The sequence below is a fragment of the Sorex araneus genome, chromosome X, assembly GCF_027595985.1.
Source record: "Sorex araneus isolate mSorAra2 chromosome X, mSorAra2.pri, whole genome shotgun sequence".
In the NCBI taxonomy this organism is placed as follows: domain Eukaryota; kingdom Metazoa; phylum Chordata; class Mammalia; order Eulipotyphla; family Soricidae; genus Sorex; species Sorex araneus.
This window is the reverse complement of record NC_073313.1, coordinates 224,517,081-224,589,169: the sequence shown is the minus strand read 5'-3', so window position 1 is coordinate 224,589,169 and position 72,089 is coordinate 224,517,081. Positions and strand designations below refer to the sequence as shown.

Below are 72,089 nucleotides of genomic sequence, written 5' to 3'. Positions count from 1 at the left end.
TGAACGAATGAATGAATGAACGAACGAAGGTTGGTGTGTTAATAGCTTTGATAGCTGTTGCAACTACTCAACTCTGCCTTTGTAATGCCAAATAGCATTAGACCGTGTATAAATGAATCACTGTGAGTATATTTCACTGTGAGTTTATCGACATAAAATACATTTTTAATTCAATAGTATTCACACATGCCAAGGAAAAAAGAATTATTCTTTTCTTGAATTTTTTTCCCCAATCATTGAAAAAAAAACATTGTTAGAGTAAACTGGACAAAAATTGAGAGTTGACCAGATTTGGTGCATAGGTCATGCTCTTGTCAAACTTAGCTCTGTATATTCACAGGCCTCAGCCTGAGCATATTCCACACATGCATAAACCATCACGGTCATGAGGTGATGGGGCAAAGAGCATCTGAACCGGTGAGCACACCCAGGTACTAAGTCAGGTCTAATGAAACCTGAGTGGAAGTGACAGCAAGTAATTTCCACTTCACAGCATATAGAAACTGGGTAAGACAAAATGTCATGTTTTAATATTCAGTGATGAAGCTACAGTTAATCTTTTAGGAAGAGTATTTGAAGGGTTTGCAAGTAGGGTTGCTATTGGAAACTGCGGACAATAGGCAGACCATAGCCCTTATCCAGGAAATATACATACAGCATGCTCCTGAGAGGACTGCAAGATCCGTCAAAAAAGTCTGCATCCAAATGTTACATTTGTGAGAGACAGCTTTTGATCTGTTACAAATAAAGGAATTTAAAATTCCCAAACAAAGCAAAACTCCAGAGGATAGAGTCAAGGTAATGGGATTATAGCGCTGAAAACAGGTCAATGGAAAGACACCTGCCTTTTAAATCGACCCAAATAGCTCCGAAGTGCTGGGTTACTGCTTCTTTTAACCTAGAAGTGTTTCTAGAGCTTGGTAGAAGGCCACTCTTTACATAAAACTTGTCTTTCCTGTTGAAAGCAGGCATTAGTTACTTCTTGAGTATCTCTCAGAGAGGTCACTAGGGGGATTTGCCAGACTTTAAAGTAGGAGAAAGAAAAAGCTTTGCAATAACACACTCTGGCATCTGTATAAATATGTCAACAGCCCCTTATCACCAGTATTAATCTTACACTCACTAGGGTCCTGAAAAGTTGAAGAAAGTGAATGCTAACATTTCAGGGAAGTTCAGTAAATGGTATACCAGCAGTAGTGGGCTGCCACCAGCTGTGTTGTAAGAAGACTCTTTGTGCCTTAGAGTTGCATGGGACTCTCTGAGCCCTGCAGACAGCTAATGGAGAAGAGAAACCATATTTCCAGAGTGCTCTGAGTGGTTCTCCTGTTGGGTAAAGGACACAGAACTCAGAAAAATACTAAGACCATTTAAAGGATACAATTGGAATTCACCTTGAAGACTGGGGTAGTTGAACCAAGTGTATCGGGGAAATGGAACAAATCTGATCAGTAGAGGCCAGAGAAGTCATTGCTGAACATTTGAAGCACCACTGGGTCTATACTGAACCCAATTCCTTAGCAAGGGGACCAAAGGAACAGAGATGGCCAGGATGCTGATGGAAAACAGTAAGACCATCAGGATGTAGATGAGTAGATTCCAGCACTGGTTAGATGGTGCCCAGTGGAACCTCTACCACATGAGATTGCCCATCTAAGTCCAATGAACTTCCTTAGAGGATGTTTTCTTGCTGCGAAAAGAGAAACCATCTTTGCTCAAGGGTGGAACTAAAAGCAAAAGGAGGCTGCTCCTGAAGGTCACCAGCAGGTCCTAGATGCATGATTCTAGCTCAGCAAACTGCTGTGGACACAAACCAGCTCACTGCTTCGGACACAGCTTTTCCAGGTCTGGGTTACTGTTTACCTCCCCCACTCAGGCTGAGCCCATCCCCCAGAAACCTCAGGACCTGTTTCCTCAAGCCTTTCCTGATACCTGTACCAAGGTGAGTAAATGAATACTTGACTGGTTTGTTTGCTAAGTGCCAACCTTCACCATTAGTCCAGGAACTGCGTCATTATGTTACAGGCAAGAACTCTATCAGTCAGGAGGTGCTGCCCAAACTCTGCCTCCCCCCCCCATAAGAGTTTAGGAGACAAGAGCTTCCCTGCTCCTCAGTGGAGGAAGGGAACTAAGAACTGGGAGGGGTAGAGGCAAACACTAGCAGAAGGGAAGAGAAATGAGGAGCAAGAAGGAATGACAGACACCCACCGCAAATGAAAAATGTTAGCATATGTGACATTTTAGCTGTTCCTTCTGACAGAATCATGGAAGAAAATCTTCACTGTATCAATGTCATCCCATTGCTCATCAATTTGCACGAGCGGGCACCAGTAATGTCTCCATTGTGAGACTTGCTGTTACTGTTTTTGGCATATTGAATATGCCATGGGTAGCTTGCTAGGCTCTGCCGTGCGGGCGAAATACTCTCAGTAGCTTGTCGGACTGTCCGAGAGGGGCAGAAGAATCGAACTAGGGTCGGCCATATGCAAGGAAAGTGTCTGTCTGTACAGTTTTATTTGTGCCCTACGTGTAATATGAACTATTTTTATTTCGGTTTTCTTTTCTGAATTCCCATGTAATGAAAAGCAAATAAAGAGGATTCACCTATTCTTGAACATGTTCTCTTCCTAAATACTGGTTTCCCTCACTCCTTTTCTCACTCTGCTCTGCTTATTCCTGGTTCTATAAGCATCTCCCCAGTTGTTGACCTGGTGAAGGGGAGAACAAGGACTAGTCATGGACCTGGATCCTTGCATCTCACGGGGAGTAAAGAAGAGCATTTTGTTGGGGAGAAGTAGGCAGGCACTGCAGATATGAATAAAAGCCAGCAGCACAGGCTTAAAGAGTTTTGATCTGTTTGTAAAGCTGGTAAAAATTGTTCCTTGGGTGCCAAAGCCAAATCCAATACTGTAAAGGAGCATTTGCTAGAAAGCAACTTCCCTCCCGGGTACATATTTGCATGTAGTGGAAAATTGCTAAACATCTGAAAAGGAAAAAACCTGGGAATCATGACTTAACTAAGAGTCACATTAATGCCCCAAGCCAAGTGTGAAACAGAACAATGACTTCAGCCTCTACAATCACCACATGTCAAATTGCCACACTGAGAACTTGCTTATTTTTGTCTTTTCTTGAACCTTGATCATGGTGAGTAAAAACAGCAACCCATCAGTCCAGAGTGATATACAACAGGTAGGGCCTTTGCCTTGCACACAGCCGATCTGGGTTCAATCCCAGGCATCCCATATGGTTTCCTGATCATCAACAGGAGTAATTCTTGAGTGCAATGCCAGGAGTAAGCCTTGAGCACATTTGGGTGTGGCCCCAAAAACAAACAAATAAATCAAACAAACAAAAACAGCCATATGTTTATCTATTAACTCTAGGAATAAAAGCTCCATGCCTTCTTTTTCTGATTAAAAACTCAAGTAGAACTGTGTTCCAATCATTTAGAGTATAATAATAAGACTTGTTTCTAAATGTTTACCTTCTAAATTAATGGTTTCCCCTTTGTGCGTTATAGTCTCTGGGTAACTAAAGAAAAGTGCTGGAGAAGTTTAAAGGGGTAAATATCAATCAAGCTGTCAAAGTACTAGGTTGAGGGCACCTGGGGACAGGGTCCTTTAACTTGCATAGCACTCACTCAAAGATAAATGTCACCAAAAGATGCTTTATCTCTCATACTAAGTGTCAGGGATATCATGAGATCTCACAAGAAGCAAGAAGAAACAGCTGGTCATTCAAGTTCAGTGAATTGCAGTCAGTAATCAACCCAAAATGAAGAAAAGCCAGTTTGATATTCTATTTCAGTGCCCTCTGCTATATTTAGCTTCAAGGATAAGACCTATGTGAGGAGTCTGTACAGTTTTATTTGTGGTAATTTCTCTGTAGTCTATCAGTTGATCACGTACCATGAGAGTTAGAAGCAGGTGGTAAACCCCAAATTGCTGCCAAAATGGCAGTACGCCCATGAGGGAAAGGCAGGCAGAAAGAGAGTGTCGTGAAGAAGAGGACCTGAAATCATATTAATATGGAGCACAGCCCATTAGGAAGAGACTGTTGCTTTCTAAATAATTTGTTTGCAGGTGCAAGACAAAAATAGGCAGACTGAGCTACATATGGTGCTTTAAGCCATTGTTAACCCATTGCATTCAAATCATCTCCTGACTCATTCAGTGCAATGTAACTTAGAGATCCCTGCTGGAAACTCCAGAGAAATACCACTGAATTTCTGGGGCTGGTAAAATGGAACATGGGTTAAGGAACTTTTCTTTCATGCAGCGGAACCCTGTTAAATCTCCAGAACCACTAAGCTTCCCGCAAGTACCACCAGGAATGATCCTTGAGCACAGAGCCAGAAGTAAGTACTGAGCACAGTCAAATGTGGCAAAAAAAAAAAAGGAAGGAAGGAATGGGGTAAGAAAAGAAAGAAATCCATAAAATTTCATAAAATTCCAAAGAGGGAACTTCCATTTCCAAGGAAATCCAGACAATTCCTTTCATGTAAGGCGCATAGAAAAGACAAATTGGAGGGATGATGTGTGAATTTGGGAGAAAGAATGGATGATACCCAGCACTGGGCTTCTGGGCTTTCTGGAGTAGCCAGTCCTCTGCTATCTCCCTACTTGCTCATTCCATAGAGGTCCATCTACCAAAAATATTTTTAAAACTTTAAAAACATGTAAATGAGCTGAAAAAGTGTGTGAAGAATTGCTAGGCTATTTACTGGTTAGTATTATCTGGAAAAAAAAATTATGCAGACAGGTTTGATCAAAGTACCTCTCCTTCAAAGGACAAAGTAGTCCTCTCTATGACAGGAAATTCAAACACTTCCTATTCCTTTACAGACATTTTATATAACCATTCTTGCCACAGATGGGGCTGGAGGCGGCCTGCTTCACATCATGCCTTTGCTGAGGGGACATCCGCATCATTTAGGACCACACATTAGCGCAGACCATCCGTCCATGCTTCTGTCTTCCTGAGTCAACTTAAAATATCATTTCTGGGCCAGAGTATGACTCCAAGGGCTGAAGCACAAGCTCTTTATGAAGAAACCTTGAGTTTAATTTCTAGCACTGCATGCCACCCAAAGTACCACCCCCAAAGACACCGGAGCCCCACCAGGTATGGCCACAAAATGAAAGAGACGAAAAGCTATCATTTCATGCGGACACCTTGCTGGCTGCATTGCTGCCATTCAACACAAAGCTGGATCTCATGCACTCCATTGCTCTTTGGGCCCACACAGAGCAGTGCCATGCTGCCCTTTATTGTAGAATCAAGTGTATTTTTAGAGCACAGCGCTGTGAAACCCATTTGATCCAAGCCTCTCACTTCACTACTCTAAGAGACTAGAAATGAAACCATTAACAGTCGCAGGTCTTGTATTCATGAATTTGGTAAGAGTCCTCAGTCACTATAACTCCGCCGTGAGTCTTCCTGCCATATTGTTTATGGGTTTTCCAAGAACTGACATAATTAGTCATAAAGTTTGGGAAGTCCAATGCGCTATCCATTGCGCCACAGAGCCACCTATAGCACAGCGGTTGGGTGTTTGCCTTTCACGCGGCCAACCCAAGTTTGATTCCTCTGCCCCTCTCTGAGAGCCCGGCAAGCTACCAAGAATCTTAACCTGTCTGACTGATGAAAGTATCCCTACTCTGACTTGGTTCAGTCATCTTCCTTGTTCCTTCTTCATCAGGATCTTCTTCTGTATTGCCTATATTACCTTTTGGAAGAACTTGCTTAAGCCTTAGAACTTTAGAAAATCCATCCTGCCCTTTCAGTTCGGAATGTCAGGAGACCAGGATCCCTCTGACCTGGGAGTATCCAGATCCCTGAAATTTTCGACTCAAATAGCCCTGGACTTACTTCCAAGCTGTCCATACAGCTTTTCCGAGCTCAGAGTTAGGGAAGTTGTTGATGGTGAGCACAACCCAATGCCAAGGGAGTCACTAAGGAGCAACTACTTTCAGGGCATGTGATTGAAGCTTAGCCATGCATACTGGCCAAATGGACGCAGGAGAGTTCGTGTTATGTGGGCTGGAGCTTGGATTGATTGGAGATGGAGAGAGGTCTCAGCACCAGGAAAATGAGGGATCTCAACTTGAATTTGACCTTCTGGTCTTTATGAAATTACATATGTCGAGGGAGAAAGCCAGCATCAATTTCATTTATGAGTTTGTAAACCTGATTAGTAATTCCAAACGATTTAGACATCTGCTGTAGGGGCCTCCCATTGTACTCTGGTCCTGAACCCTACAAATATTAGGGGCAAGCCTGCTGTTCAAGCCTTTTGCCAGTGTGAACCTCATGATTGTTTATTTGAATCAGACGCCTCTTTACCAACTGCAGAATATTCTCTGTGTCTGCAGCTGCTCACAGTTCAGGCTTTATATATAGTCTTTATCAACTACATTTGCTTTTCTCTAATCCCACTAATAAACATCTGCTGCTTATCACTTATTATGGCTTTTTACATATCCAGGGTTTCAAGTTTAGAGTTTAGTCTCTTTCTTGGTCCTTTCTATTTTCTACTTGTCTTTTCACTAGAAAATGCAGTTTCCAAACTGATCATGCTCCCCAAAGTCATAAAAACATATTCTGTGTATTGCTATCAAGTGCTTATTGTTTCAGATGGTCTAGGTCTTAAATTTAAATCACCTCACACCTATTCCATAGCCTTCAGCTGCCCATAGTACTGAAGGAATGGCAGAGAGGAGTCTGTCTACATGTATTTGGGGAGCCAGGAAGGGAGAGAAAATAAAGATGAGACTTACAGGACTTCTTCTCTAGAGTGGGGAGTGCTAAGACTCCCCAAAGTTATGACCCACCTAGATAGATTCATTAGAAACACAAAAACAAAATGTCAAGTACAAATTGCACTGGGGAATTTCTACGTATAGCCAAAGACTTTAATCCAGGCACAGAGCTGAAAGCCCTGTTTCAATGCTGGTTCTAACCTAGCAGTCAGAATGGGAATATATGAATCAATAAAGCATGAAAACAAGAAAGGATTTGGTCCCAGCAACATCCCTGTAGCTACTCCGCACTCTTGGTGATAAAGATGATTCACTGGGAGATTAGGTTGGAGAGAAGACAATTGCAGAAGAGGGTTATTGTGGCAATCACTAGTTTTGCATCCCTTGGTCCCTGCATAACCCAGAAAGATGATAGTCGTTTCCAAATTTGTATGCAAATTTTTTCTCCGTGGAAGTATCTGAAAGCAAAATTGGTCCATTGAGTTAATCACTAAACAGGGCACTTCAGTGTGCTCTAGTTCTGACATCTAATCAGCAATCCAGCTGCATTTAAACACTGAAGACTTAAAGGATTTTGGCTTCTGAAGCAAGGGATTTTCTAGATAATCTTGCCTATAAGGTCCTTGACTTGTGTAGTCAAATGCTGCCAACTGTGATCTCAGCAAATTACAGAGCAGGACTTATGTATCTGTTTTTCTCCTGTGTATATGGTGGGGAGTTTTTCATTATAATTAGCATTTGCTAGTGGAAAGCTTGTTTCTCCATTTTGCTATAGACATGATAGAAACCAAATTTGCAAGGATGCGTGGACGCCCTCCTCCGCCCCTCTGCAATTGACTCCAACACCAGGCCAGGCCTCCATGTCACATGCAGAACAGCAGCCCTGAAAACAAGGCAGAAGGTTCTGCTCCAGAATTTCCAGGCCAACATTTGGCTTTTTCTGTGAGCCCTTTATTCTCTGCACAGGAAGACTAACAGAGCAAAAACCCAAACTTAAAATTATACTGAAATAAAAATGCTGCTAGGTTATTGCAGTGTATATTATGCAAAGAAGGAATCATTAGGCTAGGGCAATCAGCTTCCATTAAATAAACCTAAAATAAGGAGCTGGGGGATAAAAAAAGAAGAAGGAGAAAAGAAAAAAAAGAAAAGACCCTCGGAGACTTTGCTTTCGGTGCCCCCTGCCGGGGCATGGGTAATTATACTTCTTGGAATATTTAACATAATTAGTCTTTAGCTGCCCATTTTAGTTTTGCTCTAGATATAAATGTCAAGTCACAACTATTAAAAACCATGTTCTTAAGAAACATACTCAGAAGGAGAATTGCCCAGGTAGCAAATGAACTGCTGGAAATCACAAATGCCACAGAATATTTGTATTTTTCAGGCTGGATGCACTAATTACTATAATTCTTTTCTAGCATATAAACTCCAGGATGGTTGATGGCCACATAAAATTAATTTTTACGCCGGAGGGGGTCATGCAAAGCAAAATAAGCCAGAAGGAGAAAGACAAATATCGGATGATTTCACTCCAATGTAGGGAAGAGACAAAGCACAATGACAACAGATCCTTGGATCCTGACAGCAGAATTGAGTTCAGAGGGCGTGGGAGTGTCAGTGGACAGTGGGAGGAAGATGCTGGCACTTGGAGGGGGGGTGCATGGTATCATAACACAGGTTTTGAAGAGGAATGAAACCTAAAACATGATCCTAAAAATCCATGGTATCTCAATAAAAAAAAATTTAGCTCAAACATTATTTTTTGTGTTAATGAACTTCTCACACAAGTGAGAGAAACCTAAAGTCACGCAGAGTTCCTTGCCTCTCTTTCTTATGAGTTATTTGCCCTCCGAAGAAAGCCTGGTGCCCTAGGTCAGCATTTCCCATTAGCAAGCAGGTTTCTCACACTCCTTAGCCACTATAAACCAGGCATATGATTTACTGTTCATCGTTGCAGCTAAAAATAGCTTTCATTTTCAAAGGCAGCACGGGGAGCTCTAGCTTGAGTCAACAGAGAACTTGCCTGCCTTCACCCGCTGAGCTGAGCCCTTCACCCCCTCACCCCACACCCCCCAGTCACCCACCACCCCCTGTGCTGTTTGGATTTCTCAAGAGCATGGACTTTGGGGAAGAGGAAATTTTTTTCATGGCAGGGAGAGCGAGAAGCCAATTTCTTCCCATCAAGAGAGGAGGTTGTGCCTGCCTCAGCAGCAACTAGAGCAGCTTTTATCTAAACCCAGAGCTGGGGATGGAGACACCGCACAAGGGCCAGCTAGAGAAGAGAACCCGGGGAGGAACCCCAACACCCAGGGCCAGGAAGAGGCTTCCGAGGAACTGGAAGTACACTGTAAGTAGAAGGCTGGGATTTATAGGCTCATGGATATGCACTGGGCCTTTTCTGCACATCATCTTACAGGCAAGGAAACTGACTTAAAGAAGATGAATCCTTTCCAACACCATCCATTGAGGTGATGGCAAAATTGGTGTGATATGTGAGTACTACATTTTATCACGTCCCAGTTTGTAAAAGAAAGGATGCCCTCTGCTGTCACCAGGTTAACATTCAAGTTAACACATCTATTTTTTTTAAATACACTTCTAATATTTTATAAAAAAAAAAAAAACTGTCCTATTGGGAGTTTAAAACTAGAGTGCAAACGTGGACAGGCATAAATGTGACATAAATAAATGAGGCTAGGAGGAAATTATGAGAACAAGCAGGCCAACTGAGAAATTGGTCACAGTTTTAAAATAAAGCTCAGCCTTTCCATTGTATAATGATTTCTTGCAGCTATTTGTAAGATTGGGTTCCACAAACCCGTTATAACACGCAGAGAGTTTGCCCACCTTCACGCTTAGAAGTAATGAGTGACTGAAGATGGTGGCTGACTAAAAAAGGAGCATTCTTTCTAGAAATTGCCATTTGTACTGCCCAAGCTCTGTAAATAGGGCTAGGGGTCCTTGTCTGGTGACAAACCAATTAAGTTAAGTGCTACTGAAATTGCTTTTTATCATCTAGATAAGAAGCAGTTCACAAGTGAGATACAAGACTTGACACATAAAAGCTTATTCATAGCCCGAGCCTAGAGACTTAATAGTCACACTAAGACCCATATAATACATTTGTGAGTTAAAAATGAGTTGTCAAAGGATGGGAGGATTGTGGGGTTACAGACATTAGAATTGTATAACAGCTCCTCATTCTCCTTAAAATTGCTTGAACTCACCATCTTCTGCTCTGATAAATTCCACTTACGACCATGTCTGCTTACATCAAAGGAACTGAGTCCAATCTGAAGAGTTGGACTTGGTGGAAGAGGAGCCATATTCTACAGAGAGGCTCAGCCTTAGACTAAAAACAGTATTTCCACCAACCTAAATCATCAGCTCACTATTGATTTCTGCCCTAGATGGCCACTTCCGGGGCTGGAGAGATAGTTCAGCAGCTAAGCAAGTGCCTTGCACATGTCCAACAGGATTCAACCCCCAGTATCCCATCTAGTCACTGAGCCTGCCAGGAGTGATCCCTCGGTACAGAGCCAGGCATAAGCCTTAAGTACAGCCAGGTATGGCCCTAAATCAAAACTAAAATAAAATTGCCATTTCCTTAGGGACAGAGAGATAGCACAGGGACAGATTAAGGTGCTTTCCTTACATTAACCAACCCGGGCTCTATACCTGGCACAGCATATACACAGGGCACGAGCCCTGAGTACAGAGCTAGGTGCCCTGAGCACCACTGAGCACAAATTAAAAACCAAATAAAATGAAAACACCTCTTATTTTGGTAACTTTTGAGAATGAATGGAACAACTACAACTGTTTCCATCAGTATAGCTTGCAACTTTGTTCCTCTGGCCATGTGAATAGATTTTTTTACTCATTTTTTTTCCCCAGCAGGTTTTTATTGACTAGAATATCTTGGCTTTGAGGCTTCAGCAGTAACTAAGGCAGCCACACTCTTGATCTGTGTGGAACTTGTATTCTGCTGGGAAAAGCAGACAAGATCAATAAGTAAATAATAAAATTTTCATCAATGAAGAGTGATAAGAAAATAAAGCAAGATGGCAGTTGGAGATTGCCTGTAGGACCTCTGCAGTGGAATGAGGGCAGAGCCCTGTATCATGAGACTAAATCAGATGTCAGTAAAATCTCCCAGGAACAAGCATGTGTCCTGAGGCCGTGTCTAAGACAACATTCTCCAGCCACTGACACTGACCTAGAATTAGGCATATAACCTGAGCCAGAACAATCAGAATTTCTAATATGAAGCGAAGAGAGAGACCTTGTTTAAGGGGCTATGGAGAAAGCTCATCTGTGGTCAGAAGTTTGAAAGACTGGAGCAAATATGTCACCCCTGAAACCAAAACCTCCCCAGGACAGATATGAAGTTGTACCCCTACACAATGTCTTCAAGAAAAACTTCCTGTCATTTGTGAAGTGTCCTTAGCTATGATGGTGTGAGGAGCTCAGGTTCCCAGCCTCACTAGATTTCCCCCCACTTTCTCAGTGAAGTCACACTCTTCCAAGGTGGTCTCAGTCAATGACAGAGCAAGGCAGTGAGAGCCAAGGTCACAGTCATCATTGTCTTATCCCTCCTCCTCTTTCTCCTCCTCCTTCTCCTCTTCTTTCTCCTTCTCCTCCTTCTTTTCATTTGCCTTTTTTTGGTCACACTGAACAGTGCTCAGGGTTTGCTCTGGCTCTGCACTCAAGAATTACTCCTGGCAGTGCTTGAGGGACCCTATGGAATGCCAGACATCGAACCCAGGTCAGCCACATGCAAGGCAAGCATCCTACCTGCTGTGCTACCTCTCTGGCCCCAGTCACAGTCTTCTTGATGATCCCAAGACACAAGGGCCTCGCTCAGAAACCTTCAGGTTCTCAAAGCTTATAGCACCCTTGGTGTCTCAGTTTTTTCATTTTCCTTCCTAAGAAATGCCTATTTGTTTATTTTATTATTTTTTTTCCGAGTAAGGTAAAGTACTGGAGGTGGGTGGGAAGAATCACAGATGTGACTGTGTTTCCCCTGGAAAAAAATGTAAAAATCCTGCAGTACATGTCTGAGTTCACACTGGCACCTCGAGAAACCAGAGTTCAAGAACAGCTGATGCAGCCCAAAGCAGACTCTGCTAATGCAAAGTCTGTTCTGGAATGTTCTGCTGGGCCAGCAGAGCCTTCGGAGCTGTGTTGCACACTGGTTAGCTCTGCCTGCTTAAGCTGGCTTCCTCTCTTTGCCTTTTATAGATGTTGATACCCAACAAATTGCATTCTCAGCTCCCAACTGTGCACCTGCTTCTGGGATAAATCAAACCTGCAAGATATCTCAACTTTCCAAATGCTGACGGTTACCTAGAACAAGGTGAGAGAACATCGTGAAGTCTATTTTTGAGGTTACATATATAGTACCTATTTCCAAAATATAGGACTGCTCCAACTTTCCAGATCAAATCTCTTTCCATTGTAAACATATTAGGACTCTGATTCGTCTTTGTGTGGCCAGGTCCCAGCACATTTCTGCTCATAAAATGCTCAGTGATTGAGGGCCTAGTTTTTGATGAATGAAAAAATCATGTGTGAGAAAGCACATGTGCGGTTAGTCTGTGTTTTAACCAGGATTTTTAAAAAAACGGTTACAACACAACAAGTTCACTTACAGGGTTATGAAAGATTAGGCTTATGATTTTTCAATTTTGTTTTGGGGCAAAAGTGACATGTATTTATGGGAAACTACTGAATTTTGATACCTAGCCTATATTGAACCCAGGGCCTCACACGTGCATTCAGTGAGTTTTGGTTTGGTTTTGGTTTGGGGGCTACACCCATGGTGCTCTTGGACTGGAGTGGGTAGGGCATTTGCCTTGCACGAGGCCGACCCGGATTCGATTCCTCCGTCCTCTCAGTGACCCTGGAAAGCTACTGAGAGTATCCTGCCCACACAGCAGAGCCTGGCAAGCTATGCATGGAGTATTTGATATGCCAAAAATAGTAACAAGTCTCACAATGGAGACATTACTGGTGCCCATTTGAGCAAATCCATGAACAATGGGATAACAGTGCTACAGTGCTACTGAATTTTGATCTTCTCTTAGTCTGGTGGTACATGGTATGATACTCTCATGAAGTGAGGCAACAGTGGTGAGCCTGAGTACCAGCCAGTCATGCAATCATGAGGCCAAATCACGGAGACCCTGAAGACTCCTGACAATCAGTAGAATACCAATAAATTACACGAGACGGTCAATGTTTTGTTTTGTTTTGTTTTGTTTGCTTTTTTGGATCACACCTGGCAATGCACAGGCATCACTCCTGGCTCTGCACTCAGAAATTACCCCTGGCGGTGCTCAGGGAACCATATGGGACGCTAGGAATCGAACCTGGGTTGGCCACGTGCAAGGAAAATGCCCTACCCGCTGTGCTATCACTCCAGCCCCAATAGTCAATGTTTTATTAACGTCTTTGTGTATGATGCTTTTGTGTAGCTATAGATTTAGGAGCATGATGCCAGCATAATTTGAGGGAGATTTGCATCCCCTTTCTTTCAGAATTATTTTCCCCATCTTCCCTTTTGCTGTTAAAGTATCATTGTTATTGTTACAATGTCTCAAAGTTATATACTTGGTTGTGGTGCAGCAAAGATCAAACACTTAGGATGCCAGGATGACAGTGGCAAGTGACTCCAGATTGCATTTAGCACTTGGCAGGAGAATGGGAAGGGGTGTGTGTGTGGGGGGAGGGGGTCAAACTCAAAGTCTCACACCTGCAAGGCAAGCATACTCTACCATGGATCATATCCTAAAGATCTCCCTTTTTCTTTTAGAATTCACCTGTATTTTCAGAAAGTCTTATCTGTCAATTACTTTCCTCTTTACCACTGTTATAAACTGGCAGCAAAATTGCTGATAGAAAATCAGAATACAGGGAAGCTATTTCTCTTAGATAATTATTACGCCACTGAGCAATATGGAACCAATGAGAGTTAGTTGCTCTCATCAGTGAGATTAATAATAAGCAGGTTGGATTTCTTTCAATGTGTAGGAGCCCAAGCGAATTTCATAACCCAGTCATTAGTGTATGAGATCAAGCTTGAAAACACAAGACAAGAAGTGATGACTGTTCTCTATAGTATTTGACCCTGGGCTTTTGACAGTTATATTTGATACACATTGCAATAAACACCCAAAAAGGCTAGAAAGAAAAGGAAACACATAATGAAGGCAAACTCCATTTAGAACAAAAGAACTGACCAAGAGGAAGACTTTTGTTCTATATACTGCAGAATTAAACCAAAGATAAAGCTCTTATAGAGTTTTCCAAATGTACTTCGCTGGATACACAAGGGATTGCTCTTGATCATATTAGGAGTGAGCAAAGAGTCCATTTGATTTGGGTTTCCCTACCTACCAGTTAGACTCACTTTCCTGGCATCCCTCTTTCTCATCTGGAAGCAGCAGGTACCTGCTAATGGAGAGCCCTCATTGTAAGTCAACCTGCACTGCATTTCTATTAGAGCTAAATGCTCTTTTCGAGTGACGAGAAATACAGTAGACAAAGCTCCTAGAGACACTGCCCTGTGTCCCCCTCCCTTCAGAGCGTCCCCCAAAGAGAGCAGGAGAGAGCTACCGGCACTATCATGGCCCTATTAAACGCTTCAGTCATTTCTCACAGTCTTCTAGAAGCATCTCTGGTTTCCGGCTCAGGTGTGCCAGGAGATGCCCTGGGACTTCACACCTGCTGCGAGGGAAGGCATAAACACAAGCTAATTAAGTCTATTGTTCAAACAATTTGTTTCTCGCTGAGGTTGACTCACTTGCAACTACTTCAGCACAATTCTATTTCCAGAGACAGGCTGCCACCCTCCTCTGGTGTGAGAGCCTCCTTCTTCAGAAACTCCTTTCCTTTCAGAGACTTCCGGGTCACCACAGAGTAGCACTTAACAATAGCAACAATAAACCTTTTGTTAATAGATGACAAGGCGGTTAGGTTGCTAGGGTGGGGTGTGTGTGTGTTTGTGTGTGTATGTGTGTGTGTGTGTGTGTGTGTTTAGTTGTATTGTGCTGGCATTTTTCTTCACCATAGCCACAAAAATTTAACAGCTCTGAGGTAAAATGGGAACAAGTCAAATGGTGGAGATTTGGCATTGTGTGGTATTCTCACTCAAAGTCAAGGCTGAAAACTGCTTTCGACAGGCAAAGTCTCTCAGGCAGAACAAAGCGTGGAACATGAGCTGAGTAAAACTAGGCAAGAGACACGTAGAAAGGAGTTTGAAAGCTGGCTGCTTTGTTTTAATGCAAAGGGATCAAAGGACATTTTGCACATTAATTGCTTCTATTTTTTACTTTACATTCTTATCCTTTCTATCCTTTGCCTCCATTTATCCTCTCAAAATAAGCTTCTGGAATCTCTTTTTGTCCTTGTGCCTCTCCCTTCACAGCCTTTCTGCTTGTCTCTCTTTCTGTCTCCCTCTCTCTCTGTCTGTCTCTCTCTGTCTCTCTGTCTCTCTCCCTCTCTCCATGCCCTTCCCCTCCCCCACTCCCTGGACTGCCCTTCCAACTAACCAGCTAGAGACTCCACTTCCCACCTTCTCTTGCAGTCAAATGACTGAGTTCTCCTCAATTGACCATAAGAGGAAGGATAGCTTCTCCTTCCAGAACTATCCAGTAGAGCTTCTGCAGCATCTCTAGCTCTTGTTTTCAACCCCAGGAGTCTGCACGTTGAGGCTCTTCGCCTCTCCATCCTGTGCCCTACCACAATACTCCATTTATCCTCTTTATATTCCTTCCTCCTCGCACAACTGGCTCTTTTGTCAGCAAGAAGTAAACTTCTTGGGGTCAGAGAGATAGTACAGCGGATAGAGTATTGCCTTGCATGAGACCCATCTGAGTTGGATCCCCTGTACTCCATATGGGTCCCCCAAGCCTGTCAGGAGTGATACCTGTGTGCAGAGCAGGAGTAAGCCCTGACACCCTGGGTGTGGCCCCACAAAACCCAAGCAAACAGAAAAATGAAATAAACTTTTGTGTTGTACCATTGAGGCTTAAGGGATTATAATGAGAACAGCTAATGGTACCATAATTAATGCACATGACCGGTGAAATAAGCAAAATCTGCTGTTATAATTATTCAAGTCACAAGTATATACTGAACACTTTTTCTTATACCAAACCCTGCACTAAATTTGGGAGCAAAATGTTGAAAAAACAGATACAGTCCAAATCTCAAGGTCCTTCCTTTCATTTTCAAATCCTCTGGTCTCCCTAACAACATCTGTCTGATGAATTTCAGCTGAAATCTGTGACATCAGAAAACTACACAAGCTCCTTTAATACAGAAAGGAAATACAATCCAGATAAGGCATGGCGTTCGGATAAGCAAAATCCAGAACTTTCAAAGAGAATGTCCAGCACCAGAGCAATCTGTGACATCACCAAAAAAAGTGCTGCTAATTTCTCCATGAAGCTACCAAGTCAGAACAGGCAACAGCAGTCACAGAAATTGCTCAACAGACTTTCTGCAACATGGGCTTTGCATGCAAGAGGCTCAGGATTGATACTGGCACGTGTGTTTCCCTGGGAGCAATTCCCAAGCACAGAGCCAAGTGTTTACCCCTAAGTGCCACTGGGTGTGGTCCCTAAACCCAAAAATAAAAAGAAGAAAAGAAAAGCACCATAATTCCCAGCCACAAAACACATAAGACCATAGCTGCTCACTCAGTGATACTCTGGGAGTTTGAGGCAAAGGAAAGGGATGGATAAACTGAATCATTTTAAATTATAAAAGTCCAGAAATTACACTGTATCACTGTCATCCTGTTGCTCATCAATTTGCTTGAGCGGGCGCCAGTAATGCCTCCATTCATCCCTGTCGTTTTCAGGGTCAGGGGAATGAGGCCCATTATTGTTACTGTTTTTGGCATATCAAATACACCACGGGTAGCTTTCCAGGCTCTGCCGTGCGAGATTCTGAATCACTCTCTTCCAGGAGCTTTGTTTTATAGTCTCTAGATCTTGGCCTTTGATGAGATTACATGGCGCTGGGGGCAGTTTGTGGGTGTGACTGCCAACCTACTGGAAAATGGGGAATCTGGGTGGAGGAGGTCCAGTCCTGATCCAAGCAGGCTTGGAGATCTCAGCCACGGGTTCTGCATACTTGGGATCCTCTGCCGGTTCCTTCATGCAAAAGGCTCCTCCAAGCATGTGGAGAGTGGCCTTGAGCATGGCTGCAGCTGGGTTCTGGAGGTTTTTGGCTGCCGGGGCTCTGCTTGCGGTCCGGAGGGAAACCCTCCCAGGGGTTCCTGGTGAAGATAGCCTGGCACAGGGGAAATAGGTTCTGCCCCAGAAATTACAAATTTACAAAATTACAAAATTTTCTGTATTGCCATCTCTTTAGCTAAATTTGAGATGCTTTTCATATTGGGAATCATCTGTCGTAGACTTTGGTGTTTGATATTAAAATAAACAGCCAACAGTTTAGGGAGATGAGAAAGATTCAGGTTTGATCCCCATTCACATGGTCCCTTGAGCACCCCAACACAGTAAGGGTGACCCAAAAACCAAAAAATCAATTAGCTAAGTTTTAAAATAAGCAACCTATATACAGAAAGGAGGCATGGCTAACTCCAACAGAGATAAATCTGGATTTGAAAATTCTGGAACAAAAGATTTGAAAATAATTTTAAAAGGATACTTGTTTTCAATAGCAATTTCAGGATAGGCCTAAAAAGGGGTTCTAACAAGAGAAAATTCATCTTCATTTGTTTTATGGAAAATTCATTTGCAACAAACATTTTAATCACTTGTCTAATTGGAAAAACTGAGAATGTTCTATATGTAACCCCACTTTGATGGCCTGCTCAATTAATCATAAAGCAATAATCTATCCAAAGTGTGTTGAATTCCTATTTTACGAACTATGCATAATGTGGCACACTTATTGTTTGTTTGTTTTCTTTCTGGTTTTTGGCTCACATCTTCTTGTGCTCAGAGCTAAACTCCTGGGTCTACACTCAGAAATCACTCCTGATGGGGCTGGGGGAACTTATGGGGTCCTGGGATCAAACCCAGGTAGGCTACATGCAAAATAAGAACCTTAAAGATTGTACTATATTCTTCATTTTAACACACATATCTACTTATGTAAGAATGGACAATATATTTTTTAAATTAAGAACACAAATATGGACAGTGGAACATAAAATAATGGCACAGTCTTGTAAGTTTAGGGAAGTTATTTTAATTCTTGTTAAGATAAATTTTATCCCCTTAACTTTTTCTTGGACCTACACAAATTGTAAAAACACTATAGAGTTTATATGAACATCAGTTCATTTCAGTTTATTTTCAATTTAAAAAATAGAAAATTAGTTCATTTGGTCCCTGATCTCTTCCCACTTCTGACAAATAAGATTTTATTTTTAAATGTTTTTACCCTATCTCTCGAGAATAAGTGGCCTTCTGCTTTGTTGATTTGGGAAAAGTCAGTTGCCAAATGAGAGCTGTCTAGATTAAACTAACTGCTGGCTCCCAGCTCTTGAGATTGTAACCAAGGGAGTAATTAATGGGAACACATGGCTCATTTTCACCACCAGGGGGCGTGGGAAGGCCAGAACAGCTAATTATAGCACCATGAGTTAGCCCCAGGAGTAAATTTGTATGCTAGTTAGAAAGCAGAAGCATCAGTACAAGTGCCAAGGTAAATGTCCTGGTAACCCCGTCATTCTACCAGCTTCAAACTTAAGTTGACATTAATGAAAAGTTTTCTTCTAAAATCCCTTGAAGGTCAGTCAGTGTCAACCCCTGTCAGTCCCAATCTGCGCCAAGCCAACATGCCAACTTATGCCAACCTGAATCAGTCAGTGCCAAAGCATGCCAACCCTGCCAAGATGTGCCAATCTTTTCCAGTCAGCACCAACTCTTATTGACCTGTGCCAGTCAGTGACAGTAAACACCAATCTGTGCCAACTTGTGCAGTCAATGCTAACCCATGCCAGTTGGTGCCAATGCCAACCCATGCCATTCAAGTCAATTTACACCAGAACGTGCCAGACCTCATCAGTCCATGCCCAACTGTGCCGGTCATGACAACCTAAGCCAGTTTGTGGCAGTCAATGCCAAGCTGTGCTCACTTGTGCCAGTCCATGCCTACCTGCGCCAGTCGGTGCCAACCCATAGCAGGCTGTTCCTGTCTGTGACAACCTTTGCCAGTCACTGATGCTCTGTGCAATTCCATGCCAAGATATTCAATTTTTGAGCCATGGCTTTCAAGTTAGTTCAGGAAAGCTAAATATTTTACTCAACTGCAAACTGTCTCTATGATCAGAAGTTCAAAACAATGATTCCATAGGAAGTCTCTATTACTCACCTTATCCCCTCCCCATTCTGTACTCACATTTTCTCTTCACACATAATGAACCTGATTATCAATCTACAAAGTTGCCTTTGAAAGACAAGCCATTCTGATTAACAAACCGAAGGAAATTAAGTAATTTGGGGTTAGATTTGAAAAGATGTGCAGTCGACTCAACATCTGACAAACGATTGTGTAAAGTGGAAAGAACAGTTTCTTTTTAGACTAGAAGTTTCAAAAAGAAAAAAATTCTATGTATTAAACCACTTCTGTTCTCAGCAAATAAAAAATTTCAGTCTAGTGGATCATAGACTTAAGTATATCAGATAAAGCAATGAAACTCTTTGAAGAAAACATAAGCATCAGTTTTATGACCTTGGATTAGGGGAAGCTTTCTTAGATCTGAGACCAAAAGCAACAAAAGAAAAACTTGCTAAACTGGACATGATAAAATTTTTAAACTTTTGTATTTCAAAAGATACCACAAACATAGTAAAAAAGACAGTGGGCAAATGGAAAGAGATATTTTTAAATTGTATATGTGTGTATATATATGTACATATATATATATATCTGATGTCATTCCTGGCTCTGTGCTCTGTGCTCAGTGCTCAGGGATCACTCCTGGAGGTGTTTCAGGTACCATATGGGGTGCAGGGGATTGAACTCAGGCCAGGCACAAGCAAGACGAGCACCCTGCCGACTATACTATTTCTCTGGCCCCCTGGGAAAACTTTCATGACATACAAATTATGATCAGTAAATTCCTGCACTTCTTGGGCAAAGACACCACTGGACCCTAGCATTGAACTTTGAATGGCCAGGCCCACACCAGGGTTGAGTATTGGCCCCCAAGCACCCTGAGCATTGTCCCTTGTCTTGTCCCTCCCCTCCCCCAAAAGCCAAAAACACCTCAGTTCCGCTGAATGAAGAGGGTGGTGATTTCCTCAGCAGAGTCAGTCATCCATACTAACAGTGCGACTGAGAGCACTGTCCCGCCCACTCTGAACCATAAAGCAACTTGGCTTCTCAGGTAGGTCTCTGCATGGAAAATAAACTTTTTCTCAGCATGCTTTCATTTCTGCACTGACAAATATTTGGTGACATTCTGCATGCCACATTACTGAAAGATGCACATAACATAAACACTAAACAGGAAAGACACAGCCCCTGGTTGCCACTGTGTTAAGTATTGGGGGTACAGGGTAGAGGAATAAAGGAGAAAAATCAGACTCACTTCACCATTTATTGCCTTATAACTTCTCTCCCTACCCAAACTCCTACCCTGCCACGTAAAGAAAGCTCTTCTAGCCATATAACCTTTATGTTTCAGTATATCTAAGTGTTTATATATAGCATGAATATGTGTTTGTATTTTATATATTATAACATATTAAGATAATGAACTAGAGTGATAGCACTGCAGGTAGGGCGTTTGCCTTGCACAGGGCCTACCCGGGTTCAATTCCTCCATCCCTCTCGGAGAGCCCGGCAAGCTACTGAGAGTATCCCACCGCAGGGCAGAGTCTGGCAAACTACTTGTGGTGTATTCGATATGCCCAAAACAGTAACAACAGTCTCACAATGGAGACATTACTGGTGCCCGCTCGAGCAAATCAGTGCTAAAGTGCTAAGATAATACCGTAAACAGAGTACCTGAGGACTGTTACTATGACTCTCAGCACTGCCGGAAGGGAAGCCTATGATAGTGGTGCTATAACCCATGAAGATGATTCGGACTGTGAGCAGGCTCAGATCCCTCCAGGGAGTGGAGTTTCCTGATGTCCCTCAGGAAGCTGGGTACTAGCAATGACAGTCAGGGGGCGCTCAGAGACAGGGCACCCCTTGCAGGGAGATCTCGACTCTCTCCTATATTCATCCTTTCTCAGGCTTGTACTTCAAAGCCTATCGATGGGAATACTGATGCTAATTCTCAGGCTGGGTAATTTTTTTTCCAAGGTACAGGACCCAAACCTACTAATCCTAATGCTTGAAGCTTAGGGTGAACATCTCAGAGAGCTGTGGCAAAGCAAATTTAACAAAAACAGACCCAGATTTAACAAAAACAGACCTAGATTTAAGCATTCGGCATACCTTTTTGGCACTAGAAACTGAAGCTTGCTCTCACTGTTCAGTAAACCACATTCTCTAACATCTGATTCCTCCACAATATTGCTAAAGGACAAATTTCAAGAGCATTTTTTCCAAGATAAAAGGTAGAGAGTATGTGTGAGTGGTTATTAATGATATATGCTAAAATATTATTTGGGAGGGACTTAGAGATAGTACAAGGGCTAAAGCACTTGCCAGCAGGCTGCCAACCCTATTTCAATCCCCAGCACCACATCTGATCCCGTGAACCCATCAGAGGAGATCCCTATACACAGAACCAGGAGTAAGGGTGGTCCAAAAGGAAAGACAAAAATTGTTATCGCATACTTTGGATTTTATCATGACTACTTTCAATCATTTGTCCCTCCAACACAGTTATTGAATGCTTCTTACATGCCATTTTGCTACATACAGAGGACTCAGGAGTTACCCCCAGCCCAATCTGTTTGCTGCATTCATGTACTTCAAAATGGAGACATCCTAAATGTGACCAGCAGGGCTCTAGTCCATCCCAGCAAGTGATCTGTAAGATGTTTTCAATGTCTATATCCTATACGTTCCTCCAAGAATAGCTTCAAATTGATAATTCCTAATTCTCCAGGTTTTTCACCATTCTAAGAGGGAACTTCCTGCATTTCTGAAACCACGTAGCTTTGGATTTTGCTAGGTGTCGCACATTACTGCCTTACAGTGAGAAATGTATGAAAGTGTATTCTGGGTCACAAATACTTGGTGTCAGCAAATTGCTTAAGAGTTCACCAAATCACATGGAGGAAAATGTAGGCAGAACTCTCCATGACATTGAAGCTAAAAGCATCTTTAAGGATGAAGCACCATTGACCAAGCAAGTGGAAGCAAACATAAACAAATGGGACTACATCAAACTAAGAATCTACTGCACTTCAAAAGAAACAGTGACCAAAATACAGAGAGTCCATGGAATGGGAAAGAATATTTACCCAATACCTATCTGATAAGGGGTTAATATCCAGGATATACAAGACACTAGTAGAATTATACAAGAAAAATCCTCCAATCCCATCAAAAAATTGGGAGAAGAAATGAACAGAAGCTTCCTCAAAAAAGAAATACAAATGGCCAAAAGGTATATGAAAAAAATGCTCTACATCAGTAATCAACAGGGAGATTCAAATCAAAACAACAATGATATATCATTTCACACAACAAAGACTGGCACATATCAAAAAGAAAAAAGAAAACAAGAACAACCAGGTGTGACCCAAAAAGCAAAAAAAAAAAAAAAAAAAAGTTACATTCTGGGGCTGGAGAGACAGTACAGTGCACAGGGCATTCGCCTTGCATACAGCAGAAGCGGGTTCAATCCCCAGCATCCCATCTAGTCCCTTGAGCACGGACAGGACTGATTCCTCAGTGCAGAGCGAGGGGTAAGCCCTGAGTACAGTGGGTGTGACCCAAAACAAATCAAAACAGTTACATTCCTAACTAGCCTCTAGCTCAGGAGTTCCCGGATTCATTTGATCTACCACCCCCTTTTCAGAAAAAAAAAAGTCAGTGCCCCAGAGAAATCTATTTAAGCAAACCAACAAAAGAGTCTTCCCACCCCTAACTGCACCTGTGGCTACTTCCGGGTCCTCCTGGTTCATGCCAGAGCCCTCCCTCTCCCCCAGCAGGCATGGTATAGCCCACTCCAGGAAACAAAGCTCTAGCCAACCCGAAAGCTACTTCTAATGAATTGCAACAAAGAAACAGTTATTTAGAAGGTTTTTACTCGAATTTCAGTTCAAATCCAGGAGCTGGGAACTGGGTGGGGGAAGAGCACTCGAGAGATTATTTGTTAGTATTGCACAATTGCTAAATAAGTACAAAGCCTTGATTGAGAGCCTAATTGCTCGTCGATCTGGCACTTGATCATCACTAAATTCTCCCTTGTCAAAATCTCTGCTGAAAACACTAGGTTAGAAAAAAAAATCTCAGGGGTGGAGGTGGGAGGATGAAACCAACTACTTAGAAATGAGAGTACACTCTTAGGAAGAACATCCACCTGGGTGAATATAAATGTGTTCTAAAAACCTTTAGTCTGTGTTGCTAGAATGCATATTTATCAGATATTTGAATTTTTGGTTATATCGTCCAAAATTTGACAATATGATAGATGATTATTAGACCAAATATTAAGGTAAAAGTATGTTTTCCAGCACAAGAAGCTATTAATTTCCTTTATTTGAAGTTTTTATTTTAACATGCAATGTAGACATTTAAACACCAGAGGACAGTGTGTGAATGAAAACAAAGTCCCATTACTATTCACCCAGCTCAGTTCATTTACTTAGAACATCAAAGTAGAAATCTTAATTTTAAGTGGTTTTCCCCAAAGATATTTTATATCATTTTATGCTTCAGAAATTAAAAGTAGAAATTGATAGAAATGTGATTCATGAGACCAACTAATCAAGTTAATTTGAATCATAATGGAAATTAGAAAGATTAATTTCATAAGCAATCATTAATAATGGAAGCTCTCATGTTCGAATAATCAAAGCTTTAAGTATTATATGGTAATTAATTCATTACTATGGGTCGAATATTTTTAAATAGCTCAAATCTTTCTTGCTTTGGTATAGTTATTAATAGCAATCCAGAGGAAAGAAAAGCTAAAAGATTTCTTTAGAAAAGTTCTTTGTTTTTTTCTTTAAAGAATGAGAAAAAAGTTGAGTTCATATTATTAAACATGAAACTTGCTCATTAGTAATTTTTCTTTAACCACGGAAGAAGCCACTGTCAGACCTTTGTGAAAGTGGAAAGAATTGTGCTCTTGACAAGGAAATGGCTTAAGGTGGAAATTAATTCTGTTATTTACCATTCAGTGTTAAACCTAACATTTTGTATACGTTTTATTTCATTTAAAAATAATTTGGAACTTGATTTTCAAAATTTCTACGCATTCACCATTTCCCATTTCTCCATTGTGAGACTTGTTGTTACTGTTTTTTTTTCCCACAGTATATGCTAAAAAAATAGCCAACTAGTTATATTTCTCATTTGCAATGCCCCTGTACTTTTCCATACTCAAATTCGTATGCAAAACATCCGCTATGATGAGGTACATGCAAAAATCAAGATACAATTGTACTTGGAATTTCTTTCAAACATTACCTCCTTAGAAATTTTAGACTTGACACTAAAATAGTAAAAATTATAGTTTTTAAGTGATGTGCTCTCTAGAATGTAATGTGTTCTTATCATATATTAAGATGATATCATGTGTAAAAATCTTTTAGATGAACAGAACTGTTTTTGCTTTCTACATGTTCTGTCCACTTTTTTTTTTTTTTTTAGTTTTCTAAATGATCTGGATTCTCCCTGGTTTTGACTTTATGTGACTTCTGTGCTACTAACTGTATGCATTCCTTCAGTCAAGAAGTATTTATTGAGGATCTGAGAACAAAAGAGGGATCCAGGCAGAGTCTTGCAAAATCTCCGTGATTTTGAGAGTTTAAAAGAAACCCAGTGTAACTGGCCCACTGATATGAAGGATGAAGAAAGTGTCAGATGCATTGTATACCAAAGGGTCTGGGAGACTAGGGAAGGGGCTTGGAATTTATTTTAACTTCACTTGGGCACACTGAAGCTTTTTGAGCAGGGAAATGATTGCATTGATTTTTCTCTTTAAAATATCACTATGTCAAGGAAGGAAGTTCCAAGGTCAATGAGAAGCTAGGATGATGGATAGACTCCCTCTGTAGTAGCCAAGAGGACTGCAAAGGTATTTAAGGGTTACAGGAGATGGGCCGTCTGACAGGTTGGCCATGGCACGTGAGGTTTAGAGAATAGTCAGTGATGGCTTCTGTATTTTCAGCTGAGAACCCTGATGAGAAAAATCCTTAGTGAGAAACACGGATGAAGGGAGGAACTGCTTAGCCTGTGTGTGATACAGTTGAAGTGACTGAAATACTCAGTAGAAAAACTGAGTTGACAACTAGGTACAGGAATCTGAGAGTCAAGGAAGAAGTCAGAGCTGAATAGCTAAAATGGAGATTCCTGTGAAATATCAGACAACAGGAGAAGAAAAATAGTATGTAAATTTTAAATAGAAAAATGTGACTGAAGAAGTACAACCGAAAAATCATTTTGAATGAAGAGTGCATCAAGAGTTGAAAACTCTAAAGATAAAGTGACTCCTTCATTAGCATCAAACAAAAGGGTTAAAAATCTTAGATTCCATACAGGACCTTAGCCTATAAAATGATCTTTGCTTAGGGAAATAGATTTATAATTGCATGCAGTTTCTAATTCACAGCAACACTTGAGACTACTTTCCTACCAATTAAAATGATTATACCTCATAAATATTATATGGAACATATGCTCCCACAATGGGTTATGACCAAGGGACTAAGCTTTTGTTTTTAATTCTTTTATTTTTCTCTTGTTTGTAACTCTTTGTAAAAGCAAGACAAGGAAATTAGGATCCATGAATAAGGTATGATATACACTAAAGTGACTAGTTTAATATACTTAACCTCTCTCTCTCACATTTCTCAAAATTCCAAGTTTTCTTTTCCATCTTGAATGCTCATTATTTTTTATAAATTATAACCAATATATAGAACCTCATTTTCCAGTTTATTGTCCTTGTTTGAGAAATTTAAACACATTTCTTAATGTAGGAAATTACAGGTAACAAGATTCTAATGTATCAGAAATTACAAAAACGTGTTAAGCCCCAACTTCCACAGTACTCGTTATCAAAATAAATGTTTTAAGCTTTTCCTTCTAAGTAAGAAATGTAAGCATATATTTCCACAAGTCAGGAGCCATGGGGTGTGTGTGGTGGGGGGTGAGGGGGAGTTGGGAGTGATGAACACTTCAAATAGTAGTTTCAAGTCCAGCCTTAATAGAACTAAGACTTCCATTTTCAAACCACAAAGCTTCTCTCCCCACAAAGGTTAATAAGTGAACACATACACACCCACACCCACACCCCCCCCCACACACACACAGAGGCTCATGTGCACACCTAAATGGTTACATAGTTATTTACTTATGCTACCTCCAGTGAGTTTTTATTTATGCTGTTTCCAGAAGATGTCAAAAAAGAATTAGTTGAACAACAAGATATATTGATCGTGGAACCATTCTTACTGAGTTGACTGAAACAACATAACACCTTAAACTGTAGCAAAACAACACTAATTCTTTCCAGCAAATGCTTTCTTTCAAACTTAAAATGTATTTATTTTATTTCTTTAGATTATTCTCTAACTCTGGCCTGGAGCTTCCCACATTAGTCTCTTGTGGCCTCTTCTGCTTAATCTTCTGCCTTCAGTTCTTTCCTGGAAAAACCTTGCCTGTCCAACTCTATCAGGTTATGCTTCCTCAATGACCGCTTTGATTATGTTACTTCCCTGTTCAGACACGTTGATGGTTTACTCTTTCCCCGGACTTGCAACGCGCCTCTAGCTGGCAGGCCACTACTCTCATTTACATGCTCTTCAGTCCAGCCAACCTGAGCTGTCTCCACTACTTTGAGAAGCACTTTGGGAGTGCTTTGGGACTTCCTTGAGAACTTTTCATCTGTATCCGATTTATCTTTTTGATGGCTTAAAATGTATTTTCATAGGGGCTGGAGTGATAGCACAGCGGATAGGCGTTTGCCTTGCAAACGGCTGACCTGGTTTCGATTCCCAGCATCCCATATGGTCCCCTGAGCATGGCCAGGGGTAATTCCTGAGTGCAGAGCCAGGAGTGACCCCTGAGCATCGCTGGGTGTGACCCAAAAGGCAAAAAAAAAAGTATTTTCATAGATAGATATTGTATTGCTATTCCATATCTCAGAAAAACTCCAACGATGTAAATAGCAGGGGGAAATCCAATACCACACACTAATAAAAATGCACAGCATAGCCACCTAAGATAGTTAAGGCTAAACTACTGTTGACTTCCTGCTTATAACAACTCTGTTACTGGGACCAGAGAGAAAGTATAGCAAGTAGGGCACTTGCCTTGCACATGGCCAGTCTAGGTTCAGTCCCTGGTTTCTCATATGGTCCCCTGATCACCACCAGTAGTAATTCCTGAGTGCAGAGCCAGGAGTAACCCCTGAGCATTGCTGGTGTAGCCCAACAACAACAACAACAACAACAACAATAAGAAGCACTATAGCACTGTAGTCCCTTTGTTCATCGATTTGCTTGAGAGGGCACCAGTAACGTCTTCATTATGAGACTTGCTGTTACTGTTTTTGGCATATCGAATACTCCACGGGTAGCTTGCCAGGCTCTGCCATGTGGGCAGGATACTCTCGGTAGCTTGCCGGACTCTCTGAGAGGGACAGAGGAATCGAACCCAGGTGGGCCACGTGCAAGGCAAACGCCCTACCCACTGTGCTATCACTCCAGTCCACACAACAATAATAATAAGAAGAATTCTGTTCCCAGGGTAGTACTGGACCAATCAAGAAAAGCTCTGAACAGCAGCCCCATAGACAAAATGGATCATGATTGGGTTATCCTTCCTCAAGAAAGTGATTCATTCATTTTCACTAAGGTAATGCATAATTCACTAAGGTAAATTCATGCATTTTCAAAAACAGATATCATGAAGTCTTTCACATAAAATGAAAATCTTTAAGAAAACTCTCTTCCTTGGGACATGAAGCAACAGAACTGTCATCATGTTGACTGTGACTCCTGTGAGCCTTTGCAGGAATTCCCACATGGGAAAGAGTGGAGCAATGGGGCTAAGGTCATGCAGGATGTTTGGTTTAGTGGTATATGTGGCAGCAACTCTGGGATTGCAGGATATAATGAGTAAGCAAATAGCATAAAGTGGACAAATGAAATGATAATGAATTACTGGGCTCTACAACTGGATTCATTTTGTCATGATTCCCCCTTAGGTTCACCAATCACAGGAGACTTCAGGGATATACCACAGAGAAGTGAACAGTATGGCACACAGAATGGATTTGTAACTATCTCCCCTCCTTTACCCTCTGCCTCCAGCATACTCCCTAGAGTGCTACAGGCAGGGAAGACCTGAGTATTAGGAGAAATCCCTAACACTTTTCCAGATTAGAAGTCTAGCTAGTCCATAAAGGTTCTTCAGTTAACATATTGGAAAACTAGACTCTGTGGTTTTATTTTGTCTCCATGACATTTGTTTAGAGCAAATTCCGCTCCAGAAACTGTACAGTTGGGTGCAGGAGTGTTCCAACCTTTTTACCCCAGTACCTTCTATTGCAACAACTTGGTGGAAGTGTTCAGTCATTGGTGAGGTCAATCCCAAGTTCCCATCTGGCATCATAATGATAGATCTGGTGGAGCTGGAGAACCAGCTGGCACAGGAGCAGGGGGCATGGTGCCTCTGTTGTTTGTGCCCATAACTCTTCCCAGAGCCATCTGGCCCATCCATTCAAGTGAACCTAACTAAAGGTTCCTCTGAATCCTTCCTGCTGTGGCCACATCCTTTCTTCCTGGTGTCTCTGCATCTCCTCATCTCTTCCTCATGATACCTCTGCTCCTCCTGCCTGAGTTTCAGTTGCTTTCATTTTTGCAACACCATGCTTGCATGCTTAGACAGCCCTTCATTCTCTGAAGTTCTTAGTGGATGCTTCACGAAATACTGCCTCATGACCATGACCTGATGCTTAAGACAAGCAACCACCATCCTGATTTCTGGCCCACAAACTTTCTTTTTTTTCTTTTTCTTTGCCTTTTGGGTCACACCTGGTAATGCACAGGGGTTACTCCTGGCTCTGCACTCAGGAATCACCCCTGGCGGTGCTCAGAGGACCATATAAGATGCTGGGAATCAAACCTAGGTCGGCTGCGTGCAAAGCAAATGCCCTACCCACTGTACTGTTGCTCCAGCCCCCCCCCACAAACTTTCTTAATGATGCAATCTTCTTGGGCGTACAGCTACTTCTCCCTTTCAGTGAGCACCTACCAGTTGATGGCATCATCATACTCCACAGAGCCAGAATATGCAAATTCTGGGAGGCTGTTTTCATTCTTTGTGAATCTGCTGATTTTTAAATAACCAGCATGTCTGGGCATTCTCTTCATCATCTAACTAGTTCACAGACTCGACAGACACAGACCTAAAAATTGTGGTCAGCAGGAAGGAACCTTCACGACATCTGTCCAAAGTTTTCCAAGCTTCTGGTTTCCCTGAGAATTTAACAATGTCTTTTCCAAGGAAGGAGGGCCTTGGTTCACATTGTGGCCACATCCCTCCCCAGCTGACTGAACACAGAAAAGGCTTACTCCAGCAGTTTATTACACACAAACTGAGAAAGATTTGGGGATCTCAGGGATGCTCCATGACAAACAAGCACAAACGTGCAACTGCTTTCCCTGGAATGGCGTGTTGTCCGGCTCCAATTTGGCAATCTCAGCCAGAGTCATGCATCCAAGCAGAGAAAGCCAAAGCACTTATCCTTATGAATGAAGACTTTCACTCGCCTTCCAGCATTTCCCAAATAATCCCCTCACTTCCTCCTCCGTGTGGTCAGCAGGAAGATTGCCCAGACATTGCTGGATACCACTGGATGAAGCTCTTCTCTTCTGGTTTCCTAAAACTCTTCAGGTCAACAGTCAAGTTTTCATTTTAGCTGCTGGTTTGCTGCCTAGTTTGCAAGTATCCATGGCAGTGGACGCTATTGCTGGTGGTGATGCTGCTACTGCTTCTTCGGAACGTGGTGTTGCTTATCTAACGTAAAGGTTCTATTGCTGCATTTTTTGCATTCCTCCATCAACTGCTGTCTCTTCGGAGTGATGGAGAAATTTCATGCAGTAATTTCTTGTGCATTAATTTTGTAGCCTAGCACATTATTGTTTCTCAGTCTAATTGTTTTCATTTTTGTGGAGTCTTTAGGATTTTTCTATGTGTATTATTATCATTCCTCCGCCCCTCTCAGAGAGCCTGGCAAGCTACTGAGAGTATTGCGCCCCTACGGCAGAGCCTGGCAAGCTACCCATGGCGTATTGGATATGCCAAAAGCAGTAACAAATAAGTCTTACAATGAGACATTATTGGTGCCCGCTCGAACAAATCGATGAGCAACAGGATGACAGTGACAGTGATTATTATCATACTCTCTGCAAGTAGTAATAGTTTTACTTCTTTTCTAGCAGAGATCACTTTTCTTTTCTTCCCTAATTGTTCTAACTAGGACACCCAATAAATATACCATGTTGAATAATAGTAGTGAGTGTGGATATGTTTGTCGTGTGGGAAAATCTTTAACTTTTCACCAGTAAATACGGAATTGTCTATGAATGTGTCAGAAATAGCCTTTATTGCTTTGAGTTAAGCTCCTTTTATCTCATTTTGTGGGCAAATTTTATCATAAGAGGACATTGAAAACAATCAAGTGTTTCCCTGTATCTATTGATAAGATATTTTCATTTTCTTTAGCGGTTATGATTTTTATCTTTTTTTAAAAACTTTTCTTCTGTCCATTAATTGATTTGCCTACAATGAACCATACTTGCATTCCTGGAATAAGCCCTATTTGTTTATGACATGTGATCAATTTAGCATGTTATTCAACTTAGTACTGGTCATTCTTACTTTGTTTTGTTGGGATTACAAGATCTGCAATGGCAGTGCTCAGGAGGGCAGGCAGGGCCAGGGATTGTCTCCCAGGGCTCTCTGCATGTCCCGTGTGTGTTCCAGCCCTGAGAGCTCCCTAGTCCTCGCATATTCTCTATGATTTGCTACAATTTTGTTGAGGAACCCCACAACCCCACATCTACTGTCTGCCTTTGGTATCAGGAAAATGTTGGCCTCATAATGGAAGCTGGGCTGGAGTGATAGTACAGCAGTAGGAAATGTGCCTTGCACATGGCCAACCTAGGTTTAATCCCTGGCACCCTACATAGTCTCCTGAGCTTGCTAACAGTGATCCTTGAACACAGAGCCAAGAGTAAGCCCTGAGCACTGCTATGTATAGCCCCCAAACAAACCAACAAACAAAAGCGTAAAAGAATACATGAAAAAAAATTCTTTTTTCTTCATTTTTTTCAGAAAGAGCTCGAGAAGGATCAGTAATAAGTATCTGTGAAAGTTTTACCAGTCCTCTTGTGAAACCAGTCAGTGCTGGCTTTTGTCTAAGGGAAAGCTTTGTTTGCTGTTAACTTTCCGTGCTTCTAACAATTCTGTCCAGGTTTTATATTTTCCTCCTGAGTCAGTCTTAGGGGGTTGTATGAGTCTAGAAATTTATTCCTTTAGGTTCTCCAATTTAGAATTGCTTGTAGTAGTTTCTTACTATCCTTTGCTTTCCTGTGCCACTGGTTATAACAGTTGTCCTTTAATCTCTGATCCTAATTATTACAAAAGTTTTCTCTCTTTGTTCCCTCTTAACCCTGATCAGGGTTTGTCGATTTTGCTTATCCTTTAAAAGAAAGTGCTCTTTGTTCAATTGATCTTTTGCATTAATTTTTAAAAATTCTATGTCATATGCTTTCATTGCAATTTTTATTATTTCTTTCTAATTCATTTGACTTTAGGCTTCACATATTCTTCTCTTTCTAGTTCTCTTAGGTTTGAGGTCAGATTGTTTATTTGAGCTTTTTCTTCTTTTCTAATATAAGCCTGTATTGCTATGAGCTTCCTTCCTAGCAGCATCTTTACTGTTTCTTTCTCTTTTTAAAATTGCATCATTGTGACATAGACTCTTACCAAGCTGTTCATGATCATGTTTCAGTCATACAGTGTTCCAACATCCATTCCTCCACCAGTATACATTTCCCAGCACCAGTGTCCCTGATTTCTCTCCTACCACCCCCCCCCCCCAACTCCCTCTCTCCCAACCTCCTGGATGTATGGCAGGAACTTTCCTTCTCTCTCTCTCTCTCTCTCTCTCTCTCTCTCTCTCTCTCTCTCTCTCTCTCTCTCTCTCTCTCTCTCTCTCTCTCTCTCCCCCACCCCTTTTTAGTACATACTAAAAAGTTGTCATGTATATCCCTTTACTCACTTTTAACACTCAGTTCTTGTTCAGCATCATCATTTCCAACTACTATTGTCATACTGGTTCCTTCTATATCTTACCTACCCTCCACCCCACACACACTGGTGGTGATTCCAACCATTGACCAGTCCTCCTGGCCCTTGTTTTCTCTGGCCTTGAATATTAGTTTTCAACTATTTATTTTTTATATACCAAAAAATGAATGTAGTCATTCTATATTTGTCCCTCTCCTTCTGACTTATTTCACTCACTATGATATTCTCCATGTCCATCCATTCATAAGGAAATTCCATTACTTCATTTTTTCTAACCAACCTAGCATTCCATTGTGTAGATGTGCCTTAGTTTCTTTATCCATTCATTGTTCTTGGACACTCAGGTTGTTTCCAGATTCTGGCTATCATGAATCTTTACTATGCTTCTTATGTTCTGATCGTTCATGTCTTCATTTTAATTTGTTTTCAGTAACTTTTTCCCCCTTTAACTTCCTTTTAGTAGCATGTTGTTTAGCTACCATATATTTGAATTTTTTTCAGCTTTCTTTTTTGCTGTTGATTTCTAGTTTCATGAATTATGGTTTGAAATGACATTTGATATGATTTCAGTCTTCATTAATCTATTAATCCTGTTTTGTATGCCAGAATGTAATTTTGAGGATGATCTTGAAGAGAACATCTTTGGGGATAATTCTTATAATTTGAGAAGAACATGGATTTGCCCGTTGTGGGAGGAGATTGCTATAAATGTCTGTGAAGACTACTTTGTTCATTTCTGTGTTTAAACCTATTATTTAAGTGAAGTTCATGTTGACAAGAACACCAATGCCACCAACACCTCTGTTGTCACATGTTCCAAGGAACAATTCTTCTCCAGTGTCAAAAATGGTGTGATGTGATTGATGTCTTCTTGTTTTGGTCAGACCAATGATGTTGTACTTGATCTTCTGCGCTTGCACCATCAGGTCCTCGATGGATTCTTCTGATGTCAGTGTACGTGTGTTGAAAGTACAGACAATCATTTTAGTCTTTCTTCATTTTGGCAGTCTAGTTCGTCCCTGAGATTTTTTCAGCCTCTCCTTCTCATCTTTCTTAACGCTGCCATATTGGGGGCTCTTTCGGTGACAGGTGAATGAGGCCAATTGTTGTTACTGTTGTTGGCATATCGAATATGCCATGGGTAGCTTGCTAGGCTCTGCTGTGTGGGTGGGATACTTTCGGTAGCTTGCCAGGGTCTCCGAGAGGGCTTTTAGGGCGAACTCCAATCGCCCTTAGAGTTGTTACCATGGTTCACACCAAATTTAAACCTATCAAATATGGTGCTGGAATAATGAGTATTAAGTACCTTATGGTGGGAGGCAGCTGTGTGGTCTGGAGAGCGGCCTGGAGCATGGCAGTGGCTGGGTAGTGGATGTAGTGGGGGTTGGCCAGTGAGGACAAGGAACCTTCGACTCTGGGCACATCTTTTTGATTCCACCGTTCTTCCTGCACTAAGATATGTCTCAGAGATCTGGGCCCTATACAAACAGGATGAGAATGCTCTTAGGGTATCCCAAAGGGGAATCGAAAGAACTATGCTAGGCATATCACGTCTCACTCAAGTGAGAGAAGGAATCCGGAGTTCTGACCTCCATCGACGGTCAAGAATCAAGGATGCTGTCTCATTTGCCAAGGCATCAAAAATCAGATGGGCCGGTCATGTAATGCAATTCAGAGACTGCCGCTGGACTAGAGCTGTTACCGACTGGATTCCACGGGACGTCAGAAGACCTCGTGGCCTCCCACCAACTAGATGGTCAGATTTCTTCGTCAAATCGCCGAATGAATGATTGGAGGCTCTTCCTGTTCCTGGAGCGAGCAGATATCATTGGGCTGCACTAGCACGCGACAGGGACAAATGGAGACGTTACTAGCGCCTGCTCGAGCAAATCGAAGATGAACGGGATGACAAGTGATACAAGTGATACAAGTTTAAGTGAAGATTTTTAAATGTTTTCTTTGGTTGTTCTAGTTTGGGGTGTTCAAGTTTCCTTCACTATTGTGTTGCTATATATGTCTCTTTTCAAGCCTGCTAAAAGTTGCTCTATAGTTTCTGATGTTCTTTCACTCGATGTTTATAAATTAATCAGCTTTTTTTTCTTTCTGGGTCACACCTGGCGATGCACAGAGGTCACTCCTGGCTCTGCATTCAGGAATTACCCCTGGTGGTGCTCAGGGGACCATATGGGATGCTGGGAATAGAACCAGGGTTGGCTGCATGCAAGGCAAATGCCCTACCCACTGTGCTATTTCTTAATCCCTACAAGTTAATCAGTTTTTAAACTTCATAAAAAATTTGACCCTCTTAACCATTCTGTACTGCACATCCTTATCTCTTGTTACCTTTTCTAGTTTCAAGTCTACTTTCTAAAAATGTTTTATGTAAGTACTGTGATTCGCAATAGCACTGTTTCAGACATACACTGTTCTGCCCTCACACTCACCAGCAGAGTGTTAACATCCCTCCATTCATGTGTGCAACCCTCTCCCATTCCCCCGGCCACCTCAGCAAACTCAGTTCCATAGACCAACTCGTAGACTCGATTGCCATTAGCTGATTGTTTTTTTTTTCTAATTCCCTTACTATGTTTTTTATATTCCACATATGAGGAAGGTCATTCTATCGTTATCTCAATCCCTCTTACTGATTTCATTCTGCATTCTGTAGTTCCTCTGCAATAACATGCCGGTGAATTGCAGAATTTTATTTTTTCTATAGCTGAATAGCATTTTCTTGTATAGAGACTTTTGTGTCTCTATCTAGTCATCTGTTTTTAGGAAGTGGGGTTGTTTCCAGATCTTAGCTATTATGAATAATGCTGCAGCAAACATAAAAGTATTTTATCTGATGTAAGTATGGTTATCTCTGCCTATTTTGATTACTATTTGCCTCTTCCGTTTTCCAGTTTTTTTCTTTGAACCTATGTTTATCATTGGACTTTAAGCTGTTCTTATGTAAATATAAATTGAAGGTTGGATTTCACTTGTTGATTCATCCTGCTACCTTGTGGCTTTTGACAGGTTCATACTACTGACATTTAATAAAATTATGGACTGGAGCGTTCGCACTGCGGGTAGGGCATTTGCCTTGCACGCAGCCGACCTGGGTGTGATTCCTCCATTCCTCTCAGACAGCCAGCAAGCTACTGAGAGTATCCTGCCCGCATGGAAGAGCCTGGCAAGCTACCCGTGGCATATTAGATATGCCAAAAACAGTAAAAACAAGTCTCACAATGGAGACATTACTGGTGTCTGCTGGAGCAAATCGATGAACACCAGGACGACAGTGCTACAGTGCTACAGTGCATGTATAGAAAATAATTTATTGCTAATAACATAAATCCTGGTGATAATACAATTAGTCTCTGTTCTTCATCTTCTCTTATTCACTTTTCTTTAAGAAAATATATAGGGAAGAGAGCACAGAACGATACTCCATAGACGTGCCTCCAGATCCTGCACCAGGCTATTTCATCCAGGGCAACCCGGAGGCAGGGTGAGTGAGGTCCCCTCTCCATCCCAATGGAGCCCCGGCGGCCAAAAACCTCCAGAACCGCTGCCATGCCCATGGCCGCTCTCCACATGCTTGAATGGGCCTCACCTATGGGTGAGTCTATGGCTGGACCGAGCAACTGACATCTCATACTTTACACCACTAATATACCAAGAATAGAACACCAGATTTGATGGGGTTTAAAGTAGACGGCAACATATCTTAGGGGAAAATATATTAATACAGATATCTATATACCTCTATCTATCTATCTATCTATCTATCTATCTATCTATCTATCTATCTATCTACACACAAGGCTTAACCTTTAACAACAAGTCACTAATCTCTTATATAAGGGCTTGATGGCTCCTGGGTGAAATTCAACAGTCTTCACACACTTTCCTCTAAGAAACCTTTTTTGGATCATTTTTAGTGGATTATTCACAATAGGCAATATAAAATAAATTATTTCAGTTCTGTTTTTGGGGCAGGGTTTGGGGTTCGGGATGGAAACATCTGAAATACGGTGGTGGGAAAATGTAATGGTGGTGGTATTGGTGTTCAAATATTAAATGTAATCAAATATTGTGAACTTTATAAAAATAAATCTAAATTTAAAAAAGAAAATACATAAAACTAAACATATAAAGCAATCATTTTTAAATATCTGTTCTTTGAGTGCTGTTCACGTTCTATTTGCCTCTCCTTATTTGTTTCCTCTAAGCTTTTTTGTTTTGGGGTTATATTAAAGTTTATACCTAGGCTTGTAATTCTAGTATTTAGTTTAAATTGTCACTGTCACTGTCATCCTGTTGCTCATCGATTTGTTTGAGCGGGCATCAGTTACATCTCTCATTGAGAGACTTATTGTTACTGTTTTTTAGCATAAATTAAATCAAGAACTCTACAAGAAGAAAACATCAAACCCCATCAAAAAATGGGGCGAAGAAATGAACAGAAACTTTACCAAGGAAGAAATACGAATGGCCAAAAGGCACATGAAAAAGTGCTCTGCATCACTAATCATCAGAGAGATACAGATCAAAACAACCATGAGATACTACCTCACACCACAGAGACTAGCACACATCCAAAAGAACAAAAGCAACCGCTGTTGGAGAGGATGTGGGGAGAAAGGGACCCTTCTACACTGCTGGTGGGAATGCCGACTGGTTCAGCCCTTCTGGAAAACAATTTGGACGATTCTCAAAAAATTAGATATTGAGCTCCCATTTGACCCAGCAATACCACTGCTGGGAATATATCCCAGAGAGGCAAAAAAGTGCAATCGAAACAACATCTGCACATGTATGTTCATCGCAGCACTGTTTACACTAGCCAGAATCTGGAAAAAACCCGAATGCCCCAAAACGGATGACTGGTTGAGGAAACTTTGGTACATCTATACAATGGAATACTATGCAGCTGTTAGAAAAAAGGAAGTCAAGAATTTTGTAGTTAAGTGGATGGGCATGAAAAGTTTCATGCTGAGTGAAATGAGTCAGAAAGAGAGAGACAGACATAGAAAGACTGCACTCATCTATGGTATATAGAATATCAGAGCGGGAGACTAATATCCAAGAACTGTAGAAATAAGTACCAGGAGGTTGACCCCATGGCTTTGAGGCTGGCCTCACGTTCCGGGGAAAGGGCAACTCAGAGAAGCGATCACCAACTACATTGTAGTCGAAGGCCATGTGGAGGAAGGGAGTTGCGGGCTGAATGAGGGCTAGAGACTGAGCACAGCGGCCACTCAACACCTTTATTGCAAACCACAACAGCTAATTAGAGAGAGAGAACAGAAGGGAATGCCCTGCCACAGTGGCAGGGTGGGGTGGGGGGGAGATGGGATTGGGGAGGGTGGGAGGGACGCTGGGTTTATGGGTGGTGGAGAATGGGCACTGGTGAAGGGATGGGTTCCCGAACTTTGTATGAGGGAAGTATAAGCACAAAACTGTCAAAAGTGTATAAATCTGTAACTGTACCCTCACAGTGATTCTCTAATTAAAAATAAATAAATTATAAAAAAATAAAAATAAATAAATAAATTAAATCAAGAAAATTTCTAATTTATTTTATTTTATTTTATTTTTTATTTTTTTATATTGAATCATCGTGAGAAAAAAATACAAAGCTTTCAGGTTTAAGTCTCAGTCATACAATGATTGAACCCTCATCCCTTCACCAGTGTACATGTTCCACCACCAAGAACCCAATATACCCCCCTCCCACGCAGACCCCACCTAAGTAGCTAATGATCTTCATTTTATTCTCTATACTTTTAGTACATTCAATATTTCAATAGAGAACTCACTATAATTGTTTGGATTTTTTCCCTATTATTGTTTGGATTTCTGATATTTTTGTTCAGTTCACAGTCTAGATGCATGTCTGAAGAAGCCTCTCTGGGTGCCAAAATGGGTTAGAAGACCTCTTGGATCATAGTCTTTACGAACAGAGGGTCTGTTTCGAGAGAAGAAGCTCCAGATCTTATCTGGGCCGAGGACGTGCCAGTACCGCTCCCATCCCATGATCGCCAATGAGCCACAGCATTGCAAAGTTCCTACCTCTCGGTGGAAGTCTTAGGGGGTGGCTCTTGCCACATGGATGATGCTGCCATCGCCATTTTCTGCGAAGAAAAACAGGGTGGAAAGGGAAAATCCCTCCCCGGGTGGCACATAGTCGTAGTACAGCTCACAGTCTAGATGCGTGTCTGTAAGAAGCCACTCTGGGTGCCAAAATGGGTTAGAAGACCTATTGAATCATAGTCTTTACGAGCAGAGGGTCTCTCTAATTAATTTTAAAGTTTCTATTATTACTCTTCTTTCTGGTATTTTTAAAGTTATTTTAGCATTTCCAAATAGGGCTTCTTTTCTCTTTTAGAGGTTCACTTAGTATTTATTATAGAACCTAGTAGTGACAATCATCTAATACCACCACACCCACCAGCAGAGTGTACTTTCCTCCGAATCAATGTCTCAATGTCTCTTCCCATCACATTCACCACCCCTTAGTAAGATCAATTCTTTAGAGGAACTCTCAGGTTTTATTGCCTTTAGCCAGTAGAACTATTATTGGCTGTTATTTTCTTACTATGTTTCTTTATATCCCACATAAGAAAGAATTCTTTAGCAGTTCGTCTTCTTCTGACTTACTTCATTGGACATAATACCCTCTGGTTATCTCCATAGTGGCAAAATGCATGATTTTATCTTTTCTTATTACTGAATAGTATTCCATTGTGTATATATATCCAGCTTCTTTATACAGTTATCTGGATCATTGGACATGTGTGTTGTGTCCAGATCTTGTCTATTGAGAATAGTGTTACAATGAACTTAGGGCACAAATGTCTTTTTGAAATGAGGTCCTTGGGACCTTCACTTAGATGCCAAGAAGTGGAGTTTCTGTGTCATATAGAAGCTTCACTGTCACTGTCATCCCGTTTTTCATCGATTTGCTCGATCGCGGACCAGCAACGTCTCCATGTGAGACCTGTTGTTACTGTTTTTGGCATATCGAATACACCACAGGTAGCTTGCCAGGCTCTGCTGTGTGGGTGAGATGCTCTCGGTAGCTTTCCAGGCTCTCTGAGAGGGATGGAGGAATCGAACCCAGGTCTGCCACATGCAAGGGAAATGTCATACCCACTGTGCTATCGCTCCAGCCTAAGGAGGGTAGAGCCCTCCTTAGGGATTTGCCTTCAGGGACTATTAGTAGAAAGGTGTGTTCCAATACGGTACCCACCTATGCTATAAGCAAATTTGTAAGACATCACAATGATAGCAGTTGTTGGCAAATCTGACCCAAATTTGTACCCTATACATATTTGCCTCTCATTCTAGTGCTATAAGAATGGCATGCAGGTGTTTAGGACAAACTCCTGACTACCCACGCCCAAAACCAAGTTCTTTACCTAGAAATCTCTTCGAGATTTTAGCTTTTCGCTGCATTGGTTTGGTTTCCTTTCCTTTATTTTAGTTCTTTTTCTGGCATGAGGGGTGTGGACTCCTAGGATGTCTAGAAGGTCCAGAAGTCACTCCCATGGTGTGTAGTTCAGCTAAGAAGACTTGATAGTTTAATATTGGGGCTCGGTGCTATGCTACTGCTTTGACCTGGCAGTATTGGGGGCCACCAGATTCACGCCAGAGGTGCTCTGAAGACCACACTGTGCAGGGATTAAGAGTGGAATTTACTCATGCAAGGAATGTGCTCTAATACTTAAGCCAATTCCTAGTTTCTTAGATTTCTTTTCAATAAGATGTCTCTTAGTCTTCTATCTACCTTTTGTCTCTGGCTGTGGAAGTTCTATTTATCCAGGTTCTAAAACTGAACTTTGGTGTCAATTTTCTGTGATGGAAGGAGGAAGTAAACACTGATTCTCCTTTTTCAGCCATCTAGATTGTAACCATATCTCTTATGAAAAAATTTCTTGTGGCTTATGTTGTGCACATTCATATGTGCTGGCTGTTTGCATGCATTCCATGAGCTAGCAGACTGGCTGTTCCAATAAAAGAGAACTGTGCTTGGGCAGTTTACAGATAGAGCCCCAACTCCACTTCCCAGCAAATCAATGGTGAGAACTAAAAGTTTGAGACCTGCTATTATGGTAGCACTGTAGCACTGTTGTCCCATTGTTCAGTGATTTCCTCTAGCAGGCACCAGTAACGTTTCCATTGTGAGACTTGTTACTGTTTTTGGCATATCGAATACTCCACGGGTAGCTTGCCAGGCTCTGCTGTGCTATCATGGTATAGGTATTTTATTTCTAACCACTCCAGACTTAGCTTGAGCCCTGCAAGGAGTTTATCTGTTTCCTTAAGGATATCTGGTCACTAATGCTTTTTGAGAGATGTTTTTAACGCCCTCAATGGAATAGACACAATGTGACAGTTATTTCACCCTTACAAAACCAAGTAAGTAAATCCATGCAGCCTCACTTGAAACATTTGCACCAGAGATTTCTCCCACCTGAGAGCCCATATCTGGTTCCCTCAAAGGGCCACTAGTGTCATATTTTCCTCAGGGATGATGCAACTTGAGATCTTCCTCTCCCCTCCCCATTTGTCTCCTTCTTATTCATTCCTTTTTCTTCTCTCTTCTATGGGTACCATACTGCCCTCCCCACAGTTTCCATCTAACTATGTTACACAGAGCAGGATGCTCAGGTCAAACAACTCCTGTGTTCTTCATTTTCCTAGAGATATCATGGGTTCATGTAGCAACCAAAGATAATGAATGCACTGGGCACAGATTCCAAGTTTGTGAGTTTTGAGAACAATAGACAACACCACTATGTTGGTTAGAGGAGATACACGTGTGTATTGGTTAGAGAAGATAAATGTGTGTGTGTGTGTGTGTGTGTGTGTGTGTGTGTGTGTGTGTGTGTTGTGCATTGCAGCTGTTCCCAGCCCTGAAAAAAGAAGTAGCCCTAGGGTACTTCAACTCAAGAGGTAAACAGCAGAATCTGGGATTTGTGAGACTTTTACTCAAACGAAAACATTTTTAGATTTAAAAAAAAAAAGTGTTTTTAAGTGTCTGCACTAGCTTCTCAGAGATGGGCTCTAAGTGGCTGCTGCATTGCTGTTGACACAGCTGCCTGGCTCTCCCTCTGGGCCTGGAGGAAGGGAGGGAGCTGACCCATGAGACCATCCCCTCCACCCACACGCCTTCACCCCGCACTCACATGCTTCTCTGCTCAATTATACCTGTGTGCATCGACCACTGCACGATAATAACTCTCCTAACCTGATGCTATCGCAAATAGCCTGAATTGTGCTATTATGATAGCTAAAAGCAAAGCATAGAGATTCAGTCAGGATGATGCAAGAGGCCTTAGGCAATGGACCCTGTCTTGAAGCCAGTGATTATTACTATTAATAGTAGCTATCACTTTATCACCAGGTGCCAGCTGCTTTGTATATGAAATAATGCTCAGAGCTAACACTGAATGGCATATTATATGTTAGATACACTTATCAATTCTAGACCCCCATATATTTTTTTTTGGCTTTTTTTTTTGGCTTTGGGGCTACGCCTAGTGGTTCTCAGGGCTTATGCATGGCCCTGTGCTTGGGGATCACTCATGGCAGTGCTTAGAGGACCATATGTGGTGTGTGTGTTTAGGGGCGGGGATCAAATTGGAATCAATTGTATGCAAGGCAAGCACCTTAAAACTGCTCTCTCAGGCTGGAGCAATAGCACAGTGGATAGGGTGTTTACCTTGCACGCTGCCAACCCAGTTTCAATTCCCAGCATCCCAGATGGTCCCCCAGCACCGCCAGGAGTAATTCCTGAGTGCAAGAGCCAGGAGTAATCTCTGTGCATTGCCGGGTGTGACCCCAAGAGCAAAAAAAAAAAACCCTGCTCTCTCTCCAGCCCTGATCTTAGCACATCTAATTCTAATTCCCTTCTTTGGCCTATGAGGAGACTGAGGAACTGAGGGATAGACAGAATAAATAACCTGCCAAATGACATAAGGAATAAATGCTGGGACTGAGATGTGATGGCTGTGTTGCAGGCAACATGGTAAAGAAGGGAGCAAGGGTAGTGACCTCAAGAAAACAGTGCTTCCAACCCTCTGTTCAACCCACCTGGGCCACCCCAGGAAAGGTCTGGTGTGGGTCAGGGCTGGAAAGTCTGCTCTGAGCACCTACACATTGCCGAGACATCTGTCCCGCCAGTCCATAAAGTGGTCATAGAGCCACACCTCCTGCCTAATTGTTTTGCACAGAGCCCGAGCTGGTTCCCACAGCCAGAGTTCCCAGGGAGCCGTGGGCTCAGGCTGGAGTGAGGAATTGCTCTTCGTAGGAAGAGCAAGTCTCACCTCAGCACAGGTGTTCCAGGTTCACTGCAGTCCCTCACAGGAAAGGATTTCAGGAGGAGGTGAAATAGTAAAGCAGCATGGGTCCTATATTTTTTTTAACTTGAATTTGATTAATTTTATTTATTTTAGTGTGGGGCCACCCCCAGCAGTGCTCAAAGCTTAAGGACCACTCTAAGTCTAGGCTCTGCACTCAAGGATCCTTCCTGATGGGCTCAGGGGAGCAGACGAGGTGCCAGGGATTGAACTCTGGCCAGCCATGCACAAGGCAAGCACCTTACCTGTAATACTCCCGCTGGCTCCCAAAATAATTTTTATTGACAGAAATTTAGAGAGATGTGAGAGAGAGAGAGAGAGAGAGAGAGAGAGAGAGAGAGAGAAAGAGAGAGAGAGAGAGAGAGAGAGAGAGAGAGAGAGAGAGAGAGAGAGAGAGAGAGAGTCACGTTGAAGACAGAACCTCGGTTTTTCCAGAACAGAGAACAGCAAATGGCTTTTCAGAGAAGATTAGATCCAATTCCTTCAAGTTGTCCAGTCCTGGGGTTCTCTACACACATTAACACAATTGGGTAATCAGGTTTCATACTTTTCAGTACCACCTCCTCCTCCTGCTTTGGATGCTTTCTTCCACCAGAGATGTGGAGGGGAGTGGACACTGGTGATCAGTGTTAGAACACTGTATAAGATTCAATCATGAATAACTTGGTAATTTCATGATGACTAAATCACCGTATCACTGTCATCCCGTTGTTCATCGATTTGCTCGAGCAGGCGCTAGTAACATCTCCATTGTGAGACTTGTTAGTTTTTGGCATATCGAATACACACCTGGGTAGCTTGCCAGGCTCTGCCATGTGGGTGGGATACTCAGTAGCTTGCCGGGCTCTCCGACAAGGATGGAGGAATCAAACCCGGGCCGGCCGCATGCAAGGCAAATGCCCTACCCACTGTGCTCCACACCCTTTGATATACAAAAAAGGAAAATGAAAAAGAAAAATGGAAGGAAGCAAGCAAGCAAGTGACAACTTCCAGTCCAAGTTGAGTTTGTGGGGCCAAGATGAAAAGTTTTCAAGCAGACCACATTTTCTAGAAGATTCTCTTTCTAACCTAACAGCCCAAACCATCAATATCTGCATCAATATCAATCTAAAGAAATTGCCTCACTCTCAGGCACACTTTGGCACTTCGTAGGATTTTTTTCTAAGTGCAGAAATCGCTGTCTTTGGTCATTGCAGGAAATGACAAAACATTACTGGTGAGAGGCTGTGAGTATCCAGGTATCCATATCCGACTCATAGATGGAAATGGGAAGTTCAGTCTGATCTCTGGGGCTCCTGGCTCAGCCCCCAACATTTCTGACCTTACGTGACTGACTCTTCTGGAGGGGAGACAGAAGAATCATAACATCCACTTTCCAGACTAGCTCCCTTGGGTGATGCTGGGAACAGGGGGACATGGAACTCCATGCCTCCTCCCCCTACTTATTGGTTCCTCCCCCTACCTGTTGGCTCCTTCCCCGACCGACCTGCTGCCTCTGTGTTCTAGGGCGTTCCCTCTCTTTGGTTTATTTCATCCAGTGTAAAAAACACAAAGGCGAGTGTGCTCAAGTGAAAGGGAGTGATGTGATGCATGTTGTGTTGTTTTCGGGTGGCGCTCTTTCTTTCTCTCACTTGCCGCTCACATTCGGTGCTCTCGAACCACTGTTTATGGACCGGATTGGGATGGCTCCTCCTTGTGCTCTGCTTCTGTGTGTGCTGCTGTGCTCTCGTCTGTCTCTCTATCTCTGTCTCTGTCTCTGTAGTCTCTCCTCTTATCTCTTCCGACTCCCTCTGTCTCTGCTTCTGTATCTTATCTCTTCTGTGTCTTCTCTCTCCACTTCTGTGTCTTCTCCTATGTCTTCTGTCTTGCCTCTGTGTCTTCTCTCCCCTTCTGTTTCTTCTCCTTGGTTCTGTCTTACCTCTGCCGCTTCTGTCTTTCCTCTGTCTTACTTCTGTCTCTGTCTCTACTTCTCTTACAGTATTAGTTTATATAGCAATCATATAGGGTGGTGACACAAAGGTGGGTTGAACATTAACAAATCAACAAAGAGGGGTAAGACCATTTCTTCAGGAATTAACAATCTTCTCTAAGGAGATTACTCCAGATTAGTAGGAGATCTGCTCAAGGGTGGGATCCAAACAAGGGTGTGTCGCTTTCTTCCTTCCTCAGCTAGCAATCCACTTAAATAGTTATAGTAAATTTACTTCCAATATTTCTAGCAATGTCATTCTGTAGGAGCACAGTAAGATATATATCAGACTTAAAGTTTGGTTCTTCCTGAGGACATTCACTATATATTGCAGACCACAGTCCTCAGGCCAAGTTATCTTCCTAACCATATCAGGGTCCTAGTCTCATTGTTACTTTTTTTTTCTTTTTGGGTCACACCCGGCGATGCACAGGGGTTACTCCTGGCTCTACACTCAGGAATTACCCCTGGCTGTGCTCAGGGGACCATATGGGATGCTGGGATTCGAACCCGGGTCGGCCGCGTGCAAGGCAAACGCCCTACCCGCTGTGCTATCGCTCCAGCCCCTCTCATTGTTACTTTTGGATCATGACAGCATTTGTCTATGACTATGTTCTCAACTTATAGTTGACTATTGTGGCGCTTTGGCCTGGCCCATTTTGATGCCAGGGTAGCTCACAGCTTTCCCTGGGTCCATTCTGTCCCTCATCAGGACCCTGCTTTGGGGGTGCTAGGAACTAAGGGCAACTGAGTTGAGAAAGCAGATGCCCTGGAGTAAATATTATCTGGAGTCAATCAGCTCCCAAGTTACAAAACATAACATTAACTGTCTTCCTGTGTCCATACAGAAAGGACATTGCTTTAAAGTAAACTAAGTTCCCTGCGGCAAGGCTAAAAGGACAAACCCTATGTTATTCTACAATCCAGAGCTCAGGACTCATTCCAAATCCTGGTGTTTCTTTTGAAAGACTGTTTTCAACTGTTTGCTTTCTCACGTCAATTGCTAGTTACCAGCGTCTCCTGTAGTAGTTGGGCTTTGTGCTCTGGTCAATGGGCCAGAAGGGAAGGTTGGAGGCACGGCTGGATCCCCCAGGATTCCACATGTATAACTACTTCAGAAGCCCACTGGTGGGGGCTGGGCATGAGGAGAATCACTTGGCTGTGGCGAGTGAGTTCGGAGGTAGGGAGGGTTCATCACAGCTATGTAGGGCAGAATGTGCACCAAATAATCACGCTCAGGGCTCCTCACAAGAAAACCTCCTTTCTCCCTCAGACAAAGCCCACTCTGGGAACTGTACCCCAGATGACTAAATTTAAAAAAATACTTTTTAAAAGATACTCTGTGCACGGGAAATTTGATGGTCCTTTCAAATTCTTAGGATCTTTAAACTTTCCTGTAGCTTCTCTTTTCCTGAAGGGTCCACCCATCTCCAGTGGTGCCTTAGTTTGTGCATCTCCAAAGGGCTTAGGATTTGCAGCTTAAAGGAATGTAGTCTTCATGCCTCTGGACTACTTTCAGGACTGGGCAATTTTAAAATTTATTATTTCCAGTAAATTAGTCACCAGGATCCCCAGTCTGTCTGAAACAGTTGGCAGCTCAGCACCCAACATGACACACACCCTTATCATGTTGTTTTACTTTGAAATGCAGCCCCTTGTAATGAACATCACAGCACTACTTCTATAACCAGTTTGCGAAGGAGCAACTGTGGTTCAAAGATAGTCACAGATGCAAGCAATATTTGGGTTCCTCCCTAAGTCCATTAGGCTCCCAAACCTCGACACTTGGTGATAAATCTGTTACTCCAAAAGCCTCGGTGTATCTATGGCTTCGGATAAAAGTGTTAACTCACTGAAGTTTTCAAGAGCGACTATTTTCTTTCTTGTTCAGCCATTTCCTCTACATTTTCAAGCTCTTATTACTGTCCATCTTTCCCTACCCACCTACTCACCTGTTGTAAAACTGCTCTCCATTGTCTAATTAGTAGAGGGACTCTCATAAGGCGCCTGAATTTCTTGAACTCTTATATATGTTTTCAAAACTGAATGTAGAACTTTGGGGTACTGAGTCTACTGCAAAAGAAAATCCTAGGCTTCAAGCGTAGTATGATTCTAAGGAGGGAGTGTTTGTATGGGACAGAGGGATCCGCATTCCCTGTAAACATCCCTTAATGCAAAAGCGGGGGTCCCCCTACCCTTAACACTAGCACACCCAGGAAACAGATTTCTTCATGGATAGGGGCTACTCGGTGAGAGTTCAGGCCAGGGTGGACAGATATTTCAGAGGTGAACATGGTGCTATTTTTTTCTGGGAGCTACACTCAGTGGCGCACACTGCTTACTTCTAGTTCTGTGCTCAGGCGTCACTCCTGGCAGTGCTGGGAGAGCTTGGAAGACATATGTGGTGCCTAGGGGACATATGCCGCTCAGGGGATCAAACCAGAATTGATGCCTGCAAGGCAAACACCTTACCCCTATGCACTATCTCTTTGGCCCCAATATCTGTGCTTCTTAAACTTTAGCTCAAACATGGATTTAGATTTGCATATAGAAGATTTTAAATCAGGGGTCTTTTAAATTAAAAAAAAATTTAAGAACAAAAATAAACCTCGGGCTTATTAACAACCACAAAATTACCAAAAATAACACTTTCACCCTTTACTCATTAAAAATGTTTTTATATAATGTGGTGAAATAAAGCATTGAGTTTTTCTTAACCAGACTCTATCTCCCATGCTCTAAAGGGTGACAATTGTAAGGAAAAGGTAGTTTCTAAGGAGGTATTTTCTTTATCAGTATATCAAAAGTTACATTTAAAAGAACTGAGCATTTTTCTCTGCATTTCCATGCAATTTCTTCCACTAGTATTCAATATGAAGTTTAAAATACTGATAAGAAAATAGTGGGTAAAATGAAAGGATTAATTCTTAATGCCAGTAGGCTGAGCATTAAGTATTCTGGACTATTAGATTATATAAAGGATAGAGAAACTCAGCCCCAAGGAGACTTAACAGTTGACAACATGGCCCTCGTATCATATATAAATTAAGCTAGAATAAATAATAACGTATGCCCTACCTCTTTTATTTTGAGTGCAGAGCTTTCTCATAAAGTTCTTCTTAGTAATAAATTCTCTTTGCTACCATGGTGACCTTATAGTTTAAAATGTTCAATTATTTTTTTCAGCCAAGTTTGGATGTGTTCTAAAGGTTTTATCTGAACTTTTTTTTCCCAGATATTGCTCTGGTTGACATTTGCATAGTCATTTGCATAATGTTATTCCTGATAAAGCTCTGGTTCTCTGAAGAAGAAAATTAGCAATTATTATTTTGCCACGGAATGAATGATAGCACGGGATGTTAGCTACCAACCTCATTTAAAAACTTTTGAAACAGGGCATAAAAATAATATGAAGACATGTAGTATTAAAAAAATTACCATCCGATCACATCCGCAGACTTCTCTGTCAGTGATTAAGGGTGTCCACTGGAGGTCTGGGGAAGTGAAGGAGGGGCTGAGTTGTCAGTTGCTAGAAAGGCAGGGAGAGCCGGCAAATTATCCCCAGCAAACCATCTAATGAGGGCTTTGTTCGCATGGAGGGCTGCCATGCTGTATGACAGCTGGCACTTAAGAGTCTCATTATTAAGGCAACATAATTCTGTCCATCTGCAGCTCTGCATAAAGAGCAGTAATAGCCCACCATAGCCCAGAGCAGCACTCGGCTTTCATGACCGTGTTCCCTTACCGAAAACACTAGACTTGTCTCTGCCACACACACACACACCCATAGCACAGACATTTTTGTTTAGAGGAAAAAAATGGGTATATTCCCTCAATGTGCCTTTTAAATGATTCCCTATCTTCTCATGACCCTTAGGGAGGGCCTTTATTCCCGAGGAAGCAGTGCCCAGCTGCACTTCGTCCCCAAGTTATGGGGAAAGGCATCAAGTCACATCATTAGCGGGAAAGGCACAGATGATGGGGTGAGGGAGAGGGCAGCTGGCATTGTTTCACACCTCAAAATATGAACCAACTTTGCATTTTAGGGGCTGGAAAAGGTTACGGATCATCAATACTGATTGACTTAGGGAGCCAGCTCTTTAATAAGAAGATGCTTAAAAATCCATTTAAATTTTCTCTTACTACTGAAGAACATTTAGAAAATGAGAACCAGAACAAAAAAGTAATTTTATTATCCAGAGATAAACAGTAATCTTCTATATACTATTGTTCTATGATGTAATGTTATACTTGCTATAACCTGACTTTTTTACATAATGATAGTCTGCTAACATTTTGTCTTTCAATATTTTATTCGACAGCATGATTTGTAATGGTTGTCTGATATTCTGATTATAAAATATCATCTTTTATTAACCTGCCCTTTACTTTTGGACTTTTAGATTGTTATCATTTTTTTCTCTATGTGGTTGTAATTACACAAATCTTCTAAGAAAGATAAAAAGAAATGATTAGACAAGCATAATAATAGTTTTTTGTTTTGTTTTGTTTTTAGGCCACACCCTAGGGTGCTCAGGGGTTATTCATGGCTGTGAGGTCAAGACTTACTCCTGGTGGGATTGGGGGACCATATGAGATGCCAGGAATCTAATCCAGGTTGGCCACAAACATAACAAGTACCCTACCAGCCATACTGTCACTCTAGCCCCAATAATAGTAATATTTTGATTAGCTCATTAATTATAATTTCTAGAAATAAACGCTACTTCATAATTATTTTTCTATGAATTATAATATCACTGATTCATATTTAATAAGTAGTCATATACATATACAAGTGGAAAAATTTTACACCAATTAGTTTCCACAGGATTCCTGGATATCCTACAACTATGGGACCTGGTTTGGGGGTTTCTGGCCAACAGGCGGGAGATTTGGTGACAGCATTCATTTGAGAAGAATGTTCCATGCCTAGACATGGCATTAAAGTTTCCTTAGATTTTATAAGCTCAATTTTATTGGCCTCTTCAGTTAATAGGCAGACATTAATTTGATGTCAGTGATCCGTACGTAATTTTTATAATCCTAAGGAAAAATCCTTAAACCCCAGGGATAAAAAAATCGCCACTTAAAATCATGAGAATCAGAGAAGAGGGGTCACCTGTAGAGGCAAAAGAAAGCAGCAAGTCTTAAACACTTTGAGTCAGTTCTCAACGCACGCTTTGGTTTCTGTTACCACATGTTCATAAATTTATATTGGCAACTGATACTCAAGATTGATAATTTTGCAGTAAAAATAAGTGTTTGTATCTGCTGGGAAAATACATCTATATCCACTAAAAAAAAGAGAAAAAAAAGAAGGAAAAAGGGAAGAAAACTCTTCTCATGGCATAAGGTCAAATCTTAAGCTCTGTCTATTCCAAAATTGAAAAAAAAAATAGAAAAAAAAGCAGAAGGGTTGGGGTTGGGAGGGGGTAGTATTTTGAAGAAGAGAAACAACCACACAAATCTTTTTTAACTTCCTACACCAATTAAATTCAGCACGATATATATATTTTGAATGTTTAGCACATTGTGTACAATTTTCCTGTTTGAAATTCAAGAGGGCAAGTTCTAGACTATTTCAGCATGTTGTTATGTAGAAGTACACAATAAAAATTAAATACTTGCCCAAATCTACTGAAACGAATTCATAAGAACTCAACAAATATATTCTACTACAATTTGAAATAGTGAACCTATAAACACTTTTATGTGTTTTATTTATGGCAATAGTATACTCACAGTAAATTTTTTGAAAATTCATAATTAAGTAGAATCTATTTTTCAAAACATGAAAATTCTTATTGCACATATTGGAAAATAAAAATTGTTCCTACAACTGTGTCCAGCATCTGCATCAGTTGTTTTTCATTATATCAATGAATCTTAATGTCAGTTGACACATCTTGCCTTAGAGATTTCAGTAAAAATGCCATTGATGTTCAAAAGCCCAGTGGTGGTATGAGACCATTCTCTGTGCATTTTGGTGTTTCTATTCCCAGTGTTTGTGCTGGGTTTTCTCCTGTTAAACTTTAGCTAAGCTACAAATATCACCACTGTGGCATTTGTCCATCTCTCTTTCTTCCACAGATCCAGCTATGGAATCCAAGCTTTTTCATTTCCCCTAGACACCCATATATGGCATCCCAACATGACAATATAGAAGTAGGGTGACCAAATGACTAGAGTTCAAATGAAGTCTTAGGCATCCTTTGTTTGTAAGAGTCTTTTGATCACTCTACCCTGGAAATATCACGTTTCTCATTCAGGCTGTATCTTCCTCCCTTGCTGCCCTTTTCACTTCTCATTTCCCCTCTCCTATCGCTTCTCCTTCTCTAACTACACTCCTGTTCATTCCACATACAAGGCAATTTTACAATATCCTTGCTGTTTCCTTCCAAATATGCCCGGGAGCCTCATTTTCTGTATATGAGAGACTTATTAAGTACTTTCCCTAAGCAACTGTAACTTCTTTCCATCAACACCTCCTCTCCACTCCCATTATCACACCACACACACACACACACACACACACACATACACACACACACACACTCCTGGACCAGTACATAGATAGTATGGTAAATATTAACTTTACCACATTAAATTAATTTCATAATCTGAAAATCTTATTTAAAACATCTTAACATACATTTTGAGATAAAATGTTCACAGGCTTTGTTCTCTCTATAGGGTCTGGGAACTACTGGCAGCACTTGCTTGTGAAGTGCCCCTTGTTATACTGACACACAATGTGACTGAACCCTGTTTATTCTGTGCCATTTCCTAATGTAAAGAGATTTGAAGTCAGAAGGCTTCTTTTTCTCTGTGTCTGTCCCTCTGTCTCTGTTTCTGTATCTCTCTCTGGCTCTTTTTTTTTTTTTTTTTTGGTCCTAAGAGCTACTTTATTCAGAGTTACTAAAGGTGTGGAGTTTGATTATTTCTGCAGGTTACATTCCAAATGTTTGATATGGAACCTGGACTATAAATAGGACCCTTCTTTTATAATGGTCTTCAAAAAAGGAAACATATGTACACATATTTACATGTTCCAAACCAGATGTAGCAAATACTTTTGGCTGTTAACACACTAGTCATTTTCCTCTGCCTCCCCTATTCCACCCCTACTTTTTGTTATAATAGCAAAACCCCTATTTATTTCAAAGTCCATCTCTTTTTTTATTTTTTTGACCCAGGGATCAACCTTGGTTGGTCTAAGCTGATCGTGTTGGTATAATTTTTCTCAGCAGAGATTGATTTAAGCATTGGCATGAGATCCACTCCATTGCTTATGCTCTGAAAAAAAATCTATCTACTCAAGGATGTTAGAAAGTCTTCCCTTCAATCTTAAAAATTAAAAAAATACCAAAAACAATGTCTTCTACCTAGATATTCTTGTGTCGGCATATAATACCAAGAGCTACAGCAACCATCTTGTGACAATAAACTCAAAGACTAGAGGATGAATTTGACAGCATAAAATTTGACAGAGTGAAAACACAAAAGAAACTCGATACTTTCATTTTACCCCCAATCATTCAACTGTGATCCTGCCTCTGCATTTTTTTTAGAAGGAAAAGAAACGGGGCTCCCTTATTTTACCAGCTGAGTTGGGGATTTTGGCTTCTTGGGCCTAACACATCCTGGTACTCGGTACCCAAGCTCACTGATTAATACTTAAACCCCATTTGAAACCCCATTTACATGAAATCAGTGTGAGCTGTTATCATTAGGGGCTCTCGTTTTTATCTTCACGCTTAGAGATGCCTGACCTCATTCACCAGCCATTCTGGATTTGCTCTGTGTTTATGTTCCCGTCTTGACAATGAGTAACAGCTGTTTCAGTTCAGAAACTTAACTGCTGGACCTGCTGCCTTTCTTTTCCTTATCCCAGATGGTATCAGGAAGGAAAGGGTGCTGCCGAGGTGATAGATTAGTCACACCACAGAGCTGGCTCCGCTGGGCTCTTGCCAAACTTGAGAGAAGAAATTCCAAGGCAACCGGAGATTCCACAATTTCATGGGGCTGCAGACAGGGTCAATTTATTCTTTCTCTTCCATGCAGACTTAAATTCGGTTCAAAATAGCGGAATGACATGTTATAGAAAATCAACAAAGATGCCATAGTGACTATTTAAAAGACTGAGTTGTTTCCAAAGAACCCCAGTTCCCCCAGCCTTCCTTGCTATATGGCCTCAGGGGCTTCCAGATCAGCAATGCAGCTTTGTTATGTCATGTTCATGCTTGTTTGTAATATCTGTGTCACACTATCAATGAGGTGGGTGTGACTAAAAGCATTAATAGAGCAATAATGACACGAAGTCAACCATTTCCGTTTCCCACCACCTACATTCTAAGTCTCTTCTTATAGTGTGAGTGCTACCTATTAGTAATCATAAGCATTTTGTGTCTTAATGTTTAATTTAGCCCTGCAGCCAACTATATAATATAATCAACTCTTATTAAAAGCTCATTATTGTAGTTCAAAATAATTTGAAACCAATGACAATAGCAAAACTTATGGCTTATTTATATATCCCCCAGAATATCTTGTGAAGACTGAAACTGGGGACAGTAATCTGTATTTATGTTATTCTTTCTCAGTATCTGTTAGGAATCATTGATATTAATCCAGTTTAAATTTCAGCAACTTATTGTGTGATCTTAAGCAAGCACATAACTGTTTTAAGTTTCCTGGTAAAATTGGACTAACAGTTTCATTGCCAAAAGTAAATCATATAATTCAAAGGGAAACACTTGGCTTAATGCTTGGCACAAAGCAAATGATGAGGAGCTACTGAGTATTTTATTCTGTCCCTGTTGCTAATGTGCTTCAGAGAACTTTGGAGTTTGACCTTAGAGATATTAAGTGGAGATTATTTGATAGTTTTCTTTTCCTTTATTAACCAAAAAACAAAGAAGTCTGGTCTAATAGTACTAAAGAAGTAGTATGTTTAAAGTAGTGCTAAATCTTGAAGCACCATATTTTACAGGCAAAATTTTGGCAGTCTTCTGAGTACATGCTTATTTCAAAATACTCAATTTAAAAAATATAAACATTTTAAGAATTATAGCAACGCTTCTTTATTTTTAATGCGAAAGGAGAAAAGGCAACAAAAAGTCTTCAGCATATTTAACTCACTGAATTAAATTCTGAACAATCAAGAGAGAAGATTAAATCCACAAGAGGGAGATAGATTCATGCTTAATTTGAGGAAAACGGGTTGGGGGTGGGGGGATTAAAACGGTGACGTTCAAGGGTTTATTGAAATTTCCAAAGACAATTTAGGTTTAGTCATTATTTGAAAAGGTGTTGGTTTTCCATTCTCTGAAATAAAATAGTGTCTTAAAATAACCTGGCAAATATTTGAAGGTATAAATGCCTATTGGATGATTCCATTTAAAAAAAAACACACAAGGCGAGGGCCAGAGAGGTAGTACAGGGATTAAAGCGCTTACCTTTCAGCTAAGCCTGGTTCGATCCTCAGCTCTGCACATGGTCTCCCCCACTGAGCCCTGCCAGAAGTGACCCCCTGAGCACAAATCCAGGAGTAAGCCCTGAGCCCCACCAGGTGTGGCCAAGAAAAAAATCCCACAAAAGAATGAACAAATAATTAACAAAATGGTAGTGGAGAAAGAGGAAGAGGAAGAGGAGGTGATGATCAAAGCCCCTGCCCAAGTGATGAGAAACTCATCCCTGGGCCACTATTGCTCCATTCTAACCCATAGACATGGCATCGGGTCTTTTGAGGCCTGGCAGGGCGAGCCTCATCAGCCCTTAGTGAACTCTCCCCTTTTCCATTGGCCTTTAGACAACGGTGTCCTGTCTGAGAGAGAACTCGAAACCTGTTTTCCAAGCAGGTCTTTTAACAAAAGCCACAACCATCTCCCAGCAAAGTCTTTGTTCCTTTGACTGACATATGGCACCCCATCCCCCAACCCACCTCTTTCTACAAGTGCCCAGTCGCCAGTTCCTTCTGCAGCTCCCTTGGAGCACCCTTCCAGCCAGGCCCTCCCTGTCACTCTGGAGCAGGAGCTTAACCAGGGCCCCGGAGGGGGATGTCTGGCTGCATCTTTTTTCCACCAGATGCCTTGCAACCTTGACGTACTATGGCTGCAAAGAAAGTGAGGCCCTCAGGAGCTGGGGACATGGAGTGCTGGAGGAGGAGAGCCCAGATGCACGGGTTGCCCAGGAGAGGAACAGTAATCTCACTTCTGGCCTGCCTGGCCACGCTTGGCCCTCTTCCCCGGCAGCTATCATTTGCTTTGGTCCTCAGCCAGACTGGGCTTCCCCAACAAAGGGCGTGATTTGTTTGGCAGTCCCAGTGGTTCCCAGAAACCTCCACCCTTCAAGCTGCTATCATATCTGCATCCCCACTGAAAGAACCTGGAAGGAGCCTTCCTTTGCGCCTCCAGCTCTGGCTGGGTTCCTTCCTTTGTGATGTGTGGATGCCTTCAGAATACGGGAAGGGGTAAGTGAGGTCTGACACATTCCTGATTTTCAAATGCCCAGAGGAATGTTAAGGGTCAGAAACACACCTCTGAGATCAGTTTGGCAATGCAGCTTTCAAAATCTAGTGGTGTCCATGTTAGCTTGCTCCTGGAAATAGTGCACAAAGACACACACACAGATGCACACAGATGCACACACAGAAACACATGTGCACATACATAGACACATAGACACATGAACATACACACACATGCATGTCTAAGTACAGACACGCAGCAGCCAAAGTAGCAGGTTGGCCTTCCATGCAGGAGTCAGACCCTTTCTGGATTTATCCCTCTTCCCTGCTACGCCCACGTTTTGCACTGGGCTTTCAGGCTGCAGTTTCTCTCTAGTCTGGTGTTGCTGTTTCCAAAAAACTCCCTCTGCTACAGCTGGCTGGCTTGCAGGGCCTCTGAGTGCCTCTCCATCCTGAGACTTAGCGCTCCTCCTGGCCACTCAGCACAGTTACCAGGGGCTGCTCTTTCCCAACTTCCTGTCAATCTACAAGAAGGAAGCTTGCAGGCCCAAGTCTGAACCTCTCGTGGAGAGAGCAGAGGCAGAGGCTGAAGTGGGGTCTCCTGGCACAACTGTTACTCACTCACCTACAGCCAGCCTTCCTAGCACAGCTGTCACCTACAGTCAGCCTACCTCTCAAGAGGTGCATCATCCATGCTGCTGAGAGTCCTCGTCATGAAACAGACCGCACACCATACTCACACATCTTTGTTCCCAGAGACCTAGTTCTGTGGGTTCAGACATTGGAGGATAAGTTTATCTCCTGGGATTGTTAAGTAGTGATTTTTAGTTTCTGCCTTCTTAGTTTATAACTTCCCTGTGGTTTGTTTTGATTTAAAAAGTTGAAGTATGTTATAAGAGCCCAAGGAACATGCAGCCCAAGTGCGATCCACAGTTGAATGGAAATACAAAATGTGATTCTATAACATACCATGGAATAGGATCAGCTTCAGACAGGAAATTCTAACACATACTAAGATGTGGATGAATCTTAAGGCCATCATTTTCTTTTCTTTTTTTTGAGGGGGGGGCAAGGATGGGGGATAGGAGGCATACTCAACATGGCTCAGGGGTTATTCCTGGCCCTGTGCTCAAGACTAACCCTTGGTCATGCCCAGGGTACCACATGTGGTGCTGAGGATTTGAACCTGGGTCAGCAGGATACTGGGACAGCACCTTATCCCTGTAGTATCTCTGTGGCTTTGAGGCCATTATTTTTAATGAAATAAGGCAGTCACAAAAGGATGGATATCATACGATTCCTCCTGGTGGAGATACCTAAAACAATCATAGTTATACTGGGGTCTGGAAGAAGGGAGAATGGGAAATTTGTGTCTAATATTTGGGGAGTTCTTGTCTAGTGGCTGCAGTTTCAGTTTGGGTTGGGAAATGAAAATTGTTTTAGAGATGGATATTGTTAGTGGCTATATACCAAGGTACATGCACACCTCAAAATCCGTAAAATGTGAAGTTCTTTGTTTTATATATTTTATTGGCTATGACAACCTTTTAAATGTTTAATTAAAAAGCATGTCAAACATACAGAGAAGTACATAAAATCATAGTTACTTACGTAAACTCCTTGTAAGACTTAACAAATGCTTACATTTTGGCCATATTTACTTCTTTTTAAAAGAAATACAGCATCACAAATGCGCTTAAACATCCTCACAACTTTATTCCATTCTCCCTTTTCTCCATAAAGACATATCCACCTTCCTTTTGCATATTCCCAGGTTAATAGTTTGCTATATATGAACATATAGCTTTGTTTATATGATGTTTAAACAAAAGATAAGTTCTTTAACAACTTTTTAATCTCTTTTTAAGATTTAACAGCATTAACCTATATAGGTACACTTTTGGGAGCATTGGGGGAGAGATAGGCCACACCTGTGGTGATACTTGGGGCTTACTCCTGGCTCTTTGCTCAGGGATCGCTCCTGGAAGTGGTTGCCTGTGGTCATGAGGATTTATACTGCATCAACTGCTATAAGATAAGCACCTTAAACCCTGGATTATCTCGTAGGCTCAGTACATGCGTTTTCAAATTTTGGGCATTATTACACTGTTTGAATCCTCCATTGATGAGCACACTGCTTCTACTTTTTTTTCCTTTTTGCTCCTACTATTGCTACAGTGAACATTCTGAGCATGTAACTCCTAGTACAGGATACAGTACAGGGTAGGGGTTTCTCGAGAGCGCAGTTCTGCTCATGCAGCTTTTAAATTGTGGGCCATGCATGCTTTCCACAACACTACATATTACCAAGTGGATCCCCCAAACGGCTTTATAACTTGAGCATTCACTTTCATAGAAAATGAAGTTTGTTTTCCTCTTTGCTCTCACCAGACGAGAATTGCTAGTATCCCCCCTGTGAAGTGATATCTCATTTGAGTGCTTAATTTGAATTTCTCCTGAGCAGGTTGCTGGGTGATTTTTATTTTTTAACACAAGTTTACTTCTTGCTTCCTATCTTGAAATTTCCTTTGGAGCAAAAACAATCTCTATGCTTCTTAGTTCTCTATTTATTTACTCATTCATAAGTCAAATTAATTTGATAGGTAGTTACATATGATAGGAAGTTACAATTATTTGCTGAATGAATCAGTGAATTGCTGGGCACTCTTATAGGTGCTAAATAAAAACCATATTTTAAAAATGTAAAAATGCCGGGAGGCAGAGAGATAGTACAGTTAGGCGCTTGCCTGGCCCGAAGCCAACCTGGGTTTGCTTCCCAGCATCCTGTTTAGTCCCCTGACCACCACCAGGAATAATTTTTGAGTGCAGAGCTAGGAGTAACCCCTGAGAATCACTCGGTGTGGCCCCCAAACAAACAAAAATTGTAATGCCAGTAGGTGTTACAATTTTTCTTAACCTGGAGTTTCATGGAGGATAAAAAAAATCAGAGAGCTAATAAGTGGTGGCACATGCACTCAAGCCTTGGTCTGTCCCCAGCCGGAGCCCATAAGCTTCTGGCAATGCTCGGGGATCACCTTCAGAATTCTATTTTCTTTCAAAACTCAGCTGCAGAAATAGTAGCAGAGATATAGTACAGGAGGTAAGATGCATGCTTTGCATGCAGCTAACCCTGGTTTGATCTCTAACACCCCATAAGGATCCCCAAACCTACCAGGAGTGATCCCTGAGCTCAGAGCAGGAGTAAGCCCTGAACACAACCAGGTGTAGCCCAAAATAAAACTCAGCTGGGAGGGCTGAAGTGATAGCACAGTGGGTGGGGCATTTGCCTTGCATGCAGGCAACCTAGGTTTGATTTCCAGCATCCCATATGGTTCCCTTAGCACCGCCAGGGATAATTCCTGATTGCAAAGCCAAGAATTACCCCTGTGCATCGCTGAGTGGACCCAAAAAGAGAAAAAAAAACTCAGCTGGGAAAACAGAACAGCAGCAAATGTACTTGGGATCCTTAATTTTGTTAACAACTCTGTTTTAGCAACTTTATCATGATTCAATCTTTGGATGGGGCATGGGGAATTTGTTTTACAGGCTGAAAGGACATTTGCTGTTGGAATACATCAAAGGATTTTATTAATTTGGAGGCCTGGTGTTAAAAGAGGAAGTAATCTTACTGAAAACAAAAATTATTGCTGGCTGCTACTTCCTCCAGGGGATTTTTTTCTATCCGGGATCATCCTTTTTAATTTTCTTTTCAAAAAATTTCCCCTTTCCCTTCCCTTTTGATTTTGATTTTGTCACCTTGGCCAGTAGGGTCACACATGCCTGGCTGTGTGCGGGGAGTTGGAGTGGGGGATTTGGGGTGCTGCAGTCAGCAGGATCTCCAGTGAATGTGGACAAACAGTGAGGACAGAACTGACTTATGGCCTCATGCTTGCAAAGTGGGCTTGGTTATTTACTGAGACATCCCCTAGACTCACAGCCCAAAGCTTTTCATAATTGTGAGTTTACACACCCAACCTCTAAGAGATACCTTGAGGTCTGAAAGAGATGTCTCTCATTCTGTCTCTCCAGCAATAAATTTCTGATCCTCAGCCTCCTGCCTGCTGATTTCACTCACAGTCTCCTATCCCCATTGCTGATAGTTCCATCCTTTCGGCTGCTCAGGACTAACCCTTGAGATCATCATTATGGTTTTCTTTCCCTTTTCTTTCAGGCCTCTACCCTTGGCAAATTAAACTTGCTCTGTGTTGACAATACAGACCAAGCCAGACCATTGTCCACACCCTGCACTGTAACATACTGTGCGATACTGTCACCTTTGTATCTGCCTGAATAAGGAGATACAAAGATGACAGGATCATACAGTATATTACAGAATGTTACAGTAGAAGGTATAATATTAGGATATTAGGAAACTATCTTAAGAGCTATGCCTGCCTCTCTTTTTGTCTCCAACAGTTTACTCTCAACACAGCAGAGTTGTTATCTCTTGTAGCTGAGATGTCATTCCTACTCTGCTCTGTTTCAGCTTTTGGTATTGTGAATAGTGCTACAAGGAACATAGTACAAATGTATTTTTCACAGTGTGTTTGGGTCCTTGAGATATAGTCCAAGAAGCGGAATTGCTGGATTATATGCTAGGTCAATTCTTAGTCTTTTGAGGAGTGTTTTCCAGAAAGATTGGACCACTTGTAGTGCTCATGCATCCCAACAGCAGTGAATGATGGTACCTTTTCCCCCACATCCATGCCAACACTGATTGTTTTTATTCTTTCTGATGTGTGCCAATCTCTCTGGTATGAGGTGTAGCATAGTTGTTTTGATTTGCGATCAGTGATGCTGAGCACTTTTTTCATATGCTTTTTGGTCATTTGTACATCTTCTTTGAGGAAGATTCTGTTCATCTCTTCTCCCCATTTTTGGATTGGTTGGATCTTTTTTTCTTGTAAAGTTCTACAGTTCTTTAAGTACCATGGTATATTTTTAATCATATAATATTGAACATGTGCTAGAGTTCAACACCACTCTGTGATGTGTGTGTGTGTGTGTGTTTCTCAAACAGTGCCCAGGAGATGTGTGTATGGGGGCGTAGGGATCACTTCTAGTTGACCAGACAGGCCAGTGGTTCAGTGCTAGAGTCCAAGAATAGAATGTATTATTTTCCAGTCCCAACAGCTACACTCTTTAAAATATATTTTCCTTAAATTAATTGGGTTCAATATTTTATTTGAAAAAGACAACCAACTTATAAGAATATATTCACACATAATCACTGTCACTGTCATCCCGTTGCTCATCGGTTTGCCCGAGTGGGCACCAGTAACGTCTTCATCATGAGACTTGTTGTTACTGTTGTTGGCAGATCAAGTACGCTACAGGTAGCTTGCCAGGCTCTGCTGTGCAGGCAAGATATTCTTGGTAGCTTGCCAGGCTTTCCCAGAGTGGTGGAGGAATCTAACCCGGGTCGGCTGTGTGCAAGGCAAACACCCTACCTGCTGCACTATGCTCCAGCCCATTCACACATAATACTTTAGATAAATAAATAACATTAAAAATTGATAAAGCATTTACAAAGTTCAGCAACAGATAAACCAATATTTCCATCAGAAATAAGGAGAACAGGTGAATAGACACTTCCATCAAGAAGACATATAAATGGCCAACAAGCATATAAAATGCACATTTTCTTTTTTTTTTTATAATTTATTTATTTTTAATTAGAGAATCACCGTGAGGGTACAGTTACAGATTTATACACTTTTGTGCTTATACTTCCCTCATACAAAGTTTGGGAACCCATCCCTTCACCAGTGCCCATTCTCCACCACCCGTAAACCCAGCGTCCCTCCCACCCTCCCCAATCCCATCTCCCCCCCACCCCACCCTGCCACTGTGGCAAGGCATTCCCTTCTGTTCTCTCTCTCTAATTAGCTGTTGTGGTTTGCAATAAAGGTGTTGAGTGGCCGCTGTGCTCAGTCTCTAGCCCTCATTCAGCCCGCAACTCCCTTCCCCCACATGGCCTTCGACTACAATGTAGTTGGTGATCGCTTCTCTGAGTTGCCCTTTCCCCGGAACGTGAGGTCAGCCTCGAAGCCATGGGGTCAACCTCCTGGTACTTATTTCTACAGTTCTTCGGTATTAGTCTCCCACTCTGATATTCTATATACCATAGATGAGTGCAGTCTTTCTATGTCTGTCTCTCTCTTTCTGACTCATTTCACTCAGCATGAAACTTTTCATGCCCATCCACTTAACTACAAAATTCTTGACTTCCTTTTTTCTAACAGCTGCATAGTATTCCATTGTATAGATGTACCAAAGTTTCCTCAACCAGTCATCTGTTTGGGGGCATTCGGGTTTTTTCCAGATTCTGGCTATTGTAAACAGTGCTGCGATGAACATACATGTGCAGATGTTGTTTCGATTGTACTTTTTTGCCTCTCTGGGATATGTTCCCAGCAGTGGTATTGCTGGGTCAAATGGGAATTCAATATCTAATTTTTTGAGAATCGTCCAAATTGTTTTCCAGAAGGGCTGAACCAGTCGGCATTCCCACCAGCAGTGAAGAAGGGTCCCTTTCTCCCCACATCCTCTCCAACAGCGGTTGCTTTTGTTCTTTTGGATGTGTGCTAGTCTCTGTGGTGTGAGGTGGTATCTCATGGTTGTTTTGATCTGCATCTCTCTGATGATTAGTGATGCAGAGCACTTTTTCATGTGCCTAAAATGCACATTTTCATGCATTGTCAGATAAATAGAATTTAAATGACAATCAGGTATCACTTCACATCAATGAGAATGATACATATTCAAAAAAATTAGAACAAGCAATGGCAGGAGTATGGGGAAAAACAACAGCTCTTCATTCACAACTGGTGGTGGGAATTTCATACTTTTCAGACTCTGTGGAAAACCATATGGATATTTCTCAAATAAGTAAGACTGGAGCTCTCATTTAACCCAGTCCACTTCTATATATCCACCTCTAAAACACAAAAACATTAACTCAAAAAATAAATATATACCTGTGATCATCGCAGTACTTAGTACATTAGCCAGAATGTGGAAACAACCCAAGTGTTCAACAACAAAGGAAAGAATAAAGAAGTTGTGCATATATACCCAATGAAATACTGTGTAGCTAATTTTAAAAAATGAACTTATTTAGTTCATGGAAACTTGAATGAAATTAGAGGGTGTCATGCTGAGCAAACTAAGCCAAAGGCAGAAGAGCAAATACAAGAAGTTCTCATCAGGGCTGAAGTGATAGCACAGCAGGTAGGGTGTTTGCCTTGCATGTGATCAACCTGGGTTCGATTTCCAGCATCCCATATGGTCCCCTGAGCACCACCAGGAGTGACTCCTGAATGCATGAGCCAGGAGTGACCACTGTGCATTGCCAGGTGTGACCCAAAAAGCAGAAAAAAAAAAGTTCTCATCTGTGATATAAAGAGAAACAAATTGAGATATGGACAGTATCAACCAATGATAAATCTTTGACACTGGATCACAGATCTGACAGTATCAAGTTTGGGGGTAGGGTGTGGGGGGAATGAATAGATTGACTGGGAGTTATACAAGAATATAAGCGGAGCACATAGGTGGTACTAAGGGAGGTACTAATATGCATAAAACCCTAACTGTCAATCAAAAAATAATGGAGTATGAGAGAAGAAATGTTGGACATAGGGATAAGGGGTGGAGGTCAGTCAAGTGTATGCAATAACTTTGTACATCAATACCGTAAACTTATTACCTGAACTATAGTAATAAACATCAAATTAAAATGTTTTTAAAACAACAAGTTGTATACATTACAATAACTGAATTCTATACATTATATGATTGAAAAATTTTATATATCTTATGACTGAAACATTATATGACTTAAACCCAATCACCAACAATTTTGTAACTGTGTATCTCACTGTGATTCAATTAAAAAAATCTGGATTATCATACAGTGGTAATAATGTAAACAAACTTTACAGTTCAGATCTAGGAATGAGAAGCATCATGCTGAGCTGCGGTTGGTTCAAAATTAATTGTCCCAGCTACAGAGGCAGCTCAATGGTAGAGCATGTCTTGAATGCGTTGTCCTGTGTTTGATCCCCAGTATGGCATAGTCCCCTGATACTGTCAGATGTAACCCTCACAAAAAAGTCTTACAAAGTTCACTTCACCATAAAAATAATTTTTAAATTTGCTCTAGTCAACTTTTCATGAACAAGTACCCCCAGGACAGCCACCTCTGTGCTATACCCTACGAGAACAGCAGCATGGGGAAGCAAGCTGGGGAAGCGCTGCCTGCAGACCCAGAGGCCCTGAAGTAAGAAGGCTAATTTTAACTATGATATGTTTGAGCATTGTGTAACTGAGACTTAAGCCTGAAAGCTCTGTAACTTTCCACATGGTGATTCAAAAAATAAATAAATAAACAAAAAATAAAAATCAAATCAAATCTATCCCCCCGCAAAAAAGAAGGCTAATTTTGCTGCTCTTAAACCAGGTATGTTTTGCCTGCTGTCCAGTCCAGCACCCAAGACAGGAAGATATTCTGTTGCTTTAAAAAAAAATATATATATATATATGCTTGTATTTTCCCCAATTTGACTCCCAATTTTTTTTCTATAACATCTGTTCAACAATCTGTTTTATCAGGGTTCCCGCAACTGCTGACTTAGCTTTTTTTTTTAAAGACAAAATTCAATTCAGAACTGTAAAAGGAAATATTTCCGTTTGCCAATAGAGAAAATAAAAAAGGGAAATTTTTATTTTAAAAAAATTACTCGATGTCCCACTATCAGCTGTAGCCCATCCCTGAAGCTGTTAAGAGCTCAGTTAAAATGTGGTAGATTGGGGCTGGAGCGATTGCACAGAGGGTAGGGTGTTTGCCTTGCACGAGGCTGACCTGGGTTCAATTCCCAGCATCCCATATGGTCCCCTGAGCACTGCCAGGAGTAATTCCTGAGTTCAGAGCCAGGAGTAACCCCTGTGCATTGCCAGGTGTGACACAAAAAGCAAAACAAAAACACTAAAATGTGGTGGGTTTATCCACTTTTTAACCTGGAGTTACTCCCCCAACCCCCCACCCACCAAATAAGCCTCAGGACCTCAGGAAGTTCATTCCACTGATTTTCTGATCTCTTCACCACTGTTGTTTAAAATTATTTTCAATCACAGGTCAGAAGCTTAGCTACAAATTCTATACTTTATTGGGGTTGGAAAAGCTCAGGTCATCATCGTCCTTTAAAGATTGATTTTTCGCAATTTCTCTGATCCCCAAAGGGCCTAGAAAGAGCAACAGTCAAAGTAGATTAAAAACCACTTGGCAGCTCTTCGGACTAATTAACAAAGATGGAACCACTCAGTTTGGGGAGGGGAAGGGCAGGAAAGGGTTTGAACCTCAAGAACCTCACAGAACAGTTTACAGGATGGAACCTGGTGAGGTAGGAAGTGAAGAGGGAACTAAGACCATGTTGTAGGGGCACTCTAGTGGAGGCTGTGGGGTAGAACATGGCACAGTATTATAAAACCTAACAGTAAAAACCTATTGGTAACAGTATTATAAACCTCAGCACTTAAAACTAAAACCAAACCTGAGGTATCAAGGCTTAGGAAAACTCTTCTGGGTAAAGGAATCATGGTCCCTATGAGAACCTCCACTAAAAAATATGGCCTTATGGGGCCGGAGCGATAGCACAGCAGGTAGGGCGTTTGCCTTGCACGCGGCTGACCCGGGTTCAATCCCCGGCATCCCATACGGTCCCCCAAGCACTGCCAGGAGTAATTCCTGAGTGCAAAGCCAGGAGTAACCTCTGAGCATCGCTGGGTGTGACCCAAAAAGCAAAAAAAAAAAAAATATGGCCTTAGTTTCCCACCTCCCTTGATGATTCTTTGCTTCAGTGCTAGGACCATTTTTCCTCACCTATGAAGTCTTTTGTTGTTGTTGTTGTTGTTGTTGAGACACCATGAGATAGTTACAAGCTTTCAGTTTGGGTTATAATCACACAATGATCAAACACCCATCCCTCCACCAGTGCACATTTCCCACCACCAATATCCCAGGTATACCCCACCTTTCCTACTCTCCCCATCCTTCATGGCAGACAATATTCCCCATACTCTCTCTCTACTTTTGGGCATTATGGCTTGCAACACAGACATTGAGAGGCCATCATGTTTGGTCCATTATCTTCTTTAGGTACACATCTCCCATCTCGACTGATTCCTCCAGCCATCAATTTCTCAGTGATCCCTTCTCTATTCCATCTGCCTTCTCCCCTCCGCTCATGAAGCAGGCTTCCAGTTATGGGGCAATCCTCCTGGCCCTTGTATCTACTGTCGTTGGGTGTCAGCCTCATGTGATGTTATTCTATACTCCACAAATGAGTGCAGTCTGACTGGAAGCCTGTACCCAGTGAGAGCATGTCCAATGCTTCCCCTCGAACCCTGTCAGTTTCCTGCTTTGCAGGTTCACATTTCCAAGAGATCCAGTGTGACTCACTCAGGTACTGGGGCCAAGTCTCTCTGGGTCCTGAGATACAGGACCTCTCAGCAGAATCAGACTTGACCTGAGTGTGTAGGAGCTGGGAGAGTGAAGGTGTGAAAGAGGGAATTAGAGGGTGAGAGGATTCACCCAGGAATGAGAGAATCAAGTTCCAGTGCCTGCTGGTGGGTGGTGCCAACATCCCAGTGGGCCCAGGGGTTTCTGGGAAGCCTGCTCCTCTGCTCCTTCTGGGAGCAAGATGTGAGGTTTAGTGGTGGGAGTGCAGTTCCTGGCAGTCAGCAGAACCAGTGGGCAGAACAAAGTGAGCTCCCCTAGGTCAGTCGGCCACACATACAATAAACAAGCCACCCCAGTGAGGCCAGTGCCTCTCCTCTCTATTTCAAAGCTCATGCAGTTCCCAATCTCTCCACTGGGGCTCATGCAAGGAAGGGATTCTGGGGTGACCAAGTTCCCAGCTGAAAGATGACACAATCCACCACACAGCATCAGTGCTGGGCGGGCTGAAAGCGTAACATCTCCAGAGACCCCTCTTGCCAGCTGGAGCAGGGCAGGGGGTGGTGGGGGCAAGTTCAAGTTCTGTGTATGGCCTCAGGCTCCCCCATCCATTGGTCTTTGTGCTTCTGTTTTCTACAGGATGGCCCTGACAGCTTTATGCAATGTCCGTGGTCATCAGAATATTGCCAAAGATCAAAAGGAATGTCCACAAATGGGGCGTCAAGAGTGTTGTTTACTAAAACACACTCTGTGTTCTTCAATTATCCTATTCTACTCCAGAAAACTTGAAGGCCTGTGGAGACAGCTCTCACTTCCATGGAAAAAGCGCCTGACTCAAACCCCACTCCAGACGTTTTTTGTTGTTATTGTTGTTTGGTTGGTTTTTGTCTTTGCTTTGGGGCCACACCTGGGAGCTGCTTAGGGGCAACTCCAAGCTCAGCACTTAGGAACCACCCCTGGTATATAAGAGGGGGGAGGGCAGAAACCATAAGAAAGGCCAAAGATCAGACCCAGGTCAGGGGCATGCCACGCAGAACATGGGATTTACAGCCTTACCCACTGTACTAGCTTTCTGGCCCTAGATTTTTGTTTTGTTTTGTTTTGTTTTGAGACCACACCCATTAGTGCTCAGGTGTTCAAGGGATGTTCCTAGCTCAGAGCTGAGGGTAGCTCATACAGGTCTCAATAAACTTAGGGGCCAGGGGCTAGCATTTGCCGTGTACGCTGCTGACTCGTGTTCGATTCCCAGCATCCCATATGGTCCCCCAGAACCAGCACCGCCAGGAGTAACCCCTGTGCATCATGGGTGTGACCCGAAAAGCAAAAAAGAAAGAAAGGAGGGAAAGAAGGGAAGGAAGGAAGGAAGGAAGGAAGGAAGGAAGGAAGGAAGGAAGGAAGGAAGGAAGGAAGGAAGGAAGGAAGGAAGGAAGGAAGGAAGGAAGGAAGGAAGGAAGGAAGGGAAAGAAAGAGAGAGAGAGAAAGAAAGAGAGAAAGAAAGAGAGAAAGAAAGAAAGAAAGAAAGAAAGAAAGAAAGAAAGAAAGAAAGAAAGAAAGAAAGAAAGAAAGAAAGAAAGGAAGGAAGGAAGGAAGGAAGGAAGAAAGAAAGAAAGAAAGAAAGAAAGAAAGAAAGAAAGAAAGAAAGAAAGAAAGAAAGAAAGAAAGAAAGAAAGAAAGAAAGAAAGAAAGAAAGAAAGAAAGAAAGAAAGAAAGAAAGAAAGAAAGAAAGAAAGAAAGAAAGAAAGAAAGAAAGAAAGAAAGAAAGAAAAAGAAACTTAGGGGCCAGTCATGGAACCTGGGCCTGCTGCATGTGGCTTCTGAGCTCAGCCCACTGGGCCATCCCTCCAGCTCCCCGTCCATATTTCTGTGAACAAACTCCGTTACCTGGTCTCTCTGCCTTGGTTTCTCTGTGAAGCACCAGAGATGATCCCCGAGGAGTTTCTGAGTTCTAGCATTCCATAATACCACATCTGTGGAAACTTTAGATCTGCAGAGGCCAGTCTGATGTCTCAGGCAGAGGATGAAAATCCACCAATGCCAACCTCTGAGTGTGTGGAAAAGCAAAGGCAGTAGTCATGATTTCTCATTAGCAGCACCAGATTCCGCTACCTCAGCTTCACGCTGTTTAGTCATCGCCAGTAAAACCTCTTGTCCCAGCACCACGTTGTTGCCAGCTCTCCAGACTGAAGTCTGTGGTTATGAGTCACAAATTCTTAGAGCCAGGAATCCAAATGAGCCGGCCAAAGGCAATTTGCCTGCCAAAGCTAGCTTTCTAAAAAACTACTTTCTTCCTCCAAACAGATAAGAGTATCTGTGGCTCAAGAAATAGCATGGAGAATTGCTTTCTCAACTCAGGACTCCAGAAGTGGATTCTAAACATCCCGATTGAAGAACTCTGCTCTGGGGTTTGGTTATCATTACCAGTTGTGGGATCCAGAGCTCTTTGGGGATATTAGGTCATAGCCAATGCAGTACTAATCATAATGTAATCACCGGGTGCAATCTGCTCCTCGCTGGGAAGTCTGATCAGGCTGCTCACCCTTTGGGCATTTTCCTTCTGCCAGATGTCAAGGTAGGCATGGGTCAAATCCAGATTTGGCAACAGCAACAGATCTTTAAAACTGTACTTCCCTCACAGGCAGGCTCACCTCAGCACCTTGATGGTCTTCTACCAAATTCAATTGTGCAATTCCTGTAATGGGCATGTAATACTTTGCTGGTGCTTTTCCACTATTCTCTGAGAAATCAGGAAGGAGGTGGAGTCAGCTCTCCTTTCAGAGATCACTCCCAGGTCAGCCCACAAGCCTAATTTCATCAAGAGAAGGAACTAGAAAAGCAATTGGTGGACAATAAAAAGTTTTGGATCTTTGTGTTCAAAGTCAGGTCAAAGGTTGAATAGAAATTGAAACCCAAATGTCTTTTTTCTGCACTCATATGATGCACCCCAGAAGCTGGGAAGAGTGGCTACACAGATGGGGTCCCTGTCAGAATTTGGACATGAGGAGATAAATGGCAAAGCTGAGAGTGAGAGCTTGATGTGTGATCCTGAGACTCCTAAGTGGGGACATGAGAGAGACACACAGAAAAGCAGGCAGAGGCCAAGGAGAAGTGAAGAAAACCATGGAACGGCAACAGGGGATTTAAAGAACTCAGGAAAAACTATGTGAATAGTGCTTTTGCCAGAAGCCATGGAAGTGAATTCTCAGAAGAGGTCGCTGAGGGAGCTGGAGAGATAGGGACAGTGGGTAAGGCACTTGTTAGTATCAGTTCCAAAGACAGAGTTAGCCTGGCACAGCTGTGCTCTGGCAGTGCCAGCTTAAGCCCAACTAGTTCTATTTCCTCCTCTGCAAAGTTCACTCTTCAATAGTTCTCAGCTGTACCCTACAAGGAACCACCCAGCACTTCTATGGCAAAATTCCCTGCTCTTTGGAAATCATCTTCTAATGGACAAAAGTAGGGGGGAGGGAGGAGGAGGAGGAAGAGGTGAAGGAGGAGGAGGAGTAAGAGACAAAATCTACTTCCTAGGAGTATCCTAAGGACTAAAAAGTTGTCAAGCATGTAAGTGAAGGTAGTACTTGCTACTATAACACTATAGAAATTGTTATTACTATTATTTATTTCATGAACAGAAAAGGTGAAGGCCTTCCAGTCAACTGGGAAAACATGCGGTGAGGATGAAAACAGCAAGAATTCCCTGATGGTGCCCCTGTGGGAGTAAAGACAAAGGGTGATGGTTGCCTTTGAGCACCTTGGCCTGGAACGTCAGCACATCGTGTCTTCCAAAAGCCATGAGCATTCGAGCTCTGGAGTTTGTTCTAGCCAATCATGCACCCGCCTTCTCACTGTGTGACCTTGATTAACAAACCCAAGTCCTCTGTGCCTCTGTTTACTCACCTGTATAAAGAAGATAAGGAGATCTATTTTGCAAAGATGTTGGAGGAGTAAGCAAGTTAATATTCGCAAAACTCTTAGAAATTTGCTGCCATAACAAATAATCTGGCTGTGATCTATTAATTGTAAACACCACTGAACTCGGACCAGCTGTAGCACAGTGGGTAGATTGTTTGCCTTGCATGCAGCTGACCCAGGTTTGATTCCTCCTTTCCTCACAGAGAGCCCAGCAAGCTACCGAGAGTATCCCACCTGCATGGCAGAGTCTGGCAAGCTACCCATGGTGTATTCAATATGCCAAAAACAGTAACAATGAGTCTCACAATGGAGACGTTACTAGTGCAGCTCAAGCAAATCGATGAGCAATGGGATGTTACTGGTGCCCACTCGAGCAAATTGATGAGCAACTAACTACTATTACTATTAGATTATTATACAACTAATAATCTAAACTTCAATTAGCTGCTCTCATTATTATTAGTTTTATCCTCCTCCTTCACTCTCTTGTTTACTATATTGTGTAACAGTGATTTGTTTTAAAACTTCATGTCCTTGGACTTTCCTTCTTTATGCTCTAACACTGGGAAGTCCTGCCTTTTTCCTCTGTGTGGTATGTGTGTGTGTGTGTGTGTGTGGTGGGGGATATCTAGAACACTTGCTTGCTTGCTTGTTTGAGTTCTTTCTTTCTCTCTCCCACCCTCCCCTATCTCTTGTCTCTCAGATTCTTCCTAGTTGGTCCTTCACTGCTTTGCTTTAAGGACAGAGCCGCAGTTTTCAAGTTGGCCTCTTTTCTCAAGTCATTGGTTTTGCCAATCTGTTTTTTGTTTTTGTTTTCACAAGTCTGCCAGAATAAACTTTCTTAAAGAACATTGTTCACATGTTAATGGAATTTTATTGTCTGATCCACATCCTATCCTTAGACTAGCTTAAAAATAATTTTATTATTTATGCCACCCTCAAATCACCATTTATACTATAACACCTTGTCCACCTCACTAGGATAGCTACTACAGGTGCAAAGTAGGAAAATGCAACCTGTCTTTAAGAAATTTGACTGCCATCTGCAGCAAAATGGTTGCTATTAGGCAGTCTCATCAGGAAACAGATGGTGCATTCAAAGTGGGTAATTTAAATACAGTTTAATAAAAGTGCTATTTACAAAATGAAGGGCTGGAATTAGGGAAACAAATAATGAAGAATACAGTATTCCTTGGCTTGCAATGGTTGAGAATCATTATAACCTAAAAACCTGGAAGATCAAGAGCAGGGTGCAGTTAACACAACCCCAGAGACAGGTAGCTCTAAAAGAAAGGCTGACAAATAGGAAGTATGACCTTCCATAGAGGGATGTAAACAACTCAGAGTGACCTAGCAAAGAGAAAATGGGGGGAGGGGAAGAAACCCTCCCACCTAACATTCCCTTTTGTTCAGATTATCTGTGCATCTAATCCAAAACCAGCAAGCAAGGCAGTCTATTGAGTTGGTTCATGCATCTCATGTTAAGTTTTTGGCACAGAGCACAGGGAGGAGCACTGGGAGGAGTCCATGAGAAGGAGCAGGGGAGACCCTCACCAGAGTGTTAATCATAAATAGAAATCTACGGTGACACTTCAGTTGCACAATAAGCAATCCTATCGCCAAATACAGCGGTCCTGGCACTCCTTGAGGTCTTCACTAACAGCATTTCTAACCATATCTTCCTTCCAAACCCTTAATCTTCAGCACCAAGTCAGTCCTTGACCCCAAGGAAACATTGTACAAATGAGAACAAGTCTCTCTTCCCCATGGCACCAAAGCATTAGAAATGTTCGGGAATGTTTCGAGTTTGATAGAATTAGATATTCTATTGCCTTTGGCAGTGTTCCTTTAAAAAATTATTGCGAATACAAAAATTTACTGGTCTACAATGGGAATGAAATCCATAACTTCCAGAGAGCAGAATAAGGGGATTCACTGAACACCACCCCTACTGATAGAACCAAAGTGGATTTTAAAAAAAAAACCTATTAAGACAACTATACTTAAAATCTTTGGAAATTGCTTGCGGTAATGAGGAAAACTTTAAGAAAATATCCTAAGTTTTATTACAAAAATAGAGATCCTATGACATTTAAAAGAAAACTTGCTTCCTCCCTTTCCTCCACATACCTTACAGCCCAATGGGATGGCTAATGTAGCTCAGAAATAGCTGGGAACAGTACTGCCTTCTCAACTCAACGACTCCAGAAACAGATTTTGATGCCTCCACTAGCAACATCCAGATTTGGGGTTTAGTTATCATTATCAGTTGTTGGATCCAGAGTTCTCTGGGGACATTAGGTCACAGCAAATATGGTGTTGAGCACAGTGCAGATCTCTGGTACAATCTGCTATTTCTGCCAAATCTGATTAGGCTGCTCATTCTTAGGGTAATTTCTCTACAACTGCAAATAATCTGATCAAGTGTGGGCATGAAAATGGAGCTTCCTTGCCCCTAGATCCTGATGGAGCGTTACCATAGCTAACACCATCTGCATGTCTTAGCCTCGTCACTCTGGGCTGAAGGGCCTTAATTCCTGCTGAGTAGAGTTGAGAGATTGAGAGTCTTTTCTGATATCCAACTACCACCCTTAGGAGGAGCCTCTGCCCCAGTCATAACAGCTGAAGACCCCTGAGATCCATTCACCCTCACCCCAATGCACTCAGCATGCAGAGGTTCTACTTCAGAAGGAGGAAGCTGAGAAGGCTAGAAGCTATC

General features: G+C 41.9%; 1 pseudogene; it reads right to left on the bottom strand.

Annotated features, from left to right (window-relative positions):
• Window positions 1–29,143: 29,143 nt before the first annotated feature.
• On the bottom strand, window positions 29,144–29,955 carry LOC105943079 (non-POU domain-containing octamer-binding protein-like; annotated as a pseudogene).
• Between the last annotated feature and the right edge of the window lie 42,134 nt (window positions 29,956–72,089).